The sequence below is a fragment of the Hemitrygon akajei genome, chromosome 16 (genome assembly GCF_048418815.1).
Source record: "Hemitrygon akajei chromosome 16, sHemAka1.3, whole genome shotgun sequence".
Taxonomy (NCBI): Eukaryota; Metazoa; Chordata; class Chondrichthyes; order Myliobatiformes; family Dasyatidae; genus Hemitrygon; species Hemitrygon akajei.
Window position 1 is genome coordinate 50,784,479 of NC_133139.1, and position 64,685 is coordinate 50,849,163.

At 42.8% G+C, this 64,685-nt stretch overlaps 1 protein-coding gene across 1 annotated transcript; it reads right to left on the reverse strand.

The window, feature by feature from the left end:
- Positions 1-3,629: 3,629 nt before the first annotated feature.
- Positions 3,630-50,214, reverse strand: smim7 (small integral membrane protein 7). Its single transcript, XM_073068866.1, has 5 exons — positions 49,911-50,214; positions 40,895-40,936; positions 27,852-27,904; positions 6,446-6,536; positions 3,630-4,484 (listed from the first exon to the last, which is right to left on the reverse strand). Exons 1-5 carry the CDS (start codon positions 49,934-49,936, stop codon positions 4,469-4,471), a joined length of 228 nt encoding a protein of 75 aa, XP_072924967.1. The 5' UTR covers positions 49,937-50,214; the 3' UTR covers positions 3,630-4,468.
- Positions 50,215-64,685: the final 14,471 nt, after the last annotated feature.

Below are 64,685 nucleotides of genomic sequence, written 5' to 3' on the forward strand. Positions count from 1 at the left end.
TTAACTAACCTTTTGCAGAAGAATGTGAAGTTTGTGTGGACTGTGCCTTGTCAAGAAGCATTTGAAAAATTGAAAACTATGATATGTCAACAACCTGTGCTTAAGGCACCTGATTTTGAAAAACCTTTTTCATTAGCTGTAGATGCTAGTGATGAGGCTGCAGGAGCAGTATTAATGCAAAGGAATGAGGGTGATGAGGTTGATCATCCAGTAGCTTACTTTTCTAAGAGATTTAATAAGCATCAAAGAAACTATTCGACAATAGAGAAGGAATTATCTCCTATTTTAGCTTTAGAATATTTTGACGTATATGTTGGTACAACTCAAAAACCACTTATTGTTTACACTGATCATAATCCGTTAATGTTTCTGAGTAAGATGAAAAACAAAAACAGGTTATTAAATTGGAATTTGATGTTACAAGAGTACAATATTGTGATAACTCATATTAAAGGTAAAGATAATGTGGTTGCTGATTGTCTATCTCGATGTTGAATGTACAATGTAATTTTTTTATGGAGTGATTTTTTTTACAATTGTAACACTCCTACTGTATTGTAAGTTGTAATATGATGATACTATGTATACTGTGTATGTTATAAAATTTATACATTTGTTTTTTTTTCTTATTTGTTAAAATTTTGTTCTTGACAGACCAAAATTTTTTTTTTTGGAGGGAGGTGTTACATACCCGTGACACATGACAGTGGTGGTGGAAGCTATACTGGACTTAAGGTAGTGGTCTTGTGATGGTGGAGTGACGTCATTTTCCCGCCAGTAGAGGTCATGTGACAGGTTTGTTTTACAGGGTATAAAAGGAGGACCCCTCCGTGTGAGGAGGGGCAGTTCATGGCTGGATTTGCCATTTTGATTCCATGCCACTGCGTGGTTGAAAGATGGGAATTTTATTTAATGCCTAAAGTTTAAAAGGTCATTGCCAGCAGTTTCTTTATAATACTGCCAGTTAAAAATCAGTGGAGAGTGAAGATCGGAGTTTGGGAGTTAAAAGATCGAGGAAAGTCGATTTCGACGGCGACACCAGGTTCGACCTTGTTTGATCCTCATTTGGAAGGAATTCGTTAGCTGTCCCTCTGATAACCCCTGTGAATAGCAGAAAGGGTTTGGGTACAGTTTTGTCAAGGAAAGGTCAGTGCCTTTAAGCCATTTCATTTTCCATCTTCGTAAATTCTCCGTGGGAAAAGTATAGTTCGACTGGGAACCGCAGCGACACGACGTGAAAGAGAATTTTAAATTGTCTAAAAAGTCTCTCCTTTAATGGACTGTAAGCATTTTGAACTTTTACAGTACTACTTTGAAGAACTGTTTTTGCAACATCGCTTTAAGAACTGTTTAAGCTGCTGCACAGCAGCTGATTTCCGGTTACGTTAGTGATTTGTTTACTTTTGGGGGTTTGTTTTTCAGTGTTTAATAAATGTTTTATTTGTTATAAAAACCCCTGCCTCACTTATATATTGTTGCTGAATCCGTAACAGAACAAACACCAGATTTTGACACATTAGTGGTGTGATAAAAAGAAGTATCAGAGCCAAAAGCCCAATCATCAACATATTATTTACAAATTTATAAGAAATCAATGAATCAGGCTACATAGAAGGGTTATTGTCACTATATTACAATAGTTTGTGATGTTAACAATCTATGCTCACTATGGACAGTAACAATTTCACACCCATACTCAAAGTACTCATTTGTCTCTACATTCATATACTTGTTATCTCCACAACAAAACAGCATGAGAACAATTACTCTCAATGGCAGTTACTTACAGGAAATACAAGATGATGTTTCTCCTCTAGATGCTGCATAGACATCCAATACTTAATGGTCAAATATTATCACTGGGCACCACTATAGTGCTGTTGTTTCAGCACATGGTAATGTTGATCATAAGATATAGGAGCAGAATTAGGCCATTTGAATCTGCTCTGTCATTTCATCGTGGCTGATCCAATTTTCTTCTCTGCTCCAATTTCCTGTCTTCTTCCCGTATCCCTTTATGCCCTTACCAATCAAGAATCTATCAACTTCTGCTTTAAATATACATAAAGACTTCTCCTCCCCAGCTGCCTGTGGCAAATAATTCCAGATTCACCACTCTCTGGCTGAAGAAATTCCTCATCTCTGTTCTAAAAGGATGCCCCTCTATTATGAGGCTGTATCTTATGGTCTTAGGCTCTCCAACCATAGGAAACATCCTCTCTACATCAAGGCCTTTTGCCATTCGATTGGTTTCAATTAGGTCACCCTTCATTCTTCTGAATTGCAGTGAATACAGGCCCAGAGCCATCAAACACTATGACAAGCCATTCAATCCTGAATGTTTTGTATCTGAATAAACTTTTGATATCCTCTTTTAATATTACTGACTAGCTTACCTTTGTATTCCATCTTTACCTTCATAATTACTTTTTTAGTTGCCCTCTTGATTTTTAAAATCTTACCATTCCTCTCATTTCCAACTAATTTTTGCTCTATTATATACCATCTCTTTGGCTTTGACTTGTCAGCCACAGTTGTTTCATCCTGCCTCGAGAATGCTTTTTTCCTTGGGCTGTATGTATCTTGCGCCTTCCAAATTGCTCCCAGAAATTCCACCCATTACTGCTCTGTCATCATCCCTGCCAGTGTTCTTTTCCAATCCATTCTGGCCAACATCTCTCTCATACCTCTATAATTCCATTTTATTCCACTGTAATACTGGTACACCTGACTTCAGCTTCTTCTCAAATTTCAGGGTAAATTCAATCATATTATGGTCATTTTCACCTAAGGGTTCTTTGATCTTAAGCTCTCTAATCAATTCTAGTTTATTGCACAACACCCAATCCAGAATAGCTGATCCCTTGGTGGGCTCAACCACGAGCTGCTCTAAAAAGCCAACTCAGGCATTCTAGAAATCCACTGCCCTCCCTACCCCCCCCCCCCCCCCCCCCTGGAATCCAGCACCAACCTGATTTTCCCAATCTACCTGCATATTGAAATCCCCTGTGTCTACTGTAACACTATTTTCTATCACCTGTTGTAATGTGTAGACCACATCCTTATTACTGTTTGGGTGTCTTTTTACCCCTGCAGTTCCTTAGCTCTGTTCACAATGATTCAACGCCTTCTGACTTTATAATCACCTCTTTTTAATTATTTTATTTCATTCAGAGCAACACTTCCCCCTTTGCCTTCTTGCCTGTCCTTCTGATACAAAGTGTATACTTAGCCATTAACCTCCTAGCTAAAATCTTCTTTCAGCCATAATTCAATAATGCATACAACTTCACAAATGCCAATCTGCATCTGTGCTAAATGGAATACAAATTTTCAACATAATCAATAACGAGACAAATCATGCAGTAAGTGGTGACCATTTTGATCACAATGAATCTACATCTCACAAATGTGCTCATTTGGCTAACTTGTTTAAAAACAAGTTACAAAGGAAAAAAACAGGACAAGTTCTGACTGCAAACTAGCAGCTGTAATTGGAAATCCTGCATGCAGTACTGTCCCACTTAGCTTATATAATACCCTTGAGAAAATGTACAAAGGAGTCAATCATGATTAGAATGTGTGAAGTAGATCAACAGAATAGAATTAATTTCAAAATCAAGCTAACATATTTTGCATAAATTCAATATTTTTATTATGATTCACTTTCATCAATCATGTGTTTTTCCATTTTTGTTCTCATTGCATAAACAAAATTGCACTAAATATGGAACTGAGAAAGAATTTATTTTATATGCAAATTACAGATGAGCACGGATTTAACATTGTGTAAAAAGAGAAAAATCTCATCTCCAGCATTTACAAAGCCTGTGGGTCAGCTGTTATTTCTGAACCATATAAAGTCATTGATACTGGTAGGTACAGTACTTTCCACACCGGCTGACTTATTCTTGTATACAGCTCATGTGAAGTCCAGTTGGATATCAACTTCAATTGCTAGTACTAGTTAACTGCATAAAATGTTCAATCCTAACCATACCCTGTTTTTTAAATTCATTTCCAAAAAAAAAGCAAGGGCATTCTTTTATCCATTAAGTAAAATTTTAATATTCAAAATATTTTTTCTTCTGGCAAATTTCCAATGTGTCAGGGCTGACATTTTAGACCTGCATCAGTTTGTCTCTGGCATGATCCCAAAAGAACACAATGTGAATATGATGCAGTAATCTGCACTTTCAACTCTGCAGTGTTAAAGTGTTTGGGAATTTCCTGAACAAATTACCTGTCTAAAGAAGGTGGGAAATCTCTGGATAGATATTCCTTTTGATTGATAACGTCAAACTGATTTCTGTTGTAGAACTGGACCTTGGGCATGTGTAACTCTAAAACATGCTAGAACCTCAGGGTTGATCTAGGGAAAAAATTGTAATTTATGAAGTAAAGAAATGACAAAGTATCCAAATACAGAAGGTCCCAGGTTTGCTTCTTTCCACAGCATTAATAACTTTCAAGATCCAAAGAGCCTGAAAGGAAACAAAGGAATAACTTGATCAACTATGTTACTGACAAAATTAATTCCTTTTAAAGCTGCTTGTTTTTACACGGCTACTTACAGAGCTATAAAGTGCCCTGGTGATAAGGCAAACCTGGTGTATATCTTTCATTTATATTCTCATGAAAGCTCAAATTCACAAGTCACATTTATGTTCTCAGTATTGGTAAATATAGCAATTATCCAGCGTAAAACAAGATGCCACAAACAACCATGATTAATAACTGAAAATCTGTCTAATGTTGGCTTTGTTCCGAGATTACTAGGACTGTAGTTATTATGAGATACTGAATTCCCATTCTCTATTCTGAGCAGAGCCAGACAATCTTTTATGTCCACTCAAGAAGGAAGATAAATCTTCAGTTCAATGACTGACTTAAACCACGATCTCCTTAGCATTGCACTGAAACAGTGTGAATGGTGGCTCGCAACTCTGAAGTTCACTGGTAAATAGGCATCCGCTAGTCTCGAGAGACCATGGATTTGTGACTTGGAAAGTTTCCAGGGCGCAGGCCTGGGCAGGTTGTATGGGAGACCAGCAGTTGCCCTTGCTGCAAGCATCCCCTCTCCACGCCACCGATGTTGTCCAAGGGAAGGGCAAAGGCTGGTACAGCTTGGCACCAGTGTCGTCACAGAGCAATGTGTGGTTAAGTGCCTTGCTCAAGGACACAACACTCTAAGGCTTGAACTAGTGACCTTAACCACTTGGCCATGCGCCAACACCATCAGAATTTATTCTAGTTCTCCAATCACTGGTTACAATCAACTCAGAATCTAGAATGATGTTGAATGAAGACCATCTCAAAGTTGTCACTGCCACCCACCCTCTTCATGACTCAAGAGTTCAGGAAACCTGAAGGAAAGTTGTCACCATTACCCAATCTCACCTCTATGTGACTGCTCTCCACACCATCTGGTTTGATTTTAACAGCTGAAATGTGTTAGCAAGCCACTGCAATTAGTTCAGTACTGTAGCCCAAAGAAATTAGAGGTATCGAAATGCTGGTCTCATTAACAATGTTAAGCTCCAAGTGAAGCTTTACTCTGGATGTTCTCAATACTATTATACCTGCCTCGACCACTTCCTCTGGTAGCTCATTCCATATAAACACCTGTGTGAAAAAGGTCTCTTGTCAGGTTCCTTTTAAATCTTATCCCTCTCATCCTAAATTTATGCCCCCTTGCTTTGGACTCCCTTATCCTGGGGAAAACTACACAGGATAGGCAATTTGGAAGTATTTGACTCACACTCCTCATGTTTCTGTGTTCCAGCTGGACTGAAAAAAGTTACACTTATGGCATTTAATCTTTTACTGGTCACAATGAGATGTAGTCTTCTATATACACTGAGCTGCTGCTAATAAGATGCCAGGCCAAGGTTGTCTTGTTTCCTGCTGGTCATTAGAGTTGGGAACATAGACTGGGAGCACATGGTTTATGGACTTAAGCATTGTATATCTGTAAACTACAGCATCAACTTATTTGTGTTCTATCAATCAAAATACAACATGAATTATGCAAGATGATGTTAGGACAAGTAACTGAACAACTGGCAGACAGGATATTAAGTGTACCATAACTGTTTTAGAGGGAGTTCCAGATATCAGGGTTAGGCTAGCTGAAGGCACAGTGCCAGAGGTGCAAGTCTGTACAAAGCTTTCCCATCAGAGATTAGTAAATCAGGATTGGTAACTTACCACAGACACATATCCTGTTGGACTTGAATAGATTTTTAAAACTAAAATTTTGACAGGTTGGAACTAAAATTTTGATAGGTTGCAAAGCTTAACTGATTACTCAATTTTATTTGGTAATCTAGATAAGATGAAACAAGGTCTTACTGAGCAACTTTAAAAATCAGTGACTTGATAATTATAAGCAATTTCCTTCAAAACAGAATCGCTGAGGATGAAAACCAGTTTCTGGACTTACACAATCATACAGAACATCATGAAGATATTCCACAGGGCAATGAAGATCCGGAAGTAACGCAGACTCAGCAGAAATTCTCTTATGTTATCACCTGAGAAAAGTCAATTATCATCAATAAATTACAGCAACTTTCAAGTTGGCTCTCATTTACATCTCCAGAACCATATGAGCATTGGAAAACTTTTCCAAACATTTGATCTGGGAATAATTTCTTTATATGCATAGACCAGTGGCCCAGCTAATAAGAGTTGCTGCCTCACAGCTCCCATGACTGGATTCAATCCTGATGTCCAGTAGTACATGGAGTCTGCACGTTGTCATTGTGACTTCCTTCATGCCAACAAATTATGACATTGGAATTTGTTGTAATGAGGAGACACAACACAATATTCTACTCTGGAGACAGGTGTTAAGAGCATGTATGGGGCCCAGTGCAGGGATAACCACATCATATGTTAAGTGCTCTAATTGTGTACAATACAATGAAAAGACAGTTTTAATGTGAGTGAAATAAATAATGAATATGTCAAATCACCTTGCCCTATTGTCCTGTTTATTGTAATACCTGCACTGTTTTGTGCACTTTATGCAGTCCTGGGTAGGTCTGTAGTCTAGTGTAGTTGTGTGTTTTTCTTCTCTGTGTTGTTTTTTTACGTAGTTCAGTCTAGTTTTTGTACTGTGTCATGTTAACATCATGGTCCTGAAAAACATTGTCTCATTTTTACTTTGTACTGTACCAGCAGTTATGGTCGAAATGACAATAAAAGTGACTTGACTTGATTTGACTAAACACTCGAAGGAAGAAAATCAATAGTATTTTCCAAATGTCAAAGTACAATGAAGGAGAATGAAAAAGGTTGAGAGAAAACTTATTTGGTTGCTCACCAGTTAGTCCTCCGCAACTGTGTTTATCTTACTGGTGAGAGATTGCTCCTCCCTTTTAAAGTCCTTAAAATTTATACTCAGTGGCCAGTTTAAATACAGGAATGGAACCCAGTGTAGTCCTGAACTGCTGTAGCCCAGCTACTTCTAGGTTTAACATGTTGTGCATTCAGAGATGCTCTTCTACACACCCATGGTTATTTGCATTACCTTCTTCTCAGCTTGAACCATACGGCCACGCTCCTCTAATCTTTCTCATTAAGAATGCTTTCTACACACAGAACTGCCACTCACTGGATTTTTTTTGTACCATTCACTATAGACTGTTGTGAATGAAAATCTCAGGAGATCAGCAGTTTCTGACACACTTAAACCACCCCATCTGGCAACCATTCCACAGTCAATGTCAGTTAATCCATATGTCTTCCGCATTCTGATGTTTGGTCTGAACAACTGAACTTCTCGACCATTTCTGCATGCTTTTATGCATTGAATAGCTGCCACATGATTGGCTGATTAGGTATTTGCATTAATGAGTAAGTGTATGTATTTAAGTGACCACTGAATCTTAGATCAAGCATCTGGCCAGTTGACTAATCCCTTCAAGTATGCTTTGAAGCCAAAGTTTTAAAAAAGCTGCTGTGATCCTCACTGGGGCAATATCAAAGCAAATGAGTACATAGAATTTGTCAAGAAATTAAGTTCCATAAGTCAATGACTGGGCTTCTAGAAACATAGAAAACCTACAGCACAATACAGGCCCTTCGGCCCACAAAGCTGTGCCAAACATGTCCTTACCCTAGAACTACCTAGGCTTACCCATAGCCCTCTATTTTTCTAAGTTCCATGTATCCATCCAGGAGTCTTTCGTTACCACTTCTACCGCCACCGCCAGCAGCCCATTCCACACACTCACCACTCTCCGTGTAAAAAAAAAACTTACCCCTGACATCTCCTCTACCTACTTCCAAGCACCTTAAAACTATGCCCTCTTGTGCTAGCCACTTCAGCCCTGGGAAAAAGCCTCTGACTATCCACACGATCAATGCCTCTCATCATCTTATACACCTCTATCAGGTCACCTCTCATCCTCTGTCGCTCCAAGGAGAAAAGGCTGAGTTCCTGTAGTGAGGCAACCAGAATTGAGCACAGTACTCCAAGTGGGGTCTGACCAGGGTCCTATATAGCTGCAACATTACCTCTCGGCTCTTAAACTCAATCCCATGATAGATGAAGGCCAATGAACCATATGCCTTCTTAACCACAGTCAACCCGTCCAGCTGCTCTGAGCATCCTATGGACTCGGACCCCAAGATCCCTCGGATCCTCCACACTGGCAAGAGTCTTGCCATCATATGCTATATTCAGAAATGCTATATTCTGCCATCATATTTGACCTACCATAATGAACCACTTCACACTTATCTGTGTTGAACTCCATCTGCCACTTCTCAGCCCAGTTTTGCATCCTATCAATGTCCGGCTGTAACCTCTGACAGCCCTCCACACTATCCACAACACCTCCAACCTTTGTGTCATCAGCAAATTTACTAACCCATCCCTCCACTTCCTTATCCAGTTCATTTATAAAAATCACAAACAGTAGGGGTCCCAGAACCCTACTGAGGCACAACACTGGTCACCAACCTCCATTCAGAATATGACCCATCTACAACCACTCTTTGCCTTCTGTGGGCAAGCCAGTTCTGTATCCACAAAGCAATGTCCCCTTGGATCCCATGCCTCCTTACTTTCTCAATAAGCCTTGCAAGGGGTACCTTGTCAAATGCCTGATCTGATATTAACTTTTCACAAATCCTGCCTGACGAGCTGAGTAGTTCCAGCATATTTATATAAGAACCGCTTTTTATTACCCTTAATATACCCCATGTTTGTATAATTGCAAATCTCCCATTCACACTTTAAGAGTTCCTTTTTAACTCTCCTGGTCAGTGGACTAATTCTAGGGGCCAACAGAGAGAATGTTATAATACACACAAGTTTAGAGCTACAACAAGAAAGAAAGCCTCAGCAAGTATGCAGGGAAATAAAACAAGGTGTTGCTCAGCATTGAAACTGTACACCAACAAAATATAATTGATACAAATGGCATCCAACAAAATAGAAGCAGATAGGAAAGTGGTATGGTTACTGGTAAGTACAGTTCTTTGGCAAATGTTTGAGAGAAATAGCTTCAGGAGCTATTGGAGACAGCACCAGACACACATAATCAAAACTCATGCAAATTAGCATTTATTTTAAAGCTGTAAGCTGAGAGGGTGTATTTAGACTACGACAATCAACCACACAAGAAGTTTGAGGTTTGTAAACAAAACTACGTTCATGGGGGGGGGGGGGGGGGAGGAAGAGAATCAAAAATATAGAGAAATAATGATTTGTAGGTTGGAAGACTGTAACTCCTGAGGTCCTTCAGGGAATGGTGCTGAGCAAGAATGCTACTCACAAGCCATGTCAATGTGAAAAGGGCTCAAATTTAATGCATCCACTTTTAATGGCATTACACACCTGGCTTTCAGTGGGTGTTAGAGAATAATGCAGGGAGGCAGACAGACCAAGTGCTGCAAAAGTTTACTGGATTAATTCCTGGGATAGATGGAATGTTCCATGAGGACAGATTAAGCAGACTACACCTATATTCTCTGGAGTTTAGAAGAATAAGACATGATCTCATTGAAACATAGCATTCTTATGGGGATTGACACATACATACAAGGATTATATTTCCTCTGAAGATAAAAAAAATCTGGATATTGGAATCTGAAATAAAAACAAAATCTGGAAACATTCAGCAAGTCAGGCAGCATCTGTGGAAAAACATTTCAGGTTTCAGGACTGGGTTCCTTTCACAGAAATGGAAGGGAGAGAGGGATTGGTAGAATAATATGAATATCTCTAATAAGGCAAGGTCAACTGAGTTAAAGTGGCAGTTAGAAGCACAATATGCTTGTCTTATTATGCATTGTTGATAGCAAAGCTGTGGAACATGCCCAGCCCACTAGACTACATGAATAGAAAAACTGAGCAAAAACAATGACTAGCAGAAATGGCTGAGTTTGATATCGAAAGAGTGAATTACCTTAAGTCGGACCTTTTAAGCTGGAACATGCTCAGTTAAAAATGAGATACAGCTTGCATTAGGAATTGTACAGGAGTTCAAAGACAGATTGGTCAGATGTAAATGGAATTAATATTGCAAGGAACCAACAGCTCAGTCACTTTTGATAACTTAATGAAGATGCTCCACAAAGATATTATCCCTTTTCTCTGTTTGGTTTCTCTAATATAGGGGAAGCCACATTATGAACATGGAATACAGTACACTAGATTGGAACGTGGTACTCTAGCATCACTGATTCACATGAAAACTGCTTCTCAGGATGGTGGGAAGAGGTGAAAGTACAGGAAGTGATTGGTGGGGACAGAAAGATGGGTTTAGAAGTCACAAAAATCCATTCAAAATGCTGAAAAGGGAGGGAAAGGTATTTATGTCTGATGGTGGGACCTTGTTGAAGCTGACATAAGTTGCAAAGCAAAGACTGGTGAGGTGAGTGAGGCCCGGGAGAACTTATTGCCCTGCCCATATGAAGAGGAAACGAGATGAGATGTGGTCAAGGATTCTAGCTGAGGTGTCTAGAACATAAGCACCTGACCACTGAGGTTTGTTGAGGCAATAAATCAACTGCGATATCAGTACAGGCAGTCCCCGGGTTACATACAAGTTCTGTTCCTGAGTCCATCTTTAAGTGGGATTTGTACGCGTCGGAACAAGTACATCCAGTATTATTTAGCGTCAGTCAAACGTTTGTCTTAGTATATAGTGTATAGTTTACCTTTCTATGCATATAAAATACTTAAGAAACGTATGTATTCCAATAATTAAACCACTGTGTTGCTTAGTAATAATTGTAGCTTTCATCAGGGCAGGGCATTTCAAATACTCCATTATTCTCACTTTATCCTTTAAAATTGTTCCGATCATTGACCGACTGTAGCCTAACACTTTTCCAATGACCGATGGCATTTCACCTCTTTCCAAATGCTTTATTATTTCCACTTTATTTACAATCGCATTCGCTTCCTGTCAATGGAACAGAAACACTGCGGGCGGCGGGTCCCAAGCTCTGCCGGCTCCCGAGGTCCGCTGGGTCCTAAGGACCACTGCACTGAGACAGGCTAAATGGGACCAGTGGGGGCTGTGCTGGGTTTGGGTATTTGATCCTCCACAATATTCCGTGTGGGAATTTAGACTGGAGGTGGCTGTGGTTTTTTTATGAGGTCGAGTTGCGAGCTCGAAATCAACCCGGCATGGATGGTATGGGAGTCACTGGATCAACATCAGCCTGGCACAGGAGCGGTTTGTCACTGGATTGAACTCGCGAACCTCCGTTCTCTAGCCCGGCGCTGATCTCACTGCGCCATCAGCCGACCGGAAAGGGGGGCGGCGGGGTCAGGGTGAACCTTATTAAGAAAAATTTAAGCCAAATACAAAGTTAAACACTCAACACAGTGTCAATGGCAATGAATTAAAATGGCAGACAGTGTTCTGCTTCCTTGGTTCGTAAGTACGAGTTGTCCTTAAGTCAGATGTTCGTAACTCGGGGAATGCCTGTAAATGGTAAAGTAAGGATGACAGCAGAATACTGTTTCTTATGCTTATAGCATCCTCTCCCATTATCAGCAGATGCAGTACTGTACAGGCAGCCCTAGGACTAAGTTCCAACCCTAAGAACCATTTGTAACCTCAACAGTTCATAACACTGTGGGGGAGGATCACAGAAACAGCTGTGATGGGAAACAGATCAGGGGCAGGAAGTGCAGCGGTCCTCACCGACTCAGAGAATCTGCTTTCTGTCCCCAGTTCTGCTCAGCTCACTGATTGTTGTGGCTCAGTGGATAAAGGTACAAGGACATTTTCCCACCCAGCAGATGTCTGGAGCCCTAGAGCAGTCGACAAATCTGTTCCCATCCATCCCACCCTTTTTCCAAATGCTTTTTTGTTTGTACGGGATATCCATGTCAGGCGTTCATGACCTGGTGTGGACCCTGTATTTAGTTTATTTGTTGCATGAGTTTAAGAAACTGCATAATCTAACATGTGACTGAAGACAAAATAACAATCCAAAATGGAAGTAAACTGCAACTGCTTCCTTCCTTCATTGGTGTATAAGAGATTGTGTTGATTAGAAGTCACTAAGGAATCAGATTTCAACTGTTGCCAGGTAAATTACTCCCCTCCTTCCATTTAGTAGTGACTGAAGCAGGGCTACAGCTGGAGCACAGATTCTAGCAATTCTCTGGAGGTGTAGGAGGAGGAAAAGCAACAGAATGAACAAAGATTTGGGAGAAGGCAATGGAGGTGGTGGCAAGGAAGCATACTTTAAACAAAATAACAGAGTTAAGATAACAAAACATGGATTTCAGAAAGTTAAATGGTTGGAATAGATCCAGAAAACAATTAATTCAATCAACTACACCTGCTGTGAAAAGTGCTCTGCTGTGGCCTGAGTGGCTTTCTTCCCATACAGTGCCTTGAAAAAGTATTCATACCCCACAACTACTTTCACATTTTACTGTCTCATTTTCTAAATTTAAAATATACTGAAGTAGAATTTTTGAGCTAATCTACAAAACATTTTGCATCATTTCAAATCAAAAGAAAAATTTCAAAACTTGTCAACAATTTACTAAAAAAATTAAAAACCAGAATTGTGAGTTGAAAAAGTATTCATGCCCTTTAGTGTAATTACTACACTAACTTTCCTCAGGTGCAATACCTTACCAACTCACCCAATTTGTTGATGTAGAATATTGGAGGATCATCTGTTTTCAATGAATTCATAAGAATAAATACACCCTCTCTCTGTAAAGTCCAACTGTATGATGGATTTTCAACAGACCAAAATGAAAACAAAAGAGCATTCAAGACAAGTTGGGGAAATGATAATAAAGAAGCATAAATCTGGGGAAGGGTACAAGACCATCTCAAAGGCACTGAACATACCTCGGAGTTCAATGTAGTCCATCATGAAAAAGCGGAAAAATATGAAACCACAGCCACTCTAAACTCAGTCACCGGAAAAGTATGGCACTTGTAAGAGAAGCAACTGTGATGCTAACACTCACTCTGAGTGAGCTGCTAAAGTAAGGAGCTCCAATTGGAGATGAAGTTCATGACTCCACAATCTCTAAAACCTTGCACAAAAAGGGTATTTATGAAAGAGTGGTAAAGAAGAAGCCCTGGCTAAAAAATAAAGTGTATACTTGCCTGTAAAGACTTTGCAAAATGTCACTTAGAAGATACTCTAAAGAAGTGGAAGAATGTCTTGTAGTCCAATAAGACTATAGTGGAAATTTTTGGCCTCAACACTAAGCAGTACATGTGGCATAAATCTAATACTGTGCATCAGCCAGGTAATGCTATCCCTACTGTAACGTATGATGGAGGTAGCATTTTGCTATGGGGCTGCTTTTCAGCATCAGGGACTGGAAATCTGATCAGGATTGATGGGAAGATGAATGCTACTAAATAGATCTTGGATAAAAACCTGCTAGCCTCTGTCAGAAAGCTTAAACTGGAGAGGAAGTTCATCTTTCAGCAGGACAGCGACCCAAACCATACTGCCAGAGCAACCATGGAGTGACTTCAAATGGAAAAAAAATTTATGTCCTTGAGTGGCCCAGTCAGAGTCCTGACCTTAACTTGATCAAACAGTTCTGGCAAGATCTCAAGGTTGCTGTCCTCTGCTAGTCCCCAACTAACCAGGCACAGTTTGAAAAGTTTTGCAAGGAAGAATAGGCAAATCTTTCTCCATTACGTTGTGCAAAGCTAATGGTTTTCTATCCAAAATAAAATTACTGGCTGTAATAGCTGGAGAGGTAGTTCAACTCAGTACTGAACAAAGAGGGATAAATACTTCTGAACAGCTGACATTGAATTTTTAGTTTTTCATGCTTTACAATTTTCTCGGGTTTTTTTGGGCTCTATTGTGAGAGAAGAAGCATGTGATTCGCAATTTAAAATTCTGTTAATTGACCAAAATCTCTGGTTGTAATACTCATGTGAACAAAGGTTGGGGGGTCAATACTTTTATAAGGCATTGTATCTGGTTAACCCAGTGCACAATCAATGGCTGAGTGTAATGTGCCCACAATCTCCACCAGACCTAAAGTGTATGTCCATTGTTATTTAGTGAATAGATATGTAGAAACCACCTGCTTTATCACCTCATCTAATCAAAGGGGAAAAGTGAAATGGATGGATTGAACTCAACATCTAAGAATTGTGTTTTCACATACTACCGAAATAAAATTTCCTTTGGGTGTCAAATTAATAAAGCAAATTCAACTGAAATAACTGTAGTTCCCAAACACTTCTTACTCTACGTGGCATAACGTGTCAATTACTGAAGCACAAATAGAGTGATGTCATATGCAGATTAACAAAGCATTCAGCCAGAACAGAATACACCTGCCAACAGCCATAAACAAAGATCTCAAGTACTCTATGAAGCAGTTACATCAGCAGAGAATTTTACTAGTTACTTTATCTTGATCCAGATTTTAAGGAGATAAAGAATATTCTAACATTTAATTCAAACCTGGCTGGTTTCAAAATGATTTTTTTTTTGTAATATACATTCCAACCTTTTATGTATCCCTCCCTGGTAGGAGCATGAAAGAAGACTAGAACCAACCAAAGAAAGCTAGAATCAACCACATACATTTGAAATAATGTTATTCTTCCTTCATTAGTTGATGCCAGGGGACTAGAAAATTGCAAATGTCACTTCATTCTTTAAGAAAGGAGGAAGGCAGCAGAAAGGAAATTATAGACTAGTTAGCCTGACCTCAGTGGGTGGGAAGACATTGGAGCAATTGTTATGGATAAGATTATGGAGTACTTGGTGACACAGGACAAGATAGGACAAAATCAGCATGGTTTCCTTAAGGAAAAATCTTGCCTGATGAATCTTGGAATACATTGAGGAGGTAAGTAGGGTAAATAAAAGGGATGCAGAAGGCCTTTGACAAGGTGCCACGCAGGAGGTTGCTAACTAAGTTAAGAGCCCATGGTATTTCAGGGAAGTTACTGGCATGTTCAGAGCTTTGGCTGGTTGGTAGGAGGCAGCAAGTGGGAATAAAATGATCCTTTTCTGATTGGCTGTCAGTGAACAGTGGTGTTCCGCAGGGATTGGTGTTGGGACTGCTTCTTTTTATGCTGTATATCAATGATTTAGATGGCTTGTTGCCAAGTTTGCAGATGATACTAAGATTGGTGGAGGGGCAGGTAGTGTTGAGGAAACAGGTAGGCTGCAAAAGGACTTGGACAGATTAGGGGAATGGGCAAGATAGTGGCAAATAAAATACAATGTTGGAAGATGCATGGTCATGCACTTTGGTAGTAGAAATAAATGTGCAGACTATTTTCTAAATGGGGAGAAAATCCAAAGATCTGAGATGCAAAAGGAATCCTTGCGCAGAACACCCTAAAGGTTAACTTGCAGATTGAGTCAGTGGTGAGGTCTGTAATACAGGAGCAGGGATGTGATGCTGAGGCCTCACCTTGAGTATTGTGAACAGTTTTGGACTCATCTAAAATGTTTTGGCATTGGAGAGGGTTCAGAGGAGGTTCACAAAGATGATTCCAGGAATGAAAGGGTTATTATATGAGGAACATTTGATGACTTTGGATGTGTACTTGCTAGAATTTAAGGATGGAGGGAGGTCTCATTGAAACCTTTCAAATGTTGAAAGGCCTAGACAGTGCAGAGGAAAGGATGTTTCCTATGGTGGGGGAGTCTGGGATAAGAGGGTACAGCCTCAGGATAGAGCGGTGTCCATTTAAAACAGATGCAGAGAAATTGCATTAGCCAGAAGGTGGTGAATTTGGGGAATTAGTTGTCACAGGCAGCTGTGGAGGCCAGGTTGTTGGGTGTATTTAAGGCAAAGCTTGATAGATTGGACATGGCATCAAAGGTTACAGGATGTAAGCTGGGGAATGGGGCTGATGAGGGGAAGAAAAAAGATCAGCTATGACTGAATGGCAGAGCAAACTCGATGGGCCAAATGGCCTAATTCTGCTCCTATTTCTTATGGTCCTTAGATAGAAACACTATCTCATCCTTTAACCCAGCACATTACAATCACCTCAACTCAGTACAAATTCAACAATTTCAAATCATCACATTCCAACCATTTCACACAGATTTCCAGCATTCCTTCCTAATTTCTTTGGCAATTTCAGATAATTACACTGAATTTTCACTTGTGACTTAATGATGGTTTCACTCCATTAGAATTGCTTGTCTTTTATCCCCCTGCCAAACTGTTTTTATCTCAATTAAACCTGATTTGTTAACTTTTCTATCTTGCAGTCTCTCTTTACATTAACTACACTCTCTAATTTTGTGTTATTTACTAATTTCAATAGACAATAGGTGCAGGAGTAGGCCATTTGGCCCTTCGAGCCAGCACCGCCATTCAATGTGATCATGGCTGATCATCCATAATCAGTACCCCATTCCTGCCTTCTCCCCATATACCTTGACTCCGCTAACTTTAAGAGCTCCATCTAACTCTTTCTTGAAAGCATCCAGAGAATTGGCCTCCACTGCCTTCTGGGGCAGAGCATTCCACAGATCCACAACTCTCTGGGTGAAAAAGTTTTTCCTGAACTCCATTCTAAATAGATTACCCCTTATTCTTAAACTGTGGCCTCTGGTTCTGGACTCCCCCAACATCAGGAACATGTTTCCTGCCTCTAGCGTGTCCAATCCCTTAATAATCTTATATGTTTCAATCAGATCCCCTCTCATCCTTCTAAATTCCAGTGTATACAAGCCTAGTTGCTCCAATCTTTCAACATATGACAGTCCCGCCATCCAGGGAATTAACCTCGTGAACCTATGCTGCACTCCCTCAATAGCAAGAATGTCCTTCCTCAAATTTGGAGACCAAAACTGCACACAATACTACAGGTGTGGTCTCACCAGGGCCTTGTACAACTGCAGGAGGACCTTTTTGCTCCTATACTCAATTCCAAATTACTTTCAAATTACACTTGCTATTTTCTAATCCCATTGCTTGTGTAACAGCAGACCCAGCATTGAATCTTGAGGTACACCACTTTGCAGGCTAGGGGGCAGGATAAGCCAGTCAGGTGAGATCCAGCACACCAGACCAAGACGAATAGTATATATACACACTTGTTACATACACCTGTTAGGGTGCATTCTCCAGATACCTTATGAGGTAACCATAGCCTTCAGCCAGGAACAGATGTCATCAGGTGGTTCCCAACCTTCACAGAGTGTTTTGACCCTTAACCACGACACTGTCCAGTTGGTGGGCTGGCAGTGGTGGCCAAATCACTGCCCATCTGCTCCTAGCTTCCAGCTTCCCTCTTCTTGCCTACTCCAAATCCAACAAGAGGCTCGTTCTGCCTCTTCCCCCATCCTACAAGCTGCTTGTTTTTTGCTCCTTTTGTCAGGCCCAGAGCTGACAACAACCGCCATGCTGATTTGGCTGGGAAACCTGAATCATTGAGTGTGTACCTTCAGGCTTCTGTACGTCCTTCCCCACAGTGACAGTGTGAAGTAGGTGGGAATCCTTAATGATGGCTGGAATCTGCCTTCCTAAAGCACCACTCCTTGAAGATGTCTTGGATACTATGGAGGCTGGTACCCATGATAAAGTTGACCTATTTTACAAGTTTCTGCAACTTATTTTGATCTTGTGCAGTAGCTCCCTGCCCCATACCAGGTGGTGATGCAGTCAGAAGGCTCTCCATGATACATTTGTAGAAGTTTGAGTGTTTTAGTTGACAAACCAAATCTCTTCAAACTCTGAGTGAAATATAGCCGCTGTCTTGCCTTCTTTATTACTGCATCAATTTGTTGCATCCAGGTTAGGTCCTCAGAGATACTGACAGCCAGGAAATTGAAAGTGCCCACTCTCTTCACTTCTGATCCCTCTTTAAGGATCGGCTTGTGGTCCTTCATCTTCCCCTTCCTGAAGTCCACAATCAGCTCTTTGGTCTTGCTGACATTGAGTACAAGGTTGCTGCTGCTTCAGCACTCAACTAGCTAGTACATCTTGTTCCTGTATGCCCTATCGTCACCATCTGAAGTTCTGCCAACAATGGTTGTATCATCAGCAAATGTACAGATGCTGTTTGAGCTATGCCTAGCCATACAGTAATGAGAGTAGAACACTGGGCTAAGTACACATCCCTGTGGAGTGTCAGCAAGGTGAAGATGTCATTTCCAATCCACCTCTCCAGTTGCAGAGGGAGGTACACAGGCCTAGGCTTTTCGATCAAGATTGTAGGAATGATAGTATTAAATGCTGAGCTATAGTCTATAAACAGCACCCTGATGTAGGTATTTGCATTGTCCATGTGATCCAAGGCTGTGTGGAGAATCATTGAGATTGCATCTGTTGTAGACACATTGTGGCAATAGGCAAATTGCAATGGGTCCTGGTCCTTCCTGAGGCAAATGTTGATTCCAGCCATGACCAACCTCTCAAAGTACTTCATCACCATAAATATGAGGGGTACTAGGCAATAGTCGCTAAGCAGCTCACACTGTTCTTCTGGGGCACTGGTATAATTGTTACCCTTTTAAAGCAGGTAGGAACATGACTAACAGTGAGTGATTGAAAATGTCTTTGAATACTCCCAGCAGTTGGTTGGCACAGGTTTTCACAGCCCTACCAGGTACAGTTATTGGATCCTGCTTCCTCGTGAGGTGTCAGCTGATGTCGGCCTCTAAGACAGAGATCACAAGGTCACTGGATCCTCATAGCTGCAATTTTGTTTTCCTTTTCAAAATGAGCATAAAAGGCATTGAGCTCATCTGGTAGTGAGGCACTCTTCCATTCATGATGTTGCGTTTTGCTTTGTAGGAAGTATTGGCCTGCAAACCCTGCCAGAGTTGATGTGCATCTGATGTCGCCTCCACCTTCTCCCGGATTTGTTCCTTGCCTCTGGGAATAGCCCTCCACAAATCTTATCTGGTTTCCTTAATACAGATCTAGATCACCAGGCCTAAATATCACAGATTTAGCCCTCAGATTATGAACTTCCTGGTTCATCCACAACTTTTGGTTTGGGAAGGTACAGTAAATTTTCATAGGGACACACACATCCACACTTTTTAACAATGTAAAATCAACAATATCTAACTTGCGCACTGAACTCAGATTAAGCATCAAAAAAAAATTTTAACACCGTCCTGGGAATTATCCAGCATTGGGATTGGGTTTACATCAGGTTTTAATTTTATACTCCTACAGATCTTCAGTGAATGAGGCCTCCATTGGTCAGTCAGTGGATTCGCATGCATGGGCAGTACAATATAGAGAGAAAGCTGTTGCCCATGCAGCAAGCTCCCCCTCTCCATGCATCTGATGAACCTAAAGGAATGGCAGTGACCAATACAATTTGGTACCAGTAGTATCGCAGGAGTTGTGTTGAACTCAAAGTAGGACTCCCTTAGGAACTCCAGCTCCAGATTTTTCCCCTGGGGGTTTACTCCCAAAGCCTTCCCCATGATTGCGTACAACTGCAAGGCAGCAGAGGTTTGAGATCAGAGTTTTCCTTTTCCTAGGTGAACTGCCAACCACAGATGATGAGCTCCATCTGCAGACCTTCAGTAGATCTCAATAAAATGGTTTTATTGAAATTTGAGTATTATTATTGCCCTCTTCAGGGAAGTTTGGCAACGCAAGGCAAACCTTAGGTTGTCAACTTTCAGCTCATACAGGAGACTGAGGTGATAGATATGAGCTACAGGGAGGTAGGCACCCCTAGGTTGCAGGAGGCAGTTAACAGGGTGACTGTCAGGAGAAGGGAAATGGACAGCCAGTGCTGAGTACCCTGCATTAGGGTTAGGGTTATTGAAGGATGGCCATTCCCTTCAATAACAAGTATACCACTTTGGATACTGTTGAGGGAGATGACCTTCCAGGAAAAGCCTCAGTGACTGACTCGCTGGCACTGAGTCTGGTGCTGTGGTTCAGAAGAAAAGAGAGGTGAAGAGGACTGCAGTGGTGATGGAAGATTCCACAGTCAGAGGAACAGAGATGAGATTCTGTGGATGCAATGGAGACACCGGATGGTATGTGCCAGGGTCAGGAATGTCTCGGATCAGGTCCATGGCATTTTAAAGGGGGAAGATGAGCAGCCAGAAGTCTTGGTACATATTAGCACCAATGACATAGGTAGGAAAGCTGAGGAGGTCCTGAAGAGAGATTTTAGGGAGTTATGTAGAATGCTGAAAAAAACAAGACCTCCAGAGTAGTAATCTCTGGATTGCTGCCCATGACACGTGCCAGTGAGGGTAGGAATAGGATGATTTGGTAGATGAATGCGTGGCTGAGGAACTGGTCCGGGGACAGGGAATCAGATTTATGGATCTTTGCAATCTCTTCTGGGGAAGGTACAACTTGTACAAAGGGATGGGTTACACCTGAACCCAAGGGGATTGATATCCTTGCAGGCATGTTTGCAGAGCTGTTTGGAAGGATTTAAGCTAATTTGGCAGGGGTTGGGAAACGAAGTGATGTCACTGAGGAGAAGGTTGTTGGTTTACAAACAGAGGCAGTGTGCAGTGAAACTCCTAGCAAGGAGAGGCTGATGATAAGGGCAAAATTACAGTCTACTTGATGAGTTGCAACATAAAAGGTGGACAAATTTGAAAGGGGTGATGAATACAAGACTGAAGGTGTTAGATTTGAATGCACACAGTATACGAAATGTACTTGTAGCACAGTTATAGTCTGGCATGTATGACATTGTGGGCATCACTGAATCGTGGCTAAAAGGTGGTTATAGCTGGAAGCTTAACATCCAATGATACAGATTGTATCAAAAGGACAAGGAGGTAGGCAGCAGGGTTGGTATGTCTCTGTTGGTAAAAAAAAATTAAATCAAATCATTAGAAAGAGGTGATATAGGGTCAGAAGGTGTTGAATCGTTGTGGGTACAGCTAAGGAACTGCAAGGGTAAAAAGACTCCAAACTAAAGGACAATGTTACAATAGTCATGGGGGATTTCAATATACAGGTAGGTGCTAGATCCCATGAGGGGGAATTTCTAGAATGCCTGTGAGATGGCTCTTTAAGAGCAGCTCATAGTTAAGCACACTAGGGGAATCAGCTATTCTGGATTAGGTGTTATGCAATGAACTAGAATTGATTAGAGAGCTTAAAGTAAAAGAACACAGAGGATACAGGACATTGATCATAATATGATAGAATTCACCCTGAATTTGAGAAGGAGAAGCTAAAGTCAGATGTATCAGTATTGCAGTGGAGTAAAGGGAATTAGAGGCATGAGTGAAGATCTGGCCAATATTAATTGGAAAAGAACACTGGCAGGGATGATGGCAGAGCAACAATGGCTGTAATTTCTGGGAGCAATTTGGACGGCACAAAATATATACATCCCAAAGAGGAAGAGGTATTCTAAAGGCAAGATGACATAACCGTAGCAAACAAGAGAAATCAAAATGAATGTAAAGGCTAAAGAGAGGGCATATAATAGTGCAAATTTGATGGGAAGATAGAGGATTGGGAAGCTTTTAAAAAAACCAACAGAAGGCAACTAAAAAGTCATAAAGAAGCAAAAGATGGAATATGAAGTTAAGCTAGCCATAATGTTAGAATAATACTCTTTATTGATGGCTTCATAGCCATATTTGCAGACAGTGTGAAAATAATTGAAGCAGCAGGTAACTTTGAGGATGTAGAGGCTACAGAGGACTCAGACAGATTAGGAGAATGGGCAAATAAGTGGCAGATATAGTGTCAAGAAGGGTATGGTCATACACTTTAGTAGAAGAAATAAATGTGCAGACCATTTTCTAAATAGAGAGAAAATTCAAAAGTCTGAGGTGCAAGGCACGGGATTCTCTAAGGGTTAATTTGCACGTTGAACAGTGGTAAGGAAGGCAGTTGTGATATTAGCATTCATTTCAAGAGGACTAGAATATAAATGCAAGGATGTAATGTTGAGGCTTTATAAAGCAGAGGTGAGGTCTCACTTGGAATATTGTGAGCAGTTTTGGATCTGAATTCTAAGGAAGGATGTGCTGACATTGAAGAGGGCTCAAAGGAGTTATACAAAAATGATTCTGGGATTGAAAGGCTTGTCATAAAAGGAGCTCTACTCACTTGAATTCAGAACAATGATGGATGACCTCAATTAAACTTATTGAAAGGCTTCAACAGAGTGGATGAAATGGTGGGGCAGTCTAAGACCAGAGGATACAGCCTCAGAATGGGGCAGTGGGGGGGGGGGGGTCCTTTTAGAACAGAGATGAGGAGGGATTTCTTTCACCAAAGAGTGATGAATCAATGTAATTCATATCCACAGGTGGCTGTGGAAGCCAAGTCATTGGGTATATTTAAGGTAGAGGTTGATATATATTTGATTGGTCAGGAAATGAAGACATATGGGGAAAAGGCAGGGGATTGGAGCCAAGAGGGAAAATGGGTCAGTAATGATGAAACGATGGAGCAGACTCAATGGCCAAATGGTCTCTTCTGGTCTAAAAGTACCTTAGAAATTTGGTCAGGCTTGCCACCTGGTGGCTGAGTACGGTAAGTGCACCATTCTCCATAGTCATTCTATTCACACATTCTATTTCAGAAACAATTTAAATTTCTATTTAAACCCCTCAACAAATATACACCAGCACTATAAGCATTTAATACCAGGATCAGAGAAAATATGAACATCCATCATCTCCAGATTAGTAGAAAAAGAGCTCTTCCTAAACCCCACCTTTCAGCACTAGTTCTGAAGCTCTGTGGAGTCACAACTTTTCAAATGCACACTGGAGTACAGTTGGCCCTCCTTATCCGCGGGGGATTGGTTCCGGGACCTCCTGCAGATACCAAAAAATGCGGATGCTCAAGTCCCTTATTTAACCAGTTGTACGATGGTCTTTAGGACCCAGTGGAACCCCGGACCTTATTTAACCTGTCTCAGTGCGGTGGACATTAGGACCCGGCGGCATAGCTCTGAATCTGCAGTGTTTTATGTTCATGAAAATAATGATGATCATGATTGAAAATAAAGTGGAAGTAATAAAGCGATCAGAAAGAGGTGAAATGCCATTGGTCATTGGAAAAGTGTTAGGCTACAGTCGGTCAACGATCGGAACGATTTTAATGGAGCATGTGAAAGGCCCTGCCCCAATGAAAGCTACAATTATTTCTAAGCAATGCAGTGGTTTAATTATTGAAATACATACATTTCTTAAGTGTTTTGTATGCATAGAAAGGTAAAATATATACTATATACTAAGACAAACGTTTGACTAACTGACGCTAAATAATACTGGATATACCTGTTCCGACTTCAAGACAGACTCAGAAACGGTACTCGTTCATAACCCGGGGACTGCTTGTACTTTAAAATCATCTCTAGATTACTTATAATACCTAATACAATGTGAATGCAATGTACATAGTTGTTATACTGTTTTAGGGAATAATTACAAGAAAAAACAGTCTGTACATGCTCAAACAACGAGTGCTGGAGAGAGAACTTCTGGGTTTTCCCGATCCGCTGTTAGTTGAATCCGCGCATGCAGAACCCGCCAATAAGGAGGGCTGACTGTACTGTGACAAGGAGTTGCAAACCCCTATAGCACTCTGCATTAAAACACTTTCCCCATCCTCCTCTGCTAATTCTACAATTTACCTTAAATGCATGCCTTTGGCTTCTCACTTTCTGTTTCCTCCCTGTGGCCTCCCATAATTTTATGCATGTCTTTTAAGGCCCTCCTTCTCCCCTCAGCTTTCAAATCCAGCCCTATCCAGTCTTCCGTCTTAGTGAATAGTTTCCAATGCTGGATACATATCTGTAAGCCACTCCTCTACAATATATCTTTCCTCTAAAGTGGTGACCTCAAGGTGTACATTGCATTAAAAAAGGCCTTTAGGCCCGACCCACCAATTACTAACCAAGGTGCCTATCCAAGTTAGTATCATTTACCTGTGTTTGGCCATATCCCTCTAAGTTTGCCCTTCACACCTTGACCCATGCCCTATAGTTTCATAACCCTACACAAGGAAATAGACTGACCCTTCATGGTGTTATAAAGCGCAAACACGAGGAAATCTGCAGATGCTGCAAGTTCATACAACACACACAAAATGCTGGTGGAACACAGCAGGCCAGGCAGCATCTATAAGGAGAAGCACTATCGATGTTTTGGACCGAGACCCTTCATCAGGACTAACTGAAAGGAGAGATACTAAGAGATTTGAAAGTAGTGGGGGGGGATGGGGGAAATGCGAAACGATAGAAGACCGGAGGGGGTGGGATGAAGCTAAGAGCTGGAAAGGTGATTGGCAAAAAGTGATACAGAGCTGGAGAAGGGAAAGGATCATGGTCATCAACTCTGGAGATGGCTTATCTACTGATATCTACTATAAGCCACAGACTCTCACAGCTACCTGGACTATTCCTCTTCCCACCCTGTCTCTTGCAAAAATGCTATCCCCTTCTCACAATTCCTCCGTCTCCGCTGCATCTGCCCTCAGGATGAAGCTTTTCATTCCAGGACAAAGGAGATGTCTTCCTTTTTTAAACAAAGGGGCTTCCCTTCTTCCACCATCAACTCTGCTCTCAAACGCATCTCTCCCATTTCCCGCACCCCATCCACCCGCCACCCCTCTCGGGATAGGGTTCCCCTTGTCCTCACCTACCACCCCACCAGCCTCCAGGTCCAACGTATAATTCTCCGTAACTTCCGCCAACTCCAACGGGATCCCACTACCAGGCACATCTTTCCCTCCCCCACCTTTCTGCTTTCCGCAGGGATCGCTCCCTACGTGACTTCCTTGTCCACTCGTCCCCCCCATCCCCCCATCCCTTCCCACCAATCTCCCTGCTGGCACTTATCCTTGTAAGCAGAACAAGTGCTACACCTGCCCTTACACATCCTCCCTCACCGCCATTCAGGGCCCCAGACAGTCCTTCCAGGTGAGGCGACACTTCACCTGTGAGTCGGCTGGTGTGGTATACTGCATCCGGTGCTCCCGGTGTGGCCTTTTATATATTGGTGAGACCCGACGCAGACTGGGAGACTGTTTCGCTGAACACCTACACTCTGTCCGACAGAGAAAGCAGGATCTCCCAGTGGCCACACATTTTAATTCCACGTCCCATTCCCATTCTGATATGTCTATCCATGGCCTCCTTTACCGTCAAGATGAATCCACACTCAGGTTGGAGGAACACCTTATATACCAGCGGGGTAGCCTCCAACCTGATGGCATGAACATTGACTTCTCTAACTTCCGTTAATGCCCCTCCTCCCTTTCTTACCCCATCCCTGACATATTTAGTTGTTTGTTTTTTTTCTCTCTCTCTGCCCATCACTCTGCCTGTTCTCCATCTCCCTCTGGTGCTCCCCCCTCCCCCTTTCTTTCTCCCGACGCCTCCCGTCCTATGATCCTTTCCCTTCTCCAGCTCTGTATCACTTTCGCCAATCACCTTTCCAGCTCTTAGCTTCATCCCACCCCCTCCGGTCTTCTATCATTTCGCATTTTCCCCTCCCCCCACTACTTTCAAATCTCTTAGTTTCTCTCCTTTCAGTTAGTCCTGACGAAGGGTCTCGGCCCGAAACATTGACAGAGCTTCTCCTTATAGATGCTGTCTGGCCTGCTGTGTTCCACCAGCATTTTGTGTGTGTTGTATGATGTTATAAACCTCTGTACAGTCACCCCTCAGCCTCCTTCAATCCAGAAAAATGAGTTTCAGGTCAACTAGTCTCTTACTATAACTCAAATCTTCCAGTCCCAGTAACACCCTTGTGAATACTGTCTGCATTTTCATAGCTTAATAACATCATTCCAATTCTATAGCAACCAGAACTGTAAATAATAATAAGGGTGATCTTGGCAACCTCTGAACAGCTATAACATCACATCCCAACATTTGTACTCATTGACCCAAAGGATGAAAATAAGGCCCCATATCTTTGAAGACTCTCAATTTGTACCTCCCCCTTGTTTTTTTTGTGAGAAAAATCTATCTTGAACCTTAGTCTCCTTCTGAAACATCTTTTGCCTTTCAGCTAAAAAAAATTGGTCTGACTCCAATTACCTTTGCCTTTTTCCATTACTTCAAGTCACTTTTTATTGTCATTTCGACCATAACTGCTGATACAGTACACAGTAAAAACAAGATGTTTTTCAGGACATGCTATATGAACAATACAAAAACTACACTGAACTACATAAACCAACACAAAATCTACACTGGACTACAGACCTACCCAGGACTACATAAAGTACACAGAACAGTGCAAGCATTACAATAAATAATAAACAAGACAGTAGGCACAGCAGAGGGCAGTAGGTTGGTAGTCCGATGGCTTGGGGGAAAATAAACAGCTGAATGGCGGCGTCCGGGGATTCCATTCGTTTCTGTACTCCCGCTGAGTATTTTGTTGCCACAGATGTCATCCAATTTAATGTCCATTGGCGAGCTGGCCGGCTAGGGCTTGCTTTTCTCCTAGCACGGACTCCTGCCCGCTCACCTCGCTTCCTCGCACACTGCTTACGACACCCCACATCTGGCCACCAGCATCAGGCGACTCCGAGGACTGCAGGCCCGATTCCCTCAGCAAGCCGAGGTCGCGCAATCTAACCAGCAGATTTTCATGAAGGTTTGTTTTTGGGCGATCTCTGTATTGTAGCAGTATCTGGCGATGGTAGATAGTCGCTCTGTTATCCATTGCCCTAAACCCTAATTGTGCCCTAAAATTAAATTAAAAAACTAAATTAAAGTAGCACTAGATCCGAAAGGCCACTGCTGCCGTGTGCCACCTGACTGAATTAACTACCATCCACACTTTCTCCTTCTGGTATTCCTGCCATCTTCCCCACTTCATTCCAAAATTATTCCTTATCCATTTCATTTTTTGAGTTTTCTACATACTGACCAAAAAGATTCTCCTCAATGTAACTTAGGAATGCTTGGGATACGAGTCTAGTTTGCACAACTTGAAAATTCCAGTATTTTCAAATTAATCCATTTGTTTTGTTCTTAGACCAGCTGTTCTGGACTACATACTTCCCTTATTGTATTGAAAAGTATGTTCATGAATAAAAGCGAGAAATTCAGATTGATATTGTTAAAATCTCCTTTCCAAACCAAAGTAAACAACACAGAATAGTTGATGTCTTAAAATAAACTATGACAGGAAGTTAGAACTCGATTAAAACTACTCAAACTAATGTGGTGGCAGTTTTGTAAACCTATATATTAACAACTGTGTGACATAGATACAAGTGGCATGTGTGTAGTGAGTGAATGCAAGACGGAACAGGTAACACAAGTTAGAACTCTACCAAATGATAATACCCCCAACCCCTTCACATGGAACTGATCATTCAAGCTCCAATAATATTATATTGTACTGAAGGATCAGATCGCAGAAGGAAATTTTAATTTAGAAGCCTTAAGAAATAAAAATACCTGTCGTCAGCTGTCGTCCATCTTCACCAAAACCTTGCAGTTCTTTTCTCTTTCTAAAATACAAAATGAGGAAAAGTCAATTGGTCATCTCATGCAGTGCAAACAAGAGAGCAGTGTAAATAAGCCAGATTGGCCGCTACATTTATCCAGAAATTCTGCTGTGTTGATGAATGTTTTTGTGAGTAACCATGATGAATTTTAGTTTCAGTATTCATGTCAGTTAGCTAGACTGCATTATGTAGTCATAGAAGGTCACTAGACAACAGGGTGACCTGTTGGGGCACCCTTTGACAGAAGGGTAGTGCAGTCTGATGTGAATCTGAAGGTAATAGACCAGGTGTTGGTAAATTGGTGAGTATAGATGGTCGGTCTAGAATCTAGATGGAGCAGGCTGAAGGCACTGTTTCTGTGCTGCATGACTATGACTCCATTTAAATCAGTAAAGCATCACTTCTGTTTCACAAAACAATACTGGACTGTGATAACCCTGAATTTTTCAATAGTGTCCATTTAAATAATATATTCTAAATTTTTCCCTACAACAGTTAAGCTAATTGGACTGTAGTTGTTTTGCTGCATTCCTCCCTCTGTTCTAATTCCTGATTTGTAGATATTACTGACATTTTATTGATATCTACAAAAGACAACTGATAAAATAACTATCTACTCATTTGCTATTACTAATTCTACAGACTCACTTTCAACAGGACTAACTTTTTAAACTCTATTTTTAAATATCTATAGAAACTTTTACTATCTGTTTTCATATTGTTGGCTAGCTTTATATCATAATTTTTTTCCTTATTGTTTAGTCACCCCTTGCTATTCTATCTTTTCTATTCAGTCTTCTAGCCTGCCACTCTTGTGCAATTACAAACTTTGTCTTTTTCCTTAACCGTGGATAGTGATTGGAAAATCTCTTCCTAATTGGAATGCATCAATTCTGTTTTCTGAAGATCCCCTTAAATGATGGCTTGCCCACAGAAGGCAAAGGACGATTCTAGATGGTTCATATTCTGTATGGAGGTCAGTGACCAGTGGTGTTCCACAACAATCTGTTTTGGGACCTCTTCTCTTTGTGATTTTTATAAATGGCCTGGATGAGGAAGTAGAAGGGTGGTTAGTAAGTGTGCTGATGACACAAGAGTTGAGTTGTTGTGGATAGACTGGAGGGTTGTCAGAGGTTACAGCAGGAAATTGATAGGATGCAGAACTGGGCTGAGAGGTGGCAGATGGAGTCCAATGCTGATAAGTGTGAAGTTGTTCATTTCGGTAGGTCAAATTTGAAGACAATATATATTAATGGTAAGACTCTGGGCAGTGTGATGATCAGGGAGATTTTGGTGTCCACGTTCATAGAACACTCAAAGCTGCTGTGCAGGTTGACAGTGTTGTTAAGAAGGTGTGTGGTGTGTTGGACTTCATCAACCTTGGGATTGAGGTCAAGAACCATGAGGTAATGTTACAGCTATACAAGACCTTAATTAGACCCCACTTGGGAGTACTGCGTTCAGTTCTGGTCACCTCACTACAGGAAGGATGTGGATACTATAGGAAGAGCGCAGAGGAGATTTACAAGGATGTTGCCTGGATTGGAGAGCATGCTATATGAGAATAGGTTGAGTGAACTTGGCCTTTTCTCCTTGGAGTGATGGAAGATGAGAGGTGAGCTGATAGAGGTGTATAAGATAATGAGCGGCATTGATCACGTGGATAGCCAGAGGCTTTTTCCCCAGGGCTAAAATGGCTAACACGAGGGGGCATAGTCTTAAGGTGCTTGGAAGTAGGTTAAAGGGGGATGTCAGAGGCAAGTTTTTCCAAACAGAGAGTGGTGGGTGCGTGGAATGCACTGCCAGCGATGGTGGTACAGCCAGATACAATAGGGTCTTTTAAGAGACTCTTAGAAAGGTACATGGAGCTTAGAAAAATCAAGGGCTATGTGGTAAGGAAATTCTCAGCAGTTTTTAGAGTAGGTTACATGGTTAGCACAGTATTGTGGGCCAAAAGGCCTGTAATGTGCTGTAAATTTCTATGTTCTATGCTTGCCGCCACCACATCTTGATTAACTGGTCCCTTAAGCCAATATGCCAGCTCACTTCAGCGGGCTCTGCTTTTGTTTACTTATAATAAGCTTAAGAGTCTCATCTTAAACCCTTTCTACTCTCCGTCAAAACGAATAGTAGAATTTGGTAGTACTATAATCACTGCTATTGAGGGCACCTTCACTGTGAGGTAATAATTAATCTCAGTGCAGATCCAGTACTACAGAACCACAAATCAAGATTTCCTTTGTCCAATTACCCTTTCCACTGTAGGTACTTTACGATCCACATGATCATTGTCATACTTTCCTGATTAGCTCCAATTATTTCTACCTTTACTCTTGGTTCTACTGTTTGGTTACTGAGGAACTTGACTTTTCTTCCATATGAGATCCTTTGCCTTTAATTTTGGTTGATGTGGACATGGTGGGCTGAAGAACCTGTGTCTATGCTGCATGACTAGAACTTCACGACTTCTTAATTACATGCCTAGGGCCTCAGACTGACCGACAATGCAGAACATATTTATTTGTCCTACCTATGAAATTGATACATACACCAATGATTCGATCCTCCTTCTTCCACTGCGTTCCACAGCAGCCTTGAGCAAGTGTCCTGAACACTTACCAAGCAGGCAGCAGACTTTCTGGACTTTTGCTCTTTGCTATAATGAATGTTTGTCCCCTTTACTACTTCTGTCCCTTACTACCACTAATTTTTGTTTGGTCCTCTAACTTAAAGGTCTTCTGGTACCACAATGTAATGATCAGTCAGTTCATCCAAAGAAGCTGATAAAACAACAAATCCTTTGGACAAAAAAGTTCAAAAGTATATTTATTATCATTGTATGTATACTTTATAAAGATTCATCTCTTTACAGGCAGACAAAACAAAATAGAGCCCAATAGAACCCATTAAAACAAAAGACTTTCAAACATACCATATACAGAGAGAGAAAAATTCGTGCAAACAATAAAAGTAAGCATATAGCTTCAGAACTGACATTCACAAATGTGAGTCACAGACACGAAACCAGGCATCACTGCCACCAACTGAACTGAGGACACTGAGGCTCCTACACTCTTTCCTTCTCAGCCCACTGATTTCCCTCACTTGAGTCACAAGCTCTTGTCACTGACTCTGTCTGAAGCAGAACATCCCAGTTTATGGGAAATGGGAACTTCATGGGACAAAGTATCCATGTAATTGTTCCCTTCCTGATATGCTGAGCTCAAACATTTACTGTAGATGTGTTTACCCTGGATCCCATTGCATTAAGACAACAGGAGCAGAAATAGGCCATTCAACCCATCGAGTCTGCTCTGCCATTTCATCATGGCTGATCCTGGATGTCACTCAACCCCATACACTTGCCTTCTTGCCATATCCTTTGATGCCCTGACCGATCAGGAAACTATCAACTTCCACCTTAAATATAAGCATGGACTTGGCCTCCACCACAGAACTACTACTCTCGGGCTAAAAAAATTCTTCCTTGCGTCTGTTCTAAAGGGTCACCCCTCAATTTTGAGGCTGTGCCCTCTAGTTCTGGATACCCCCACCATTGGAAACATCCTCTCCACATCCACCCTTTCAACATTCAGTAGGTTTCAATGAGATCCCCCACCCACTGCATTTTTCTAAATTCCAGTGAGTACAGGCCTAAAGCTGCCAAAAGTTCCTTGTATGTTAACCCCTTCATTTCTGGAATCATTCTCGTGAACCTTCTCCAAACTCTCTCCAACGACAACACATCCTTTCTGAGATGTGGGGCCCAAAACTGTTGACAATACTCTACGTGCAACCTGACTATTGTCTAATAAAGTCTCAGCATGATCTCCTTGCAATAAGTGCCAACATTGCATTTGCCTTCTTTAGCACAGGCTCAACCTGTAAATTAATCTTCTGTGAGTCTTGCACGAGGACTCTTGGGTTCCTCTGTACCTCTGATATTTGAACCTTCTCCCCTTTCAGATAATAGTTCACACTATTGTTCCTTTAACCAAAATGCATTATCATACATTTCCCAACACTGTATTCCATCTGCCACTTTTTTGCCCATTCTTCCAATTTGTCTGAGACCTGTTGCAATCGCATTGCTTCCTCAGCACTACCTACCCCTCCACCTATCTTTGGATCATACACAAACTTTGCCACATAGCCATTAATTCCACTATCTAAATCATTGACAAACAATGTGAAAAGCAGTGATACCTATACTGACCCATGAGGAACACCACTAGTCAACCATAAAAGGCACCTTTTTTCCCCATTTGCTGCCTCCTGCCTGTCAGCCATTCTGCTATCCATGCCAGTATCTTTCCTGTAATACCATAGGATTTTATCTTGTCATGTGCTTGCACCTTATCAAACACCTTCTGAAAATCCAAGTAAATGGCACCCACTGCCTCTTTGTCCTCACGTTACTTCCTTGAGGAACTAACAGAGTCACCAGGCAAGATTTCCCTTTACAGAAACCATGCTAGCTTTGAGTTACTTCATTATTAGTCACCAAGTACCTTGAAACCTCATTCTTAATAAATGACTCCCAATACTTACCCCAACTACTGAGGTTAGGCTAACAGGCCCATAATTTCCTTTCTTCTGCCTTCCTCCCTTCTTAAAGAGTGGAGTGACATTTGCAATCTTCCAGTCCTCTGGGACTATGCCAGAATCAAGTTTCTTCAACAAACTCTCTCAGGACTCTGGGATGTAATCCATCTACCCCAGGTGACTTACCCAACTTAAGGCCTTTGAGTTTGTCTAGCACTTTTTCCTTTGTAATAGCAATGGCACTCACTCCTGCTCCCTGACACTCACAGACCTCTGGTACATAGCTAGTGTCTTCCACAGTGATGACAGATGCAAAGTAACCCATTAAGTTCATCTGCCATTTCTTTGTCCCCCATTACTACCTCACCAGCATCATTTTCCAGTGGTACATTATCAACTCTCACCTCCCTTTTACTCTATATAACTGAAAAAACTTTAAATTTCTTGCTTTATATTATTGTCTAGCTTCCTCTCATTTTCCATCTTTTCCCTTCTTATAGCTTTTTAGTTGAATTTTGTTGGATTTTCAAAGCTTCCCAATCATCCAACTTCCCACTCACTTTTGCTAAATTATATGCCCTTTCCTTGGCTTTTATGCTGTCCTAAACTTCCCTTGTCAGCCACAGTTGCCTACCCGTCATTTGAGAACTACTTCTTCTGTGAGACTTATCTATCCTGCACTTTGTGAACGATTCCCAGAAACTTCAGCCATCTCTGCTCTGCCACCATCCCTGCCAGTTTTCTCCTCCAATCCACCTGGGCAAGCTTTTCTCTCATGCCTCTGTAATTCCCTGTATTCCACTGCGATACATGTGAGTTATGCTCTCTCAAATTGCAGTATGAATTCAATCATTATGATCACTGCCTCCTTAGGGTTCCTTTACATTAAGCTCCCTAATAAGATCTGGGTTATTACACAACACCAGATCTGATAGCCTTTCCCTGAGTAGGCTCAAGCACAAAGCTTTCTAAAAAGCCACCTCATAGGCATTCAACAAATTCCCTCTCTTACGATCTGACACCAACCCGACTTTCGCAATCCCCTTGCATACTGAAGTCCCGCATTATAATTGTGTCATTACCCTTATTACATTCCTTTTCCAGCTCCCTTTGCAATCTCAACCCCACATCTTGGTTACTATTTGCAGGCCTATATATGATTCCCATATTGGTTTTTCACTCTTGCATTTTTTGAAATTCCACCCACGAAGATTCAACATTCTCTGACCCTATGTCACCTCTTCCTAAAGATGTAATTCCATTTCTTACCAACAGAGCCACACCACTGCCTATGCCTTCCTGCCTGTCCTTTCAATACAAAGTATATCCTTTGATGTTACACTCCCAACTATAACCTTCTTTCAGCCACAACTCAGTGATGCCCACATCATACTGACCAATCTCTAACTATCTGTCTGTCTAACTGTATTACTCATGCTATTTTTGAAGGAGAACACCTATTCTCCTTGAGTACACACCAGTAGATGTTACAAGCATGTGAACTTATGAGAACTGAATGTTTGGGGAATGATAGTGTTGACCCTATTATTTATATGGTATCCACTGATGCATTGATCAGAGATTCCAACCAAGGCTCATATAACTAGATCTCGAGTTATTTAAGCGTTACCATTTATGATTACCAGCATCATCATCCGGCAGTGACTACAACTGAATTCTAAAAAGTTAAGATTTCATTTAATGTTCCATCTTATCACTTCTGCAAGATTCATGGCTTGGAGTCAGATACTACCTACATGAGATGAACTCGCCAGACTCACTTTAATGGGGGTGGCAGTACTCTCTGAGTTCCAAACTCGGTGCCTCCTTATTGCTATGGTCACTCCTGGTGTTAGATCTGGAGATGATTTGTCCAGAAGGTTTTTCAGCAGAATGAGGCACAAATCTGACGATTACAGCCATTTTATTAGATTTTCATCGTAGACAGACAGGGTCAGGCTTAACCAGCAAGCAAGGTAGAGGGGTCATAAAGGAATTTAACGAACTGTAAGTGGCTGTACCTGGCTGTAACAAAGCAATGTGAGCACATGATTTCCTTTTATACTGCAAACCGGTTTGAGTAAGTTTAGATAAGAAAGCAGTTTGGCAGCTACTGAGTCAGACTTCAGCTTAGCAAAGAAATACAGAAGTATAGATCCAAATATAAGTTACTCTGTCTAGAAACAGGTGATTATACAAACATTAAACAAGCGTAAAGAAAGCTAGAACTACAAGAACATAATAAAAACAACAAATAATCCATATTGCTCCTGATGACTCTTACAGCCTTTCTTACATTTGTTTTTTCTTCCAATCTTCTTGTATTAAATTCTTACAATTTAGTACAAGAGGTGATAAGTTGGAACAGTAAATCAAATGTGAACCTTGTGTGCTAATAAAAATTAAGTTGTAGAACCAAACCTCTTAATTGCTCTGTTCGGTTTTTGGGGCGAGACAGATTTATGTCTGGGTCCGACCAAATGCCGAATACTATCCTTTGCCTCTCTCCTGGCTAGACGCTTGATCCTCCTTAGATGGAGAGATGTTGCCCCGCCCACTCATGCGCAATGGCTTAACAACATTATGGCCTGCTTGGACCTCGAAAAAATTCATTATTCAGTTCTTAATTCGGATCTGAAGTTCCATAAGGTCTGGGGACCTTTTATCGAGTACTTTCATAACCTTCCTCTTGACCAGGGTTTTTTTTCTTCTTCTTTTCGGTCCCTTGCTTTCAGCTCCCTTTTTTTTCTGGTAGTAGGCATTATTATCCTCTGTTGCTAAGTGTATTCACAGTCTGGGAGTTTGACTGTCCTGACCTATACTCTCTATATTGTGTTGTGGTCGGTCTGGAGTTGTTGTTTTTTTTCTTGTGTTGTGGGGCTTGGGGAGGATACTAAGCTTACTTGTCTTTAATTTAGGTGCTTTTTTGTTAAATTCTCTTCCTTTGAGGCATATTGTTATTGTATGCTTAATCTTGCACTGTATTAATGTTCCTCATTGGGATTTGGGGTTTTTAATTTGTAAAATGTTTTGAAAAAGTAATTTTAAAAATTTTTTTTTATTAAAATTTAAAATAAATAAATAAAGTTGTACTAAACCTTGGTTTAGAATCTCATTGTTTGACATGTTCTAGGGTAATGTAATTGGTGGAAACGTACATAATTCACGACATTGAGTTGGGGTTTTTACTGTAAGAGGCTGGTCTGACATGATGATGTAGTTACGTAAGGATCTTTTGGCATGCTTTGTGTCCATTTTTTGGTGTTCAATAAATGAGCTGCTGTGGTTTTTTCTTAAATATAATCATCTCCACCATTTTATTTGTGAAAATCTACATAAGTTAGTTTACATATGTAGATTGATTGGAGCAGCTTCCGGTTGTTTATTGCTAAAAAGAAACAACCCCATGCAAAGAACCAAATGGTTATTGTCCCTTGTGACCAAATAAACATTAAAAAATACAGGTTCTGCTATTCGACAGATTGTGGCGACCCACTTTCTGCACAGACGAACTGGCTCACAAATAGCCAGCGCGCAGGGGGAGACTTTGGTAATGCACCTCTGACGTCATTTCTGCCCGGAGAGGGCGGGTGCTAGGGATTAAATGCCAGCGCTGTGAAGTTTGAATAAACTAGTCTCGAAATAACATGTCGTTATTTCAGCGCTGTGTGTAGCACATCACTACATTGGTGACCCCGACGGTCCAAATGGGATTTGGACCAAAGATGACCGACTCTTCATCTGTTCACACAGTTTCACTAAAACTGCCAACTTTCTGGACCGCGTGTGTGGTTTAGCCAAGCAGAAGCCCAGTTCCAGATTTGGCAGATATCTTCTGATTCCACGCGTTACTATCACGTGGTGAGCGCCCTTCACCAGGAGACGGCCGCCCAGGTTGCGGATTTCATACAGTCGCCTCCAGAAGAAGGCAAATATGAAGCATTAAAAGCGCTGCTCATTGGGACCCTTGGCCTCTCACGGTGTGAGCAGGGTGCCCGCCTGCTTCACCTGGACGGTTTGGGAGACAGACTGCCCTCAGCATTGATGAACGAGATGCTGGCCCTGGCTGACAGACACAAGCCCTGCCTCATGTTCGAGCAAGCGTTCCCAGAGCAACTGCCCGAGGACATACATCTGCTGCAGGCCGACGCAGATTTCAGCGACCCCCGGAAGGTGGCGGCCCGGGCAGACATGCTGTGGAAAGCCAAAAGGGAGAGCGTGGCGTCCATCGGTCAGATTACCAGGCCATGCGCCCAACAGCAGACCAGACCAGGCCCGGCAGAGGGGCGCACACAACACAGAGGCAGGAGTGAGGAGGCCAGTGAACAGTGGTGTTTCTACCACCAGTGGTGGGGCACAAAAGCCCGCCGTTGTCGCCCACCCTGCAAGGGCCAGGGCCAGCTGCCGCTAATAACTATGGTGGCTGGCCACCAGGACAGCCTCTTGTACGTCTGGGACAAACAGTTGGGACGCCGCTTCTTGGTTGACACCGGAGCGGAAATCAGCGTCTTGCCCCCCGACGGGGTACGACACCCGCAACAGAAAGCCAGGACCCACCCTGAGGGCCGCAAACGACAGCACGATATAGACCTACGGCACCCGCACAATGCAGCTGCAGTTCGGCGCCAGCCGGTTCACATGGGACTTCACACTGGCCGCGGTGGCCCAACCACTCCTGGGAGCGGACTTCTTGTGAGCTCACAGCCTGCTGGTCGACTTGCAAGGGAAAGGACTGGTACATGCCGAGACTTTCCAGACGTTCTCCCTGGGTGAAGCCAAGTTGCCGGCCTCACACCTGGACTCCATCACGCTGTCGGACAACGAATTCACCAGAATCCTGGCGGACTTTCCATCAATTCTGGCACTGCTGTTCACGGCAGCCATGCCCAGACACGGGGTTCAGCACCACATCCCGACCAAGGGACGCCCGCGCACGAAGGCTCCCCCCGGAAAAGCTCCGCCTGGCGAAGGAGGAGTTCAAGAGGATGGAGGAATTGGGGATCGTACGGAGGTCCGACAGCCCATGGGCCTCCCCCCTGTACATGGTGCCCAAAGCAGCCAGGGGTTGGAGACCATGCGGCGACTACCGCAGACTGAACGAGGCTACCACTCCAGACCGCTACCCCGTGCCGCACATACAGGACTTTGCAGCAAACCTGCACGGGGCAAGAATCTTTTCCAAAGTAGACCTTGTCCGGGGATACCATCAAATCCCGGTGCACCCTGAAGACATCCCCAAAACGGCACTTATCACCCCGTTCGGCCTGTTCGAGTTCCTCCGAATGCCGTTTGGCCTGAAGAATGCCGCACAGACGTTCCAGCGGCTAATGGATGTGGTGGGACATGACCTGGACTTTACGTTCATCTATTTGGACGACATCCTTATAGCCAGCAGTAGTCGCCAGGAGCATCTGTCCCACCTCCGCCAGCTCTACTCCCGCATGAGTGATTTCGGCCTCACGATCAACCCGGCCAAATGCCAGTTCAGTCTTGATACCATCGACTTCCTGGGCCACAGGATTACCAAAGACAGGGCAACAGCTCTGCCCGCCAAGGTAGATGCAATCCGCCACTTTGCCCGGCCCAACGCCTACAGGAGTTCGTTGGTATGGTGAACTTCTACCACTGTTTCCTCCCCTCAGCAGCCCGTATCATGCGCCCTTTGTACACCCTGATGTCGGGTAAAGGCAAGGCCATTACTTGGGACGAGGAGGCTGCGGCCGCTTTCGTTAAAGCCAAGGAAGCCTTGGCAGATGCCGCGATGCTGGCGCACCCCAGAACGGACGTTCCGACCGCACACACGGTGGACGCATCCGACACAGCAGTCGGTGGGGTGCTGGAGCAGCTCATCAACGGGCGCTGGCAACCCTTGGCGTTCTTCAGCAAGCACCTACAACCACCCAAACTCAAGTACAGTGCTTTCGACCGGGAGCTGTTGGCACTGTATCTGGCAATCCAGCATTTCAGGTACTTCTTAGAAGGCAGGCCGTTCACCGCGTTCATGGACCACAATCCGTTGACCTTCGTGTTCACGAAGGTGTCCGATCCCTGGTAGGCTCACCAGCAGCGACATCTGTCCTACATCTCCGAGTACATGACGGACATCCAGCATGTCTCGGGAAAGGACAACGTCATGGCGGACGCACTCTCCAGACCAGCTGTCCAGGCCCTGTCCTTGGGGGTGGACTATGCAGCACTGGCAGAGGCGCAGCAGGCAGATGACGAGATACCCAGCTACAGGACCACAGTCTCGGGTTTGCAGCTGCAGGACTTTCTTGTAGGCCCAGGTGAGAGGACCCTCCTGTGCGACGTGGCTACCGGCCAACCTCGCCCCATCGTCCCGGCAGCCTGGAGGCGGCGAGTTTTTGACTCCATACACGGTTTGGCGCACCCATCTATCAGGACAACCGTCCGGCTGGTCTCCAGCAAGTTCGCATGGCATGGACTTCGCAAGCAGGTCAGTGAATGGGCCAGAACGTCCGCGCAGTGCCAAACAGCCAAGGTGCAGCGGCACACTAAAGCCCCACCGCAGCAGTTCGAACCCACCCACTGGAGATTCGACCACATTCATGTGGATATCGTGGGCCCCCTACCAGTGTCCTGAGGAGCGCGGTACCTCCCAACTATGGTAGACCGGTTCACGAGGTGGCCAGAGGCGGTCCCGCTCACCGACACATCTGCCGATTCCTGCGCCCAAGCACTGATTGCAACCTGGGTAGCACGCTTCGGGGTACCGGCCCACATTACCTCCGACAGAGGCGCCCAGTTCACCTCCAGCCTGTGGTCGGCTGTGGCCAGCCTGTTGGGAACGCAGCTACACCACACTACTGCCTACCACCCACAGTCGAACAGACTAGTGGAACGCTTCCAGCGTCACTTGAAGTCGGCTCTCATGACCCGCCTGAGAGGACCTAACTGGGTGGATGAGCTTCCCTGGGTCCTGCTTGGAATTCGCACAGCGCCCAAAGAGGATCTGCATGCCTCGTCGGCCGAGTTGGTGTACGGCGCACCCCTGGCCGTCCCAGGAGAGTTCATACCAGCCCCAAGGGGGCAAGAGGAAGAACCCGCAGCTGTCCTGGACAGGCTACGCGAAAGGCTCGGCAACCTGGCCCCCGTACCAACTTCACAGCACGGACAGACCCCGACCCATGTACCCAAAGACCTGCAGAACTGCAAGTTTGTGTATGTACGAAGGGGCGGACACCGGGCACCGCTACAGCGGCCGTACGAGGGGCCATTCAAGGTGATCAACAACAACGGCTCCACGTACATTCTGGACATTGGGAGGAAAGAGGAGGTTTTCACGGTGGACCGACTCAAACCAGCCCAAGTGGACTTGGTGCAGCCGGTCGAGGTTCAGGCACCGCGGCGCAGAGGCAGACCTCCCAAACAGAGGCTGATCCAGACTGTGGACACTGGGGGGTGTATTGCCGGTTCGGGGGGGGGGGGGGGGTTATGTGGCGACCCACTTTCTGTGCAGGCGAACCGGCTCACAAATAGCCAGCGCGCGGGGAGAGACTTTGGTAATGCACCTCTGACGTCATTTCCACCCAGAGAGGGCGGGCGCTAGGGATTAAATGCCAGCACTGCGAAGTTTGAATAAACTAGTCTCGAAACGACTTACTGACTGCGTGTCGTTATTTCAGCGCTGTGTGTAGCACATCGCTACAAGATAATAATACAGAACCAAGCACTAATGGTGCAGAGGTAAGAAGTTTATCCAGAGAACTTAGATTATTAATAGAATAAATGGAATAAGTCGGCAACGATGACAGTGACCATGAAGGTAACAATCTAGTTTACAGGGGTCCATAGGGAAGGAAATCCACTATCCTTGACTAATCTAGGACTGGATATCCATCAAGTCTATCAAGGATGTCCATACAGAAAGGTGCCAGAAAAAGGTCAGTAACATCCCTCTCATCCTGTTTAGGGACTGCTTGTTCCACTCCCATCTGGGAGAAATTATAGCATCCATGTCAGGACTACCACTCAAAAACAATAATTTTCCTCAAACAATAAGGTTGATCAACACCTCCATCCACCACCTTATTTCCTGTCAGTCACCTTACGTACAGACACTTCTGTCCCTATGGACATACAATCAATGGATACAAGCCACCTTATGTACTTGTATTTATTACTTTTTTATTATTATGTTCTTTATCTTAGTGTTTTTATTGTGCTGCATCAGAACTAGAGTAAAAATTTATTTTGTTCTCCTTTAAATATGGACTTTCAATACCAAATTCAACTGAAAAGCTCTCATTTTATATTTTAAGGCTCCTTGTGTAATGCCCTATCTTTCCCATTCCTCTCAAAAATCAGGCAATAGTATTTTCTAAAATTATGAGATTCTAACTTTTAACCATTAAATGGAATGAAGACATACTGTATATTTCAGCCACAAAAGTCTGAATTCATTCCCGTCCAGCATTTTATACTCACAGTTTGAAGTTCAACACAGCTCCTGCATTCATCAGCAAGGTGCTGCAAGAGAATAAATTAATTGAAAACACTGGAAAGCAAGTTTATCCTGTATAATTGCCCACCCTTACCATTTCCCTTTGCCTGCTGCAGTTGATTAATTTGAACATACCAGGTGACCCCCACTTTACGAATGTTCGCTTTACGGCACTTCACTTTTACAAAAGACATACATTAGTAACCTGTTTTCGCATTACAAAGAGGATTTTCGCTTTTACGAATATTTTCCCCATATAAATTAATGGTTCTTCGCTTTACACCATTTCAGCTTAAAAAAGGTTTCATAGGAATGCTCTACCTTTGTAAAGGTGGGGACACCTGTATTTCCTACTGTTTGCTCGAATGCCTGTGTTTACATTTAGTTTCTTCTGACTGAAAGCTTCGTACCTCTGGAGAAGTAACCTCTTACTGTGGATACTTCCTGTTGTAGTTACATACAGAATAAAAACATTCCTGAAATATTTAGAACTTTTGTTGCATTTGCTACACACACAAAATGCTGAAGGAACTCAGTGAGTCAGGCAGCATGGAGAGAAATAAATAGGTAACATTTTGGACCAAGACCCTTAATTAGGTCTACACAGAGTATAGTCCATCAAAGTGTGACATGAAGGTTCAAGGGTTTGTTTAAAATGCATTCATCAATTTTTGTCCAATAAAGTACCATTTTCATCAAAATAAATTTCAAATTAAAATTTAAATACTATTAGTTTATGCTTATATAGTATTACAACATTGTAATATCTGAAGTTCTTTACAACTAATCTCGCTGCTGCCATCAGATAGAAAGTACAAGAACCTTAGGATTCACACCACTAGGTTCAGGAACAGTTACTACCCTCAACCGTCAGGCTATTGAATTGCCCCATCATTGAAATATTCCTACAGCCAATGATCTTACTTTAAGGACTATTTGTCTCATTATCTCATGTTTTCATTATTTATTGCTATTTATTTATATTTGCATTTGCACAGTTTGTTGTCTTCTGCACTCTGGTTGATCTTTCATTGATCCTGTGATAGATACTATTCTATAGATTTGCTGAGTATGACCACAGGAAAGTGAATCTCAGGGTTGTATGTGGTGACATATATGTACTTTGATAATAATATTTATTTTGAACTTTGAAGTATTATAGACAATAGACAATAGGTGCAGAAGTAGACCATTCGGCCCTTCGAGCCTGCACCACCATTCTGAGATCATGGCTGATCATCTACTATCAATACCCAGTTCCTGCCTTGTCCCCATATCCCTTGATTCCCCTATCCATAAGATACCTATCTAGCTCCTTCTTGAAAGCATCCAGAGAATTGGCCTCCACTGCCTTCCGAGGCAGTGCATTCCAGACCCCCACAACTCTCTGGGAGAAGTAGTTTTTCCTTAACTCTGTCCTAAATGACCTACCCCTTATTCTTAAACCATGCCCTCTGGTACTGGACTCTCCCAGCATCTGGAACATATTTCCTGCCTCTATCTTGTCCAATCCCTTAATAATCTTATATGTTGCAATCAGATCCCCTCTCAATCTCCTTAATTCCGGCGTGTACAAGCCCAGTCTCTCTAACCTCTCTGCGTACGACAGTCCGGACATCCCAGGAATTAACCTTGTGAATCTACGCTGCACTTCCTCTACAGCCAGGATGTCCTTCCTTAACCCTGGAGACCAAAACTGTACACAATACTCCAGGTGTGGTCTCACCAGGGCCCTGTACAAATGCAAAAGGATTTCCTTGCTCTTGTACTCAATTCCCTTTGTAATAAAGGCCAACATTCCATTAGCCTTCTTCACTGCCTGCTGCACTTGCTCATTCACCTTCAATGACTGATGAACAAGGACTCCTAGATCTCTTTGTATTTCTCCCTTACCTAATTCTACACCATTCAGATAATAATCTGCCTTCCTGTTCTTACTCCCAAAGTGGATAACCTCACAATTATTCACATTAAACGTCATCTGCCAAGTATCTGCCCACTCACCCAGCCTATCCAAGTCACCCTGAATTCTCCTAACATCCTCATCACATGTCACACTGCCACCCAGCTTAGTATCATCAGCAAATTTGCTGATGTTATTCTCAATGCCTTCATCTAAATCGTTGATGTAAATTGTAAACAGCTGTGGTCCCAATTCCGAGCCCTGTGGCACCCCACTCGTCACCACCTGCCATTCCGAGAAACACCCATTCACCGCTACCCTTTGCTTTCTATCTGCCAACCAGTTTTCTATCCATGTCAATATCTTCCCCCCAATGCCATGAGCTCTGATTTTACCCACCAATCTCCTATGTGGGACCTTATCAAATGCCTTCTGAAAATCGAGGTACACTACATCCACTGGATCTCCCTTGAGTAACTTCCTGGTTACATCCTCGAAAAACTCCAATAGATTAGTCAAGCACGATTTGCCCTTAGTAAATCCATGCTGGCTCGGCCCAATCCTATCACTGCTATCTAGATATGCCACTATTTCATCTTTAATAATGGACTCTAGCATCTTCTCCACTACTGATGTTAGGCTGTTTTCTCCCTCGCTCCTTTCTTAAAAAGTGGGATAACATTAGCCATTCTCCAATCCTCAGGAACTGATCCTGAATCTAAGGAACATTGGAAAATGATTACCAATGCATCCGCTATTTCCAGAGCCACCTCCTTTAGTATCCTAGGATGCAGACCATCTGGACCTGGGGATTTGTTAGCCTTCAGTCCCATCAGTCTACTCATCACCGTTTCCTTCCTAACGTCAATCTGTTTAATTTCCTCTGTTACCCTATGTCCTTGGCCCATCCATACATCTGGGAGATTGCTTGTGTCTTCCCTAGTGAAGACAGATCTAAAGTACTTATTAAATTCTTCTGCCATTTCTCTGTTTCCCATAACAATTTCACCCAATTCATTCTTCAAGGGTCCAACATTGTTCTTAACTATCTTCTTTCTCTTCACATATCTAAAAAAGCTTTTGCTATCCTCCTTTATATTCCTGGCTAGCTTGCGTTCGTTCCTCATTTTTTCTCCCCGTATTGCCTTTTTAGTTAAGTTCTGATGTTCCTTAAAAATTTCCCAATCATCTGTCTTCCCACTCACCTTAGCTCTGTCATAGTTTTTTTTTAATGCTATGCAATCTCTGACTTCCTTTGTCAACCACTGTGGCCCCTTTCCCCCCTTTGAATCCTTCCTTCTCTGGGGGATGAACTGATTTTGCACCTTGTGCATTATTCCCAAGAATACCTGCCATTGCTGTTCCACTGTCTTTTCTGCTAGGATATCTGTCCATTTAACTTTGGCCAGCTCCTCCCTCATGGCTCCATAGTCTCCTTTGTTCAACTGCAACACTGACACCTCCAATCTGCTCTTATCCTTCTCAAATTGCAGATAAAAACTTATCATATTATGGTCACTACCTCCTAATGGCTCCTTTACTTCAAGATCGCTTATCAAATCCTGTTCATTACACAACACTAAATCCAGAATAGCCTTGTCCCTGGTCAGCTCTCGTACAAGCTGTTCCAAGAATGCATCCCGTAGGCACTCTACAAACTCCCTATCCTGGGGTCCAGCACCAACCTGATTCTCTCAGTTTACCTGCATGTTGAAATCCCCCATAACTACTGCGACATTACCTTTGCCACATGCCAATGTTAACTCCCTATTCAACTTGCACCCAATATCCATGCTACTGTTTGGGGGCCTGTAGACAACACCCATTAGGGTCTTTTTGCCCTTACTGTTCCTCAGTTCTATCCACACAGACTCTACTTCTCCTGATCCTATGTCCCCCCCCCCCCCCTTGCAAAGGACTGAATCTCATTCCTCACCAACAGGGCCACCCACCCCCTCTGCCCACATTTCTGTCCCTACGATAGCACGTATACCCTTGTACATTCATTTCCCAGGTCTGATCTCCCTGCAGCCATGTCTCCGTTATCCCAACAACATCATAGTTACCCATTCGCACCTGAGCTTCAAGCTCATCCGCCTTATTTCTGACACTTCGTGCATTGAGATATAGAATTTTTAGCCCATTTCTCCTCTCTCTGTTTAAATCGCTGCCTATTGTGCTTAACCCAGCTCCCCGAACTCCCATGGGGCTATACGCCCCTTGAATTTTGTTGTCCTTCCTAAATTTACTTATTCTTTCTGCACATTTAACTCCATGTTCCATCAGACCATCCCTCTGTACATGTGTCCTCCTTATCACTTGTTCCGCCTCACCTTTCTCTACTACACACTTAATATTCCGGAACCATGTAGTCCCCCCCTGTCCTTTATTCTTCATCTCGCTATCCTCTCTCACATTCTGGATCCCTGCCCCCTGCAAATTTAGTTTAAACCTCCCCAAGCAGCACTAACAAACTTTCCTGCAAGAATGTTAGTACCGCTCCAGTTCAGGTGTAAACCGTCCCGTCGGAACAGATCCCGTTTTCCCTGGAACAAAGCCCAATTATCTAAAAACCTGAAGCCCTCCCTCCTGCACCATCCTCTTAGCCACGTATTAATCTGTATAATCCTTCTGTTCCTTGCCTCACTCGCACGTGGCACAGGTAGCAATCCTGAGATTGTTACCCTGGAGGTCCTGCCCTTTAGCTTCGCACCTAACTCCCTGAACTCACTACGAAGGACCCCCTCACTCATCCTACCCACATCATTGGTCCCTACATGGACCACAACATCTGGGTTGAATGTTATTGAATGTTCAAATATGGGAAATCCATCAGCTAATTGACAAACGTGATCATTTTGGGGATTTTGTTTGAGCAATCAACTTTAGAAAAGACACAGTTAAGCATCTTTCTCTCTTCAAATGTTTTATGGCAGATTTAACATCCAGCTTCAATTTCACAGCTCAGCCATAGGCTAGCACCACCTCCCTCCCTGTGTAAACCAAGATTACATTCTCTCTTCAAAGCTACTACCCAGAGGGCACTGCTGACAGTATTCCTTGTGGTAAATTTGCGGTAATGATGGATCAAACAATCAACCATATTCAAATGTTGTGATCCTCTACATCCAATGGTTGATAAAGGGCTAATTCAAACTGACTGTGGCCATTTCAAATGACCAGCATTCAGTTCCACTGCGGTAACCATACAACTCCACTAAGTTGCTGGAATCCAACAGCCATGACCAATCATGGTGCATCTCCCTAGAATTACATAGTAGAATCTAGTTCTCCAGTCCAATGCCACCTGGAACAGGCAAAGGTACAGAAGTCCCATCTTTTAAAAGATTTCTGGTTCTGTAGATTAATTGGGAAAGACAACTAAAGTACTTCCATTACACTTATTTCACTATGTTAATTTTGGATAATGTATAAACATATATATATTTGCAGCATTCAACAATTGAACTTAATTTAAATGTCTGAATAAAGGTATGGGAGGAAGTAACTTCTCCTACCCCCACCTGAACTCACATATCATCTGCCAAATCATGCTCTTTCCCCTCCCCAATCCTTCTATTTCTGGGTTCTGTCCTCTTTCATTCAATCCTGATGAAGGGTCTCATTTAAAATTTGTTGCAAAGCCTTTATTGATTCGACATGAGGCAAGTTTTTGACCATGCCTCTGGTTTAAAAAAAAAGCAGTCAAACATTTAGACTGTATTAAATGACTCTAGAAAGTTAAAAGTAGATCAATTCTTTAAAAATGCCTTAGCCTTCGAGATCATTCAGGTTAGTAATCAATAACAAAACCACTTTTCAGTTATTATAGACAGAGCTGTAAAGGCTGGTAAAAGTGCACATACAAGTGGTTACAAGATACATTGTTCAATGACACTGGTCGAAATAAGTGGGTTTGATCTAATAGCCAATGCCAATGAACAGAAAATGACCTAGAGTGGGAATCAAATGTTCCAGAATACAGTAGATAATTTTCAGAAGAAAGTTGAAAAACAAAAGACTCGATGTGATAGTCCTGGAATTAAAAAAGGTTCAAAGGCAGTCAAGAGAAAGCAACTGAGCTTAAAACAAAACGTAAGAGTACCACTGAGTACAAACAGGAAGCAGCAAAGAGACATAAAGAAATGCACATAGCAAGGGTAAAGCAATAATCATGGGGCATTTTAGATTTATGTACAGACTGGGCAAACCAAATAAGCAGTGATAGTGTGGGCAATGAATTTATGGGACAATAAGGAGCCGGTTTTCGGATCAATCTGTTGACATCTGATTATCAGTCTTCAACTGGGAGTAAGCAATTTCTGATTTAGCATTGTGCAATGAGAAAGGATTCATTGATGTGTCACCTTTAGATAAAAGTAATAACAATATGAAAAAGGCTTAAAGATAAATTGAAAGTGATTTAGTTTAGTAAACAGACCAAAATGGCCAACTAAAAATTATATTCAACAAAAAGTAGATTAGGAAACCCCATATTAAGAGGTACAACATGAAACAAGCAATAACAGTAAAATATTATTTGAAAACTTTTTGTATTTATCATTTTAAAACACAAAAGTCCAATGCAAAATTTGTTCCGGCAATGGTCAGACTGTACAGACAACCTCATGTTAGTCATTTGGGTTACAGAAATTTGACCTTACTGACCTAAAATTTTGTGATATAGAATAAAATTTGCTGTTGTGGAATTTATGTGAAAATAGGTAAATAAACAAACACAAATGACACAATTTTCTGTATGGATAATTGTGATATGAGCTGTTTTTCTAGAAAACAAACTCCCCATCTGTTACCCTGTAATGCAGGGCGTGCCTATATTGGATCAAAGGAAAAGGCACATAATATTGTATAAAGAACTGTAGGGATTATCAAAATTATAAACTTAGTAAAGAAGGAACACTGTAGTGATAAGCAATAGCAGAGTATGACAAATGGCTACTAGAAAGGAAACAACTAATAAGAGCTTTTTGGTTAAATAAAAAAGATTTGTTTTAATTACTCTGGGTCCTTACAGACTGAGACAGGAAAAAATAACACATGGAAATGCCAAAGAATTTAAACAAATATTTTGCATCAGCCTTCACAAGAGATACTGAAACCCTTCCAGAAATAATAGAGAATTACAGGTCTAGACGGAATAAGGAGCTCAAGGAAACTAGCGTTAGTTTAAAAAATGTGCTGGAGTAATTTTCAGGGCCTGATGACCTACACACTATGTTTTGAAGATGTATCTGGAGATAGTGGATGCACTATATGCCATCTACTAAAATACACAAATGGGGTAGTCTTTTTGCTTTACAGAAAGGAGGAAGAGAATGCAGCAAATGAAATGCCCACTAACCTGATGTCACTAACAGGGAGATGGCTGAGATTTACTATTAAAGAACAAACAACAGGATAATAGAAAACAAAGAGTTTGGGCTAAAGCGAATGTGGTAAACTGAAAAAGAAATAATCTTTGATGATTAGATTGTTGAGGTTGTAGTCAGCAGAATAATATAGGATGACCTAACTAATCTTACAGAAGGATACACAAGAGAGTAAACAAAATGAAACAATGTGAGAGGGGCAATTTACTGGCATGGATTGGGGACTGGTTAATTGACAATAAGTTAGGAATAAATAAGGGTCAAGGGTAACATATCAGGTCTGCTGGTGATACCAAGCAAGGTGGCAGTTTGAGATATGAAGAGAAGGCAGAGAAGCTGCAGGAAGAAACTAGACACAGTCAAGGCAAATTAAATATAACGTAGGAAAATGAAGTCATTTACTCTGAACAAAAAAATAGAGAGAAAGAGAAAGATATTGGTGTTCAGAAGGAGCTGATTGTCTTTGTACATAAATCACTTAAAGTTAATATGCAAGAAATTAAAAAGGCAAACAGCAATTTGGTCCTCATTGAAAGAGGATTTAAATGCAGGGATAGAGATGTATTGCTCCAATTAAGCAAGATCCTGGAAAGAGTGCCTGGATTATGTACAGGACTTACTTTCCAATCCAGTAAAGAATATGAAGTGAGTGCACCCAGTTTGATTTTTACGATTCACCAAATGCTGAAGGAACTTAGCAAGTCAGTGTATCAATGGAACGGAATACAGTCACCAAGACTCTTCATTGGGACAGGAAAGGAAGGGGTCAGAACCTGGAATAAGGAGAGGAGGAGGGGAAAGGAGTACAAATTGGCAGGGAAGAGATTGGGTGAGGGAAAAAAGTGGGATGGGATAGGCAGAAGAGGGAGAGCTGATGAAGAAATCTAACAAATGAACCATGGAAGAATGGGATGGAGAGAAACAACAGGGAGGTGATGCACAAGGTGAGAAGAAAAGGTATCCAGAACAGGGAATGGAAGGGAGAGGGAGAATAGTAGGTTTGTGGCATGAAAAGGGAATAAGTAGACTGGGCTAATGCCTCTACAGTTTACATAAATAAGGTGATCTCCTCAAATGTACAAACTATGAGGCTTGACAAGGGTAGATGCAGAGACTGACATTTCTCCTGGTCAGGTTATTTGTAACCAGAAGTCTGGCAAAATGCTGAGTAGATTCCAGCAGATCAATAGATTTTTTGTGGTAATCAAGGTATATGGGGCAAGTACAGGATACTGACATTAAAGTACAAGATCAGCCATTGTCTTTCTGAAGATTGGTACAGGTATCAGTTGAATACCCTACTCCTGTTTGTTTCTTAGTTCAATAGATCTTCCGTTTAAGGAATGGAACTCAAGTACGGTTTCATCCAAACAAGACGTTCTTTCCTATACAAGTGCAGTCGTATAAAATTAATGAATATATGTCAGTTAAAATGATGCCAATAATGGAACATTCATGTGGGAAGGACGGTGGCCTACGTTTCTCTGAAACATACTCCGGCATCACCAGCACCCACTCCACATCTCACTTCACCCCCTTCTCCTGCACCCTCCCCTCCCCCAACCTTCCTTCTATCCATTCACTCAAAACAGCAGCCGCCCTTCCACTGCCGCCGGCCACAGCCTTCAGGCCGGGGACTGCGCAATCCCCCTACCCCGGGACTGCCGCCTCCGACAGGCCCTCAGCCCCCTGCCCCGCGGCCTTTACCCGAACAAGAGAAAGTCTCCGATCATTTTGGTCGGTCTCCAATCGTAATCGCTTCAGCTGAGCAAGTAGGTAAATCGCCAGAAAAGCACCGCACTCAACGCAGCTCAGGCAGCATCCATGCACAGTGGGTCCCTCCGTCAGAAAGAGGACAAGTCAGTGGATTTGCAGCACCCACGCGGTTTTTCCGGTTTGGAATATCCGGGAAGGTTAGTTACACCGCGGACCGTGATCAAAGCGACCCCTTCTCCCCGAGCCCAAACACCGACAGGAGGGACCTGCAGGATTGTGGGGCAGAGTTACCAGGAAGTGATGACAAAGGCGGAAGTAGCGAGTGTCTGCAGATGCTGGAAATCCAGAGCAGGGCGGGCATTATCTGTGGAGATGAATAAACAATCGGCGTTTCGGGCCGTAAACCCTCCTTCAGAACTAGAAAGAAAGATAATAAGATTTAGGAGCAGAAATAGGTCCTGCCGCTCCCCGGCCTTCTCCCCGTAACCTTTGATGCCGCGTCCAATCAAGCTCTGCCTTAAATACGCCCAACGACCCGGTCTCCATAGCTGCCTGGGGTAACAAATTCACCACCCCTTGGCTAAAGAAATTTCTGCACATCTCTTTTAAATGGGCACCCCCCTATCCAGAGGCTGTGCCCTCTTGTTCTATATTCACCCACCATGGGAAATTCCACATCCACTCTGTCTAAGCCTTTCAACATTGAAAAGGTTTCAATGAGATCCCTCCCCCCACCTCCATCCTTCTAAATTCCAGTAAATACATACCCAGAGCTATCAAATGTTCCTCGTTTGATAACCTTTTCATTCCCGGATTCATCCTTGTGAACCTTCTCTGAACCCTCTCCAATGCCGGCACATATTTTCATAGATAAGGAGCCCAAAACTGTTCACAATACACAAGATGAGCCCTCACCAGTGCCTTATAAAGCCTCAGCATCACATCCTTGCTCTTGTACTCTAGACCTCTTGAAATGAATGCTAACATGGCATATGCCTTCCTCACCACCAACTCAACCTGTAAGTTAACCTTTAGGGAGTTCTGCACAAGGGCTCCCAAGTCCCTTTGCATCTAAGATTTTTGGATTCAGAAAATAGTCTGCACATTTATTTATACTACAAGTGCATGACCATGCATTTTCCAACATTGTATTTCATTTGCCACTCCTTTGCCCATTCTTCTAATCTGTGGAAGTCTTTCTGCAGCCTACCGGTTTCCTCAACACTACCTGCCCCTCCACCTATCTTTGTATCATCTGCAAACTTGGCAACAAAACCATCTATTGCATTATCTATATCATTGATATACAGCATAAAAAGAAGTGGTCCCAACACTGATCCCTGCAGAACACCTCTAGTCAATGGCAGCCAACCAGAAAAGGATCCTTTTATTCCCATTCACTGCATCGTACCAATCAGCCAATGATCTAACCATGTCAGTAACTTTCATGTAATACCATGGGCTCTTAATTTGGTAAGCAGCCTCATTTGTGCCACCTTGTCAAAGGCCTCTGAAAGTCCAAATATACAACATCCATTGCATTCCCTTTATCTCTCCTACTTGTAATCTTCTCAAAGAATTCCAACTGGTTCTTCAGGCAAGATTTTGCCTTAAGGAAACTATGCTGACTTTGTACTATCTTGTCCTGCGTCACCAAGTGCTCCATCACTTCATCCTTAACAATTGACTCTGACATCTTCCCAACCACTGAGGTCAGGCTAACCTCAGTGGTTGGGAAGATGTCAGAGTCAATTATAATTTCTTTTCTGCTGCCTCCCTGTTTTCTTAAAGAGTGGAGTGACATTTGCAAATTTCCAGTCCTGCAGAGCCATGCCAGTCTGATGATTTTGAAAGATCATTACTAATGTCTGCACAATCTCTACCACTACCTCTTTCAGAACCCTGGGATGCAGTTCATCTGGTCCCGGTGATTTATGTACCCTCAGGTCTTTCAGCACCTTCTGCCTTGTAATAGGAACTGTACTCACTTCTCTTCCATCACACCCTTCAAAATCTGGAAGGCACCAGAACAAAATGGTGGGGAAGCAAAAGGAGGACTAGCTAAATGTGATGGGTGAAGCAAGGTGGGTGGGAAAGGTAAAGGGCTACAGAAGAACGAATCTGATAGGAAAGGAGAGTGGACCATGGGATAAATGGAAAAAGGAGGGGCACCAGGAGGAGTTGGTAGGCAGGTGAGGAGAAGAAATAACATTCCTCTAGGGCAGGGGTCAGCAACCTTTTTGCTTCTGTGGGACGGATCGCGTATTAATGAGTGGACGGTGGGCCAGATAAGGGTCATAAAAAACTTGAAATATGGGAACTATCCATTTAAATACATCTAGTTATGTTTTGCCTCAAACTAATGAATAATGCATGCTAGAAAATCATTTGTGCTTAACCAAGGATGCCAATTAGTAATCAAAGAACTCAGTTTGGTTGCAATTTATTTCAGTCAATGCATCTTTTGAGTCTATTAAAAGGACACAAAGAATCTTTAAACATAAAACATATGAACATGATGCATTGAATGGTGGTAAATTAAGTACAATAAAAAAGAAAATTTTAATGCAAACAGTCAATAAATCAATATGAAACTTGATGCTGTTTGTTGCTTGAAAGCTTCTCAATATTGGGTGTCAGACTTGTTGATGCCAAGAGCAAGACATTATCCAGATGGGCATCAGTCAATCTTGTTCTCAAATGGTTCTTGATGTGCTTCATTTTTGAAAATAATTGCTCACACAGATAAGTGCTGCCAAATAATAATGCCATCTTTTTTGCATGGTCCAGTAAGTTAGGATACTGTTAGGAACAAGGCTGGATGGACCCAAACACAGGATGCAGAGAAGTACTAGGTGAAGGACAGGATGGGGATGCCATGGCATTTAAGGATAGAGCTGGGGTTCAGGTAGATAGAGTGTCGGGCAGGCAGAGCGGAGCGGGCTCCCGGAGTTCAAGTTCAGGCAGGCAGGCTCCCGGGGTTCAGGCAGGCAGGTCTAGGTGGCTAGGTAAGCTGGCGGAGAGCCCTCCCTGGGCGGGCCGCATATATCCTGGGTAGGGCCGCCTCCCAGGTGGAAACACCGGAGGCCCGAGCAAGATGCGAACCCCTAGGCGGGTGCGGGGCACAATCCCAGAGTTCGGGCGGAAGAGGAGGACGGGGCAGAGGAGAGCCCTCCCTGGGCGGGCCGCATATATCCCGGGTAGGGCCACCTCCCAGGTGGAAACACCGGAGGCCCGAGCAAGATGCGAACCCCTAGGCGGGTGCGGGGCACAATCCCAGAGTTCGGGCGGAAGAGGAGGACGGGGCAGAGGAGAGCCCTCCCTGGGCAGGCCGCATATGTCCTGGGTAGGGCCGCCTCCCAGGCAGAAACACCAGAGGCCTGGGCACGACGCGGACCCCTAGGAGGGTGCAGGGCACAATCCCAGGGTTTGGGCAGAAGAGGAGAACAGGGCAGAACCCCCACTGGGCAGCGACAGGTCAGCCGGAACTGCTCAACAGAGGCAAGGGGTAGGAACGGGCATAGGTCCAGGGTGACCAACACAACAGCCATGATAACAGGAAAATCGGGAAAGGTCAGCAGACAGCGCAACCGCACGAACAAAGCAAACAAGGGGAGAAGCGGGACCAGCGCATGGGAAGAAAGGTGGGGGAGAGGACCTACCTGGCAGTACTGGTACAGGGCAGAGAAGCATGATGAGGAGTAGATCTGAGCCCAGGCAGGATAACAGAATACAGAGAAGAGTTTGGCACCAGCAGAGGAACAAAACAACCACCTGCCTGGTCCCAGTCCCAAGGCCCCTTATAAACACCTGCAGCTCAATGAGTCACAGGTGTGCCTCCTTGAGCCAGGAGGGTCCTAACTAGTTGATGGGTGACGGGAGGGACAACTGCAGGACCCGGAGTCCGGAGCCCTTGGACCGGATCAAGACCCGGAACGCGGATTCAAGACCGGACCGGACCCTGACAGATACTTCCCATTTGGATGAATATATTTTCTATAGAAGTCAAGCACTGACACATCTTCAGAATGAAATTTCGATCGCAATATGTCATCACACTGCGTCTCAATCAATTCCATTTGAAAAACTTCTGATGCAGTGTCCACTTCCACATGAAATGGAGTAGCAAACAGCTTGAACTCATTTGCATGCAAGCGAAAATCACCAAAACGAGATGAAAACTCTTTTCTCAATTCTTGGACCATATTCACAAAAATGTCTGGAGTTTGTGCTTTACTTTTTTGAAAAGTGGGAAAATGTGCAGTTTCCTTTTTGAAGTCTCTCATTTCAAGATTCAAGATGGCGGCACAACGCAGTTTGCAGCGGCCTCTGTGGAGTTGATATCTGTTATTTGTCAAGCAGGGTGCCGTGCACAATCCTAATCTGATGAAAAACGGATGTGGGAGCACGGAGGAACACCTGGAAAACTCCAGGAAGGCCTTCTTCATTGCTGTGCTGTTGTGAGGTCTGGGTCTCTGCTGGGAAGAACAGGCCCCCAGTCCTCGGGGTCAGGTTGCCGGTGGCTGGTGGCAGGGGCATTGTAGTGCGATCGGCAGAGGATGGTGCTCAGAGAGGCTGTGCCGGAGGGGATGGTCAGAGGCTCGGAGGTTCGACGGACTCGGAGTCCGCTGCAGTCAGAGCACTTTCACTGTGTGCTGTGTCTGCGAGGCTGAGTCCGGCACTGCCATGGAAGTCCATGGTGGGGGTATTCCCTTCTGCCGCCTGCATGGGATGACAAGTCTATCGGGACCCTGAGGACTTGTGGAAACTGTGTGGTGGTTTCTTTCAAACTTACAGTCTTTTAACATCTTTGGACTATTTTTACTGTGCCCATGGTCTGTTTTTTTTAATCAATTATGGTATTGTTTGCACTGTTGTAACTATGTGGTTTTGTGCAGGTCCTGTAGCTTTAGTTTTTGGTTTGTTGGGTGGTAGAGTTGGTCTCCTGACTTGATGTGTCTGGGTAGTCTTGTTTTATCTGGTGGATTTGGAGCTCCTTTCCGGGGAATGCGCTAAGATGGTAGCGCGATAATAATACACAGCAGCCTCTCCGGACTCTGGATTTGGGGATTGCCAAATGTTCTGTGGATTTTCTGGTGTAGTCTGTTTTGTCATGTGCTTTTGTGATAACATTCTGGAGGAACGTTGTTTCATTTTTTAACTGCATTGCAGTTGTGGTTTCTAAATGACCATAAACCGAAATTCAATTCAATTCAATTCAAGTCTGTGCTCTCATCAAGCACCATTGAAAAAAATTGCAATTCGTTGCAGGCATCCCTTAAACAACTTTTAACATCTGCTGACATTTCTTCAATTCGACATGTGATCATTCTTTCTGACAGGCTGATAGATGCAAATAAAGATTTCAGGACAAACAATATCCACCACTGCCAGTAAACATACTTTGACAAACCCGCCATCTGTAAAAGGCTTCATCGTTTCTGCAATACGTTTTGAGACTGGCACGGGTATTTCCTTCATTTTCGCTGCTTTTCTTGGCAAAAAATGACGTTTGTTTTCCAAAACTACCCTTCATTTGCTCAACTTCATCTTTCCTTGCTTGCTCAGTAAACTTGTTCAAATTTCCACTATGGCAGGTCTCGTAATGTCGCCTGATACCTGCCACTTCTTCACAGCAACATTTTCTAGGCAAATGAGAGAAACTGGTTTCCCAGCTTGCTCGATGAAGAAGTAATCTAGTGTCCAAGTGTCTTGGAAATTTCGGCACTCAGTGTCTACCTTTTGGTAGACATTCAGAATGGTTTGCATTCATTGCCATTGGAATTTTTTTCTTCGATTTTATTTTGAAATGTGAGTTATTCAACAAGTATATGTAAATATATAATATATAAATATATATTTACAATATATATATACATATATATATATATATACACACACACACACACACACAACATATATGTAAATATCTGGATATTTAGCTTGGATTTCTTGTTAAAACACAGTGATGCTGTTTCTGATAACAAATTTGAACGATTCCATCTGAAAACCTGCGCGTGCACAGAGAGTGTTTAATACATATTAATAAGGTAGTCTGCCTTCCCGTCATTCATATATACCAGTGTTTGGTTTGGAACAAAACGGAACCTGGAGCCAGTGTAACAAGACGCCATGCATTTCCATCTGTGTGGTCGCATGAAACACTCAGAATAAGGAAAAATTGCTTGCGGGCTTGATAAGCATAGTATCCCAATAATTGCTCACGGGCTGGTCAAAATACCTTTGTGGGCCAGATCTGGCCCATGGGCTGTCGGTTGCCTACCCCGCTCTAGGGCCAAAGTGCAAAACACAGAATCAACAGTCACACGCAGCACATATAACACATGCAATTTATATAACAGAGAAACAGTTACAAAAGAAATTAAAAGTAATAACATAGCCCAAGACCCTGAGTGTCATGGTCTGTTGACAGATGTTGACCTGGAGTCACATTTCTGCAGGAAGAGCTTGCAGCAGTTCCTCATATGGCACAAGTGCAGTGGCAGACAAAGGCAATCTCCCTCCAATGGCAGCACCAATGGGAAGGGCCAGCTTCCCACCCAGCGTGAAACCATTGTCCACATCAAGCCATTTTCCTTCACACCCATGCCTCAGTGCAGTCACAGTTAGCAAGACTACAATTACTACAAGTTTGTTGGGACTTTTCTGTTGGATTTCAGACTAAAGTGCCTCTTTACTACTGACAAATTCTGGACTGTAAACCCACCCCCCCCAAAAAGAAGCCATAAACGATATCCATATCCTTTGAGATGTTTTTCCTTCTGTGGTTTGAACTTATTTACACCTTCCACAGGGTTTCTGCTGTGGAATCCTATCACCACTAAAATTGCATTTCTCACATTTGCTAAGGAACTTCAATTTTTTTTTGAGTCCAGGGTAAAGTGAAGGGCACATCAGGACTAAGAGGAGTTATCAACTTTATTTGCTCTCCATCATTTAACCCACGCAGTACTCACTGTTTGTGGACAATTTCAAAGAAACCATGTGGACTTTGATACCCTCAAAACCCAGGATATTCTTTGCTATCTCACTAGTTGTGTGTCTGAAAATACATGCTGATAACATACTGCTTCCTCTCAGTTATTGGGAAATGTCCAAGTCACCTTTAGGGCATTCTGACTGTTGGACCTTCTGGGGTTATTGGAATTGCTCTGCACCTACTAGCAACATGGGTGCTGTTGGTTTGGATCTTAGATCACGACCAACAGACGACATTATAATTACACCCACTCACTTGGAAGTTTAGACATTCCTGGTGGTGGTGGTGGTGGTGGTGTGTGTGTGTGTGTGTGTGTGTGTGTGTGTGTGTGTGTGTGTGTGTGTGTGTGTGTGTGTGTGTGTGTGTGTGTGTGTGTGTGTGTGTGTGTGTGTGTGTGTGTGTGTGTGGTCTCTGGCAAGGATGTGAAAGGTATCAGGGTAGGCTGTTTCTTGTTTGCTAATCATGGCACTCAATACATCGAGTGTTTGCTTAACATCTGCCTTTGGCGGTATGTAAGCTGCAATCAGGATCATGGAGGAGGACTCTCTCAGTAAGCAGAATGGTCAGCACTTCATCATTACAATTTCCGAGCACCACGCAGAGTTTATTGTGGAACTCCGCCCCTCAAGTCTTGCCAATTGGCAGTTTGGTCTAATTTAGTGGATTGAGAACCTCATGGGCTGGATTACCATGTCAAAGACCATAGCAATCCCTCATTTTCTTCTGGTATGGCACTCTCACTTTTCGGTCCTCTGCTTTGTTCTCCAGTGATTGTATGTTAGCTGTAAAATGCTAGGGAGAGGTACTCTCATAACTTGATGCTTTAATCTGGCTTGAAATCCACCATGGCACCCTCTCTTCCAGTGCTGGCTGAGCTTCATCTGCTTCAAGGTGCCATACTTGCATTCCAGATAGTCATGTTTGCTTTCAGGAGATTATAAAATCACCAGTTCGTTTAGAGGGTTCATTGAGCATAGCCTAACTGTCATCTTCCCTGTCCTCACTGTATTCTGCCTTCATTGTATTGATGCACATCAGTCCTATTTCAATGTTAAGTTGCTGTTTCAATTTCCCAATAGCATTTAGAAAGGTCACACCCTACCCCCACACCTTTCAGTTATGATTATGAATGATTTACTCTGCTGCTTGCAAGTCATTACATGTAATTTTTTTTTTTAAATTCTCCTCTTCTAATTTTGTTTGTTCAGTCACCAACAGTTGTTTGACTTGGAACTCTCTCATCTCCAACTTGAGACTGACTCATTAACAATACACTAATTTCCCTTTTACTTTCTCTTGCTCCCCAGATAAATATTTTAAATTTTCAATCAAACATTCTTCCAGTTGTCACTTCAGATTATTGGCTTTCTCCTTTGCAGTTTCTTCCCAGAGTCCATGCAACTAAGTTGTTTGATTTAATTACTTTGCCCTTATTGGCTCGAGGCTACTTTTAGTGCACATCTGCCATGGATCCTATCCCTGACAGGTCTTCCTTATCCAAGGCTTCAAACCATCTGTATAATGATCATTGTCTGGTGCTCACAGCATGAATCACCACTGAAAATTTTAATGTGTGGGATAAAATAAAATCAACTCCTACTGAGCCCATCCAGCAATGGAACTGCTGCCAATTAAATGCAGCACGTGATAAAACATATCAGACAATGACTGTCTAATAACTGTACTTCTTTAATCACGATTAGTTCAAGCATTTCAAAGGTTTACCATGTAGTTCAAACAATTACCTAACTCTTAAGTTTCACAACTTTAAAACTCATTAATTGCTGTAATTACATGACTCTTTAGTCATGTAATTACAACTTCTAAACTTAACAACCTCTAACTCACTGCTTTTATTTCGATATTACTCCTCTAGATGAACCTGACTAGGGTTGCACCGAACAAGTTCTTGTCCAAATCCCAGTGTGGGGTCTTCTTCCAGGATGCTTGTTCTCCAGAGTTGTTACTGCTGTCATTCATTGCATAAGGCATATTTTGATGGAGCCCTCTCTTGTGCTTCCCAGACTTCTGCTCTCACCACTCCCAACAGAATGAAGATAGGATTTTCCTAGTCTCCACATTTCACCCTTCTAGCCTCCGAATCCAGCACCTCATCCCTTGCCATATCCATCAAGTCCAATGATGTTTTATGAAAACCAGAAGCTGTGCTGTTTACTCACTGACACTGCAATCACATGCAGCCTCGATTTACATCTTCACATAAACCTGGGAGGTAATCGGGGACACACTCTGCTTTCCTGTCTCAGGACCACTCCAGGCTGTTCAAGGATGTTGCTCCTGATCCCCTCACATCTCCCAGCTCCAATGCCCCACTCCCTCCACCCCCTTCCAGTTCAATACGTGGATAAACAACACAAGCCACCACCTCCTTGCCCTGCACCTACTATCCACACCTCCACATAAACAAATGTCCCAGTCTTCACCTCCCCCAGTCCCCACTTTCCACCAACTCCCCAGTCATCATGGACTCAACTCGCTACTGAGCAAGTGAGAAGGACTCTGGGGAAACTCAGATACTGAAAAGCATTGGGACCATGCGGTGTGAACCCCATGGTCCTGAAGGAGTGTGCTGAGCAGCCATGTGGAGTCCTCCAGCGCATTTTCATTCTGAGTCTCAGCCTGGAAAGGGTCCCGACTGTGTGGAAAACATCATGTGTGGTCCCAGTACCTAAGAAGGGCTGACTGGAAGTCTTGAATGACTACTGTCCAGTGGCCCTGACCTCACACATCATGAAAACTCTAGAGAGGCTGGTCCTGGCTCACCTCTGACCCCGGTCATCTCAGCCCTCGGTTTCCTGCACTTTGCCTGCCAGGAGGACATTGGAGTCAATGATGCTGTCATCTACCTGCTGAACAGAGCCTATCCCATTTGATAAGCAGGGCAGCACTGTAAGGATCATGTTTTTTTTTCTGATGCCTTCAATACCATACAGCCCTCATTGCTGGGGGAAACGCTCTATTCAATGCAGGCTGGTACTTCCATTGTATCCTGGATAATGGACTACCTGACTGGCAGACCACAGTTTGTGTGGCTTCAGAGCTGTGTGTCAGACATGGCTATAAGCAGCACTGGGGCCCACGTGGGACTGTATTGGCTCCCTTCCTGTTTACTCTGTACACCTCGGACTTTAGATACAACACTGAATTATGTCATCTGCAGAAATTCTCTGATGATTCAGCAATAGTTGGATGCATAAAAGGAGGACAGGAGGATGAATATAGGGCCTGGTGGAGGACTTTGTCAAATGGTACAAGATGAATCATCTGCAGCTCAACATCAGTCAGACAAAGGAGATGGTGATGGACTTTAGGAAGACCAAGCCTGCACTGCTCCCTGTTACTATTGATGGTGAGGATGTGGATGTGGTGAGGACCTACAAGTACCTGGGGGTGCACCTGGATGACAGACTTGAGTACAGCACCAACACAGAAACTGTATACAAGAATGGCCAGTGTTGCCTCTACTTCCTGGGAACACTGAGGTCCTTTGGAATATGCAGACCTCTCCTTCACATGTTCCACCATTCTGTTGTCACTAGTACAAGCTTCTATGCAGTGGTGTGCTGGGGCAACATGGATAATGCCAAGAGCCTCAATAAACTGATTAGAAAGGCTGATTCTACTATGGGAGTCAAACTGGACATAATGGAGGCTATGATAGAACAAAGGACCCTCTGGAAAATCCTGGCAATTCTGGACAATGTTTCTCACCCTCTGCATGCCACCTTGGCTGAAAAGAGGAGCACTTTTAGTAACAGACTAAGTCAATGGCATTGCTCCAAAAAGCGCTATATGAGGTCATTCTTACCCTTGGCCATTAGGCTCTATATTGAATCAACCTATAGCCGGGGAGGCGATGACACCCTCCTGTTAGACTGTTATACTGTTATTAACCTCTGTTTATAAGAGTTCTATTTAAGTTCTGTTTACCACACCCTGTTATCTTGGACACTCTGTGCAATGCTGTGCAATACTACCATCACTTCTTATCTGGATGGTGTGAATGTGCACCCATTACTGAATAATATTATGGTAATTGTTGCACTACCATCTTATTAGTGTGAACTTGGAAATCTTATTTTTAAGGTAACTTATTTTTTTAATATTTTCTTACTTCTTTTCTAATACTTGTGTATCTGTGCACTTGTAATGCAACTGTGACAATATAATTTCCTTTGAGATCAATAAAGTATGTATCTATCATTCTGCTGTTCTCTAGAGAAAAGGCTTCATCTAGCTTTCTATCAGCCCACATCACAGAACAGCACAGAGATCTGCCTCACTTCAAGTGTCTCAAAGCACTGTCATTTATAGACAGCTCATAGACCCTGACAACTGTATGCAGTCCTGGAGGATTTCCCTGTCCCTCTCCTGCAAAGGACCTACCTCCTACTGGTACTGTTCTTCACCAACTTGTGTCATGTGATAGCATTTGCAAAGTTATAATGCCAGCATCTACAATGCCTTGTGACAGATAAACTGGGAACAGGATAGAAAAACAGACATCTAGTTTCTGTGAACCTCATAATGAAGATTTTAGACCTCATGTAGTTTTGGTGAATGGCCTTCCAGAGCTATACACATTGTTCTGAACCCCTTGTGCTTTAGAAAGGCAATTTCTTACCCATTGTTTTTGGGGATACATCTCATCTTTCAACTAAGAATGCCATGAACTCAAGCCCTAAATTCTGCAAGCTTAGATAAATACAATGTTGGAAAATGCATGGTCGTAGAAATAAATGTCAAAGTCTATTTTCTGAATCCAAAAATCTGAGATGCAAAGGGACTTGGGAGTGCTTGTGCAGAACAACCTAAAGGTTAACCTCCAGGTTGAGTCAGTGGTGAGGAAGGCGAATGCCATGTTAGCATTCATTTCAAGAGGCCTGAAATACAAGAGCAGGGATGTGATGCTGAGGCTTTATAAGGCACTGGTGAGACCTCACCTTGAGTATTGTGAACAGTTTTGGGCTCCTCATCTTAGAAAAGATGTGCTACCATTGGAGACGGTTCAGAGGAGGTTCACAAGGATGATTCCGGGAATGTAAATGTTATCATATGAGGAACATTTGATAGCTCTGGGTATGTATTCTCTGGAATTTAGAAGGAATGGGAGGGGGGGATCTCATTGAAACCTTTCGAATATTGAAAGGCTTAGACAGAGTGTATTTGGAAAGGATGTTTCCCATGGTGGGGAGTCTAGGACAAGGGAGCACAGCCTCAGGATATAGGGGCATCCATTTAAAACAGAGACGAGGAGAAATTTATTTTGCCAGAGGGTGGTAAATTTGTTACCACAGGCAGTTGTGGAGGCAGGTGTATTTAAGGCAGAGCTTGATAGATTCTTGATTTGGACACTCCATCAAAGGTTATGGGGGGAAGGCCGGGGAGTGGGGCTGAGGAGGGGAGAAAAGGATCAGCCATGATTGGATGGTGGAGCAGATTTGATGGGCTAAGTGGCCAAATCCTGCTGCAAAGTCTTACAGTCTTATGATCTAACAACCGTTTAATTACCCACATTTACACCTCTTGCTTCTTCACTTTGTTTCTTCCTTGCCCCATTCTTTTTCTCTTTTAAACTTTCTACACAACTGTCTGGGTTTGAAAATGTATTTGTTTCTCATCTTTCCTTTTTTGAGAAACACAAAATGTTAATGTTCTTCTCTCTCCACTGATGTTGCTTTAATTACCGTATTCCCAGAATTGTCTGTATTTACTTCAAATTCCAGCTTTTCTGGTATCGTGCTTTACATTAAAACTAAAGGACAACTAAACTGTGGTACAAATGTGTGGCTGTAACTTTACAATGATGTTAAGCATGGATTAGTCCTGGGCTCTGCGCCTCTGGAAGTACATTTGCCGATGATGGGTGTATAAGATGATGAGAGGCATTGATCATTTGGATAATCAGAGGCTTTTCTCCCAGGGCTGAGATGGCTAGCATGAGAGGGCACAGTTTTAAGGTGCTTGGAAGTAGGTACAGAGGGGATGTCAGGGGTAAGTTTTCCACACAGAGAGTGGTGGGTGCATGGAACGCAATACCAGCAACGGTGGTGGAGGCGGATACAATAGGGTCTTTTAAAGAGACTTTTGGATAGGTACATGGAGCTTAGAAAAATATAGGAAGTCCTAGTAATTTCTAAGGTAGGGACATGTTCGGCACAACTTTGTGGGCTGAAGGGCCTGTATTGTGGTGTGATATTTTCTGTGTTCTGTGATATTACACTAGGCGGGTTTGTCAGTACAGAGAAAAGTGTAGAACAAAAAAAATCAAGTCAAGTAAGTGGTAGATGGTGTTCAATGTGGGAAAATGTAAAGTTATTTACTTTGGTGCACATAATGGAAAAGCAGACTCCCTGGTTAGGTACAAAGGGACCTAAAGTGTGCCTGAATACAAGGTGTTCAATGCCAACATACCAGCAAGTGATTAAGGTGATAAATGTTGGTATTTATTATGAAAAGACTTGAATGCAGAAAATTTTATTGCAATTATATAGGGTCTTGGTAAGATGACGGAATCAAACAGATTTAATATCACTGCCATATGTCGTGAAATTTGTTAGCTTCATGGTAGAGGTAGGCCATTTAGGACTGAGATAAGCAGGAACTTCTTCACCCATAGGGTCATACACATTTTGGAATTCTCTGCCTTGAGAGCACAAAATCAGTTGATTTTGTTCAAAACATTTCGAAGGGTTTCTGGACATTAAAAGAGTGATGGCTATAATGGTGTTTAGATACATTACATTAACCAAGATCTTAATGGAACTGTACAAAGATTGGTTAATCTACTATTCCCATTTTATATGTTCTTATATTGGCCTTGGAGAGGTGCAGCATAGATTATTCAGAATGATAAGAAGCTTATTAGGAAGGATTGCTCAGCATATGGTTCTCTTTTCTTTGGTACATAACACTAAGAAATGAGGTTTAAGATGTATAAAGGAGATGAGAAATGATTTCCTCTAGTAGAGGTATCTTCAACAAACTTCATCATTTTGGACTGTTTTCATAAAACACAGTGCACTAGAAACATGGAACTTTCCCTCAAAATTTCAAAACCAGGACTGATATTGTTTTCTCAAGCAGTGCTGTTTATGGCATGGTTACTGGCACTGGAGAGAATTTCAGTGCATTTAATAACAAAATGGCTGCAAATCGAATCAGTTGTGCAGAAAGTAATTGTATGGTACAATATATAGTATGTAAATAGTATGTAATAGTAAATAGTATACAAATAGTATGGACTAAGTTCTCATAGTCCAGATGGACTGGATTTTAAGGAGAAAAGCACAAAACATCTGGGAAACATTCTGTGGAACATTTAGGGTCTGTAAAGATGATAGATAAACTTATGTTAAGCTTTCATTTTTTAAACCCACACTATGCTTGTAATTTTAGTTTTGAGCTTGTGTGCATTCAGCTATGAATACTGATTTCAGTCTGGGTGTATCCCTAGATATATATCAGGTCAAGTTCTTTTATACTGAATTGCTCATTTTAATACCAGGAAACACGCAGAAAATATGGGTGACGTTCTGTGGGCATACAGTCAGTTTAAACAAGGTGCAGATGGTTTAACACAATGCTGTGACCTGGAGTCCTGGGGAACGCCTGTTCCATCTCTTTATATTCCCACTCCTGGTGATTCGGTTTCGAGCAAGGATCAATCCTGATGTTCGTGGCACGAATTATTGTTCTCTTTTTAATTCCGGATATTTAAATCCACGACCTCGCCTGATGACACC

Excerpts from the sequence above, each read along its gene's own strand:
- smim7 (XM_073068866.1), bottom strand. The coding sequence starts at position 49,936 with ATGATCGGAGACTTTCTCTTGTTCGG. Across the intron at positions 27,905-40,894 it reads GCTGTGTTGAACTTCAAACT|AAAGAGAAAAGAACTGCAAG; the intron begins GTGAGTATAAAA and ends TTTGTATTTTAG. Across the intron at positions 6,537-27,851 it reads TGGACGACAGCTGACGACAG|GTGATAACATAAGAGAATTT; the intron begins GTATTTTTATTT and ends GACTTTTCTCAG.